The sequence below is a fragment of the Genypterus blacodes genome, unplaced genomic scaffold (assembly GCF_046128005.1).
Source record: "Genypterus blacodes isolate CSIRO-AG114 ecotype Tasmania unplaced genomic scaffold, CSIRO-AGI_Gbla_v1 ptg000015l_1, whole genome shotgun sequence".
Classification (NCBI taxonomy): Eukaryota; Metazoa; Chordata; class Actinopteri; order Ophidiiformes; family Ophidiidae; genus Genypterus; species Genypterus blacodes.
Genome location: NW_027466829.1, coordinates 6352607 through 6419193, shown reverse-complemented (window position 1 = coordinate 6419193; position 66587 = coordinate 6352607). Strand labels below are relative to the sequence as shown.

Sequence of the window (66587 nt, the reverse complement as noted above, 5' to 3'; positions counted from 1 at the left end):
ATTCCTAAAAGAAGAAAATAATACATTAGTAAGGATCTCAGTCCAAAGTGTGTGTGTGCGTGTGTGTGTGTGTTGCGTCCCTCGAAGCTTTTATTTTGACATCAGCTTTGAGTTTTGACACAGAATCTCTCGACGGGGTGGGCATGTTCGATACTTCAACCTCAACTTGTCGGTACATGTCCGGCCGGGTGGGGGTGATGGCCACTGGCGCACAGTTTAAATCAAGGTACAACGGTGGGCCGGTGGCCAGAACTTTCTCCTCCTTTTTCATCATCGTCACCAGTGATCAGCTGATGGAGGAAGAGCAGCGCAGGAAACCTTTGCGGAGTTTGGATCGGAGAGTTTAAGTCGATGGAGACGCGAGAAGGTTTGAGAAAAGTGATTATTATTGTTGTTGTTGTTGTTGTTATTATTATTAAAGTCCGTAAGTGATTTGATTTGATGCACTTTTGCATTTTTTAAGAATAAAATAAGTTCCATAAATATTTTTTGGCATTTTGGCCATACAAAGTGAAAAGATGAGAGTCAAAAAGTAGTTGACCCTGTGACCCTAACACTCTTCCCCTTGGTCAGACGCTGACCTGCAGCCTCTGACCCTCAGTGACCCCTGCAGGCTGCGAGTGGCGGCGGCCCGGGCGTTTGCCGTGGTGAAGAACAGGGACGTCGCTGGCTTTGAGGGGGTGATGAGGTTTCTGGAGGCCACACACACACTCCTGCCCAGACTGGTGCCTCCCATCAAACACATGAAGATCGTGTTTGGGCTCAAGACGCTGGTAGGTAAATGCAGTGTGTGTTTGTGTGTGTGTGTGTGTGTGTGCGCGTGTGTTGCTGTGTTCAGTGGTTGATCTTTGCGTTTGCCTCTCCAGGTGATCATGGGGATGCTGCAGGCAGGCCGGAGCGCCGTCGACACCGTGCTCAGAACCATCCAGTTCTTTCCCAGCAACCTGCCTCAGTACCAGGATCAGTGTGTGAGTGTGACAGTGTGTGAGTGTGTTGTGAGAGTGTGTGAGTGTGTTTGAAAGTCAGAGTTTGTGCCATTTTCCTCTTTGTATGATGAATCTCGTTGACATTGCAAAGACACACTCACACTCACACACACACACACACACACACACACACACACACACACACACACACACACACACACACACAGACACACCTCTCTCTTGGCCTAAAGACGTTGACTTTCTACCTCTGTCTGAATGGAGCTTGCTGCCTCATGTGTGTGTGAGAGTAGATGATCCATAATCCTGCTCTGTCTGGGTTCTTTGGCAGAACCAGCACCAGATGTTCCTCATGAGGAAGAACCACCTGGAATTCAAGGAACTGGCCCAGACGCTCGCCATCGACAAGAGCAAACTTGACCTTTACTTCAAGGTTGGTTTACGTGAGCTCGCTATAATAAATCTTGTTTCTTGTTTTTGTTTTTGTTTTTACACTTCAGCATGTCTAGCTGTAGCTCCCTTTGTGTCCAGCAGGGGGCACTGCAGCTCCACATGTTCATTGCAAGTCTTTGCATCCAAATGTAGAACATCCAGTCACTAAACCTCACCAGCAAACATTCTAGACCACTTTTATTATCATTATTCTCTCTCTCTCCCTCCCTCTGTCTGTCTGCCTCTGCCTCTGTCTCTGTCTCTGTCTCTGTCTCCCTCTCCCTCTCCCTCTCCCTCTCCCTCTCCCTCTCCCTCCCTCTCTCTCTCTGTCTCTGTCTAATTCTGTCTGTCTCTCTCTCTCTCTGAGGACATAAACCTCACAGCTTCTTCATAAGTGCTGCTTGTGTTTCAGACTCAGATGGAGCAGCAGTACGGTGAACACTACGCCCAGAAACTAGAAGACCGACTGCTGCACTACCTTCACCAGCTGGAGGCGCTGTTACCACAGGAGACCGGCAATGATAAGGTGTGTGTGTGTGTGTGTGTGTGTGTGTGTGTGTGTGTGTGTGTGTGTGTGTGTGGGGTCGTGGTCTTTATATTTTATATTGTTGTTCTGGTGTCATCATGTTTGTTCTGTCATGATTGTGTGCAGCGGCGGCTCGGGATCGGTCTCCACGCCGACCGGGAGGAGAAGCTGTTTTTGGACACGATCACCTCCGACCCCACCGGCGTGAGGAGACGTAAGAATCACGACACACACAAGAATGACAACGCCGGCAAATTTACTGAGAAGGTTTTTAGACCAACAAGAGAGAAATGTTTCCTCTGTGTGTTTGCTAAACAACAGAAAAGAGGCTCTGCTCCAGTGTGCATGCTGAGTGAAAACGTTGTGTGTCCAGGCTGTTGTCATGTGTGACAGGCGGGCGTCAGTGTGAGCGATGCTGGTCAGTGGCTCTGCTTCAGCCTTATGTAACGTTTACTCTCATGTTCTTGGCCCGCGTGTCATCGCTACACAAAGGTCCTCTAAACAACAGTCACCTTTTGATCCTTCTGACCGTTCATACACACACACACACACACACACACGCACACGCACACGCACACGCACACACACGCACACGCACACAGAGCAAAGAGAGAGAGAGAGAACATCATGTCCTCACTGGAGATCAAAATACCAAACATCTCTTGTTCTGCTTGTGCGTTTCTTAATCTCCTGCTCCTCTCGTCTCCTTCAGACGCTGCATCCTGTGGTCTCCTCCCAGCAGAGGAGCCTGGACCCCCAGGAGGCCTGCAGGAAGTGACTGATGTACATGGACAGGCAGAGGAGGATGGACAGACACCTGAATCCAAGCTTGGAGAGCATAAAGGGGCAAAGCGTCCAGAGGAAGCTGCGTCCTCTCCTCAGTTCTGCTCCAAACACCGGCGCTGGGTGAGGAGCATCCTGTGGGCGTGTCCTGACGACCAGCTGCTGCTCCAGGCCGGACAGTCCCCGCCTCTTTTCCGATCCTCCTCCTCCTCCTCCACGTCTTCATCACTGGACCTGACCCCCTCTGGCCTCGTCCCACCTCCAGCTTCACATAGCGACCCTCGCCCTCAGGTGCCTGAAGGAGAGAACCTGAGCTCTGGATCACCAGTCTGTCTCCATCACACACAGGTGACAGGAACGTCCTCCAACAGAGAAGGACACGGCCCGTCTCCAGATCCCCTCACAGTGTCCAGTGTGAGTCAGCAAGGCTCCAGGTCCCATCCTCCACACACACACTCCCCCAGCTGCCCTGCACCATCCACACACACCTGCTCCAGGCTTTCCACAAAGTTCAGACGGGCTTCTCCCCAGTTTCTCCCAAATCCTTCGTTAGAGCCGTTTGGAGAGGGGATGATGTCTTGGTCGGGTGTCCTCAGGCGTCCACAGGATTTCAAACCACCATCCGACCAGACTCTCCTTCCTGTCCGCCCTCAGGCTTCCTGCTCCGCCCGTCCTCATCCTCACACGTGCGGCCGCAGCTTCCAGCCCGGGGCTCTCCTGGCTGGAGGCTCTGCAGCTCGGCTGAGGTTGTCCCCTCACAGTCAGGTCGCTCTCCTGCGGTCGAAGCTCCTGCAGCCTCACGTGAGGCTCACCAGGCTGAGCGAGACCGAGGCTCCGCCTTCACTCGGGCCTCTGCAGTCTGAGGAAGAGGGCGGTGACGACCACGACAGCAGCGCTCTCTCAAGTTCCTCCTTCGACGTCAACACTCTTTATTCCAGCTCCTCCTCCAGCAGCGTCGGCGAGGACGTCACAGATTCAGACCTCGACTACAAACCGGTTGTTAGAAAGAAAAGACTCCGGCCGCAAAGTGCGACTGCGGTGAGGGAACATCTGTGTTTACACGGCTGGTAAAGGTCACATGTCAGCCCTGAGGTCAATTTATACTTCATCTTCTCACGTCAGCTGATGACTGCATAGGTGTGCGACACAGAAGGAAGTGTTGAAAACGTGCGCCGGCTCAAGATGAAGTAAGAAAAGGGGCAGATGTGGACTGTGGCAACACTCAGCTGTGCAGATAGGGGGCGCTGTGGGTCGGGGCGGTACAGAGGGCGTCTGGAGATCAGAAGGTCCCTGGTTTGATTCCTGTCTGTCTATCTGCCTGTCTGTCTGTGATGTCATGTCATGATTCCTCATGAAATCTAATGAAGTCAGCCTCAGCCCCCTGTGGTGCTGTACTCAGTCTTTACTGTACTAACTGTTACCAATAACAACGTTACTCACCAGGCGTCCGCTCAGAGACGCCACGGGTTCCTGAGGCGCTGTCGCCAAGGAAACTAACCTGATGTGGTGAGTGGAACTGGATACTAACCTGTGTGTGTGTGTGTGTGTGTGTGTGTGTGTGTGTGTGTGTGTGTGTGGCTATTATAAAGTGTTTATTGTGTTTGATTGTATTTATCATATTTAAGTGCCGTGTGTGTTTGAAACGCTCCTTGATGCTTTTGTGATCTGTAGTTGAAGCTTTGACAGAACTGTTACCTTCTCTAATGTTGCCACACACACACACACACACACACACACACACACACACACACACAGCTGAGCTCTCAGAGGATCCCATCATGCATTGCGGCTCACTGGGATGTTTTCTTCTCTGGGGTGGGCGTGGCCTGTTGACACGTCAGGTGGGATAGTGAGCAGTGTGTTGTGGTTCTTTGTTGTTGTCATGTTGTGTGCGTCATCCAGACAAACATCCTGTGATTGATGTGAGTCTTTCTTCATCGGCCCCCTGTGGTCACTCAGGCTCAGCCTCTGAACGAAGCGGACCTTCAGTGTGAGTGTGTGAGGCGCTGTGACACAACATGGACCTTCTGGAGCCGCTCGATACTGTGGACAAGACATCAAAGGCCTGAGCTACAGGGGCCCTCCTGTTGACTTTGCTGTGTGTGTGTGTGTGTGTGTGTGTGTGTGTGTGTGTGTGTGTGTGTGTGTGTGTGTGTGTGTGTGTGTGTGTGTGTGTGTGTGTGTGTGTGTGTGTGTGTGTGTGTGTGTGTGTGTGTGTGTGTGTGTGTGTGTGTGTGTGTGTGTGTGTGTGTGTGTGTGTTGTACACCGGGTCAGATGAGGCCACCGGGTACTGGAGTTTGACCCAAGGTTGATTAGGAAAGGAGGCCTTGACGACTGTACAGTTGGTTTCACACAAAACAAACATGGGACATATGTTGATCTGACCAACGAGACGTTCCACCATGGAAGGTTTATAAACTGAAATAAAAGATTTATTTAAGCTGGAGTTCTGCTTCTCACTGTTTAATATGAAACTACTAACTACAACTCATACATGTTTGGAGAGTTTCACTTTAGTTTCTGCCGATAAATCCAGACGGACTGAACCTTCTTCACTGAGAATGTTCCAGCTTTGTAGTACCAGCTGTCACATGAAGACGTTTCGGTGGCCATGACGACGTGAGATGAAGCTGAGTCTCATCTCACACTTCTGCTGGATTGTTGGCCTACACGTAAATCATTTCCAAACATTCGGGATGACATAAACGAGTGTGTTCCTCTCGCTTTGCCCAGCAGCCAGAGACGCGCTGACCAGGGCCTCGACCAGATGATGCAGAGCAGCGTCAACAAGGGGTCAAAGGGTGTCTGACCGTTATGTAACTTCTTATTACCAGAAAATCACCACAAATAGGCGGCTGGTGTGTGTGTGTACGTGTGTGTGTTTGTTTCTGTATTTTTGCACCAAACTTGTATTTATTCATTCACAGATGTGTTCTGTGACCTATGACCTGTAAATGTTTATTTGATTGTTCCCAGTATCAGTGTTGCATCATGGTCATTGGATGTTGTTTTCCTAGAATGGGGCTAAAGATCGATGAGTGACAGATGAAGGTTGTATGGAGTTTGGCTCATGCACTCATCTTCATCACCTTCTGTGGGTTTGTTATCTTAGGTTGAACACTTATAGCTTTCTGCTTCTTCTGATGTGTGGAAATGTTGATCTATTGTTTTTAATACAGAGTGATGCAAGGAGCTCAGTAGAACAGGAGTGGTGCCATATATGGAGTGGGCGTGGCTTATTCTTCACTACGTGCTGCAGCTCATGAATGAATTTATGGACTGTGACCAAACTTAGTGGACATGTGACCTCAGGTCATACAAGAGGAAACATCAGTCCACCTGAGAGTGACATAACAACAACATCTGGAGGGGGGAGGGGGGGGGGAGAGAGCGAGAGAGAGGGAGAGAAGAGAAGAGAAGCGTCTGAGAACATAAAGGTTTTAGTCTTAAATACTGGAGCAAGCTTTTACAGTAAGCAGTCGTCCCAAAACATGAAAATGGGAGATGGAGGAGAGTCGAGCATCAGTCTGCTGCTGATCTCTGATTGATCTTCAAACCTCATTATGGTTTTACAGCAACATTCCCCACAGTGTTGGGAGTGTGTGTGCATGTGTGCGTCCAGCCTCCAGCCTGGTAAAGACCTCCACCTCCTTATTCTCCACCCTGACCATGACTTTGCAGTTTTGGCAGGAAGCTCAGGTCAAACTCAACGGTCAAACATGGAGCCAGAACCTCTCAAGCGTCGTCTTCAGGAGTGTGTGTGTGCGCGTGTGTGTCAGATAAACATTCTGTATGGACTCCAGCATGAATAACTACAGAGTAACACACACATCTTTGTTGTCCAGCTTTGTGTAAAACTGCTGCTGAGTCACTTTCCTGTACAGGAACACACATATTGATTTGACTCAAAGTGACTGGAACACATAGCAAACACATGAAATCATAACATGTCCTGTTGCCCCGTATGTCATAGCCAGTGTGAATAAGTAACTGTTCCTGTTTGGTGAGTGTGTACTGCAGGAAGTATCATGACTTACACTCTCTCATCTAGTTCACTCTGATAGGAAGGAAAGATGCTTTAATGGTCATTAAATGAGGCCTGATGCATTTAAAGTATCTGGTTTCTAAAATCCTGTAGATCTGGGAACACAGGGAGGCCTTAAGGGAACACGGGGAGGCATTAAGGGAACACAGGGAGGCCTTAAGGGAGCACGGGGACGCCTTAAGGGAACACATGGACGCCCTATTCACCCATGACTGCGCTCCCATCTATGGTTCCAATTCTATAATTAAGTTCGCAGATGACGAATGGTGACCACGGTGATAGGCCTGATCAGAGGTGACGGTGAGACGGCCTACAGGGAGGAAGTACGGCACCTGACCACATGGTGTGCTGACAACAACCTGGCACTCAACACCAAGAAAACCAAGGAGATCATCGTGGACTTCAGGCGGACCGGGAGCCATGCACACACCCCCATCTCCATCAACGGAGCTGCAGTGGAGCGTGTGCCCAGCTTCAAGTTCCTTGGCATCCACGTCTCCGATGATCTCACCTGGTCCATAAACTCCTCCACCCTGGTTAAAAAGGCGCAACAGCGCCTCTACTTTCTTCGGAGCCTTAAGAAAGCTCACCTTTGTCCCAGGATCCTGGTGAACTTCTACCGCTGTACCATTGAGAGCATTCTCACTAACTGTATCACAGTATGGTATGGCAACTGCTCCGCATCAGACCGGAAAGCACTCCAGCGGGTGGTGAAAACCGCCCAAAGGATCACCGGTACACAACTGGACAGCATGGAACAGATCTACCGTCGACGCTGTCTGGGCAAAACCAGGAACATTATAAAAGACTCATCCCACCCCAACAATAAACCTTTCACCCTCCTCCCATCCGGCAGGCGTTACAGAAGCCTCCGCTCTCGCACCAGCAGGCTCAGGAAGAGTTTCTTCTACGAGGCGGTGACCCTGCTGAACTCTACTCCATTCTCCCACTCAACTCCATCCTCCCTTTAGCATCATCTTGCACTCCACTGCAATTTGCACAACTTTCTGTTTGCACTGATCATTTCCATTTCACTTCCATTTTGCACTCAGACTCCTTGCACTATTTATTTACATATTTATTAATTTATATTTATAGTTAGTATATATAGTATATATAATGTATATAGTTTATTCTGTATATATTCTGTATATATTCTGTATTCTGTATATATACTAGTACACTTTTGCACTTTCTGGTTGGATGCTCCTGCATTTCATTGGCTTGTACCTGTACTTGCTCACTGACAATAAAGTTGAATCTAATCTAATCTAATCTAATCTAATCTAATCTAATCTAATCTAATCTAATCTAATCTAATCTTAAGGGAACACATGGAGGCCTTAGGCAACATAGACAGTATCTCAAGTGACCTTATTTGTGTTTGTTTAGCATCTGTCCCCTTCAGGCGTCTGTATGTTTCAGGACAATCGTGCTCAGGTTTTGCAGCATTCCAGCTTTGTACAGGAAGTATTCGGTGGGATAATTGGCTTCATCATCGCATTATTATCTTTAATTCTGTTGCTGCTGCTGTATTTCTCAGGCAGAGGCTGAGGAGTGACCTGATGTACCTGCTCGGTCATTTCCTGTAGAAAAAACGAAATCCTCCCAAAACGTGAGCTCCTGGTGGTTTCCTGTGTGTTTGTTTGGCTCCGTCTCACATTTAACAAGCCGGGAAATGATTCGGAAAAAGTCATGGATTTAAAATAAATAAATAAATAAATAAATAAAAGCTGCTCATAATAATCTCAAGCCAGAAGAAAATCAAACTACAACTTTAAACGTGAAAACAATAAAGGATCTGCTTTGCGAAATCAGAGATGTTTGAATTTATGAGACGTTAAAATCAAAACCACTGATTTGTGTGCATCTAAGTAACTTCAGTTCACATCACAGTGAGCTGTGATCAGCTGAAGATCTGAGTTCTGCTCCCACTGCAAACACCAAACATGTTGAACATTGTTGGAATTGTTCTCATGCAGAAGACTTTGCGCCCCAGCAGCGTGGACGTATGGCCGTTTGGATCCTGTATGGTTCTGGTTAGTGACGTAATAGGGGAGTACTGGAGCAGCTCGGGCTCCACCAATGGAAGTATGGTCTGGGTTCGACACCCACCGCTATAAAAGCCTCTTATCACCGCATCATTACTGTATACGTGTAATTAACCCGCCGCTGCGCCTTGGGACAGACTTTCTGTGGAATTATTAAAAAAAAAGGTAAATCAAATGTTTATTATTATTTTTTAACATGTTGATGAAAATGTAACTTTGATTGTTTATCCGAGACGCGCGCCTCGATGTCTGGATCAATGTGTGTGTTTGCGACACACAGAGGGAAACGCTGCAGCTTAGTGCTCTTTTTATTTAATTGTATTTCTCATCAATTTCTCATGTTTTAACCCTTTACGTCTGGTTGGACGCAGGCTCCTGTAAAGATCAGACAGAGAAAGAGAATGGAGCAGAATGAAGCAGAAGCTGTGTGATTATGTTTCAGTATAAAGAAACAAAAGCAGATGAACCGCAAGTTGATTCATTTCTGCACTCAAGGTTCAATCAGGCTAATTGGGTTTTGTGAATCTCATTATTATTATTATTATTATTATTATTATTATTATGACTTATCTTATAGTCATTTCCCTCGGGACAATAAATTTTTATCTTATCTTATCTTACATTTTATTTAAATGTCAGTTTTATTTATTTTACTGAAAATGGACAAAATATGAAACGTTGACATAAAATGCTTTAAAAATATTGTTTTATAACATTAAGGTGCGTTTTCAGTCACTTTTTGTAGATTTTTAAAAACTATTTATTGATATTTTCGATCACAGTGTAACCATAGAAAAAATTGGACTCATCTTTTCTCTCCCTCCCTGTTCTTCACCCTCTTCATCAGATCCAGGATGGAGAACAAGTCCTACGTGGTTCAGCTGAATGGGAACGGGGGCCACAGTAAGACCACTGTCAACACCAAGAGCCTGAAGGGCACCGGGGTCAACGGGAACGGGGTCAACGGGAACGGGGTCAACGGGAACGGGGTCAACGGGAACGGCGTGCACCATGTGAGCATGAAGGGGAGCCTGTACCCGGCCAAGGTGAGGAGCCGCAGGCAGAGGTGGGAGGTGAAGTCTTCAGAGATGGCCAAGAACACACTCAACCCCATCAGGGCCATCGTGGACGGGATGAAGCTCACCCCCAACCCAGAGAAGGCCATGATCGCTCTCTCCATAGGTGAGCCGGTGTCACATGATGTCATGAAGGTGTTGGGATGATGTGTTGCGGTGATAATGATCAATCTATGGACTGTAGCGCCCCCTTGTGTTGACTGATCACTGCGTCGCTCTTTGCTCCTCAGGGGATCCCACCGTCTTTGGAAACCTGCCTACAGACGCCTCCGTGCTCCAGGCCATGAAGGACGCCATCGACTCCCACAAATACAACGGCTACGCTCCCTCAGTGGGTGAGTGGCACAGCAGACACACACCTGCTCTCCAACAGAAAAGCCTCTTTCTTTGTCAGATCCTACAGTAGAGGAATGAATGTGTGAGGGTGAGCTTCACGCCTCATTCCTGGGTCAGTTCTGATGAAGATCTCTTGGTTGTGCTTGTTGCAGGTTACCAGAAGAGCAGACAGGCAGTGTCCAACTTCTACAGCTGCCCCGAGGCCCCACTGGAGGCAGAGGTGATCCGTCCTCATTCACTCTCTCATCCTTCCTTTGTCTTCCTCAGACCTCTTCGTCCTGTTTCACCTTCAGCCTTCCCACTACCCTTCTCACCGTTGTACTTCACAACAGTACATTTGTTTGGGAATGTTCAGGAATAGTTTATTGTCTTTGTACTTGAATGCTGTGGAGTCTCCTGTCCTCCTGTCCTGCCTGTGTTGTCCTCCTCACACTGAGACGTGTCCCCTCCCCTCCCCTCCCCTCAGGACGTCATCCTGACCAGCGGCTGCAGTCAGGCCATTGAGCTGTCCATCAGTGTGCTGTGTAACCCAGGAGACAACATCCTGGTCCCGTGTCCTGGATTCTCCCTGTATAAGACTCTGGCTGTTTCCATGGGCGTGGAGGTCCAGCTCTACAACCTGCTGGTCAGTGGGCGGTTGGCCTGATGGTGGCGCTATAACCACAGTGAAATGTTGTGTCCCCCCCCCCCACAGCAGATCTATGTGTGTATTTCTTGACATTGTTGTATCTTAACACATCCCAGTGTTCAGTTCTATCATCCAACACTAAACCAACACTAAGAACTTCCTGTATTCTTGAGTGGAGCTTCTGATCTGAGATGTTTGGACCTAACACGCTTCCTCCTTTGCAGCCAGAGAAGTCCTGGGAGGCGGACCTGCAGCAGATGGAATCCCTGATCAACGAGAGGACCTCCTGCCTGATTGTTACCAATCCTTCCAACCCCTGTGGCTCCGTCTACAGCAAGAAGCACCTACAGGACATCCTCAAAGGTAAGCAGCATCTCTGCAGGCCACTTTAACCCTTCCAGGTCCACGGCCAGTCAGTCTCTGTAGGAACTGAGGCTAAACTTTCCTCCAGTGTTGTGTTCTCGCCTGTGGTATTGTGTTGTATGTTTGCAACGATGACGTAGAACAAGAGATGTGCTGATGTTGTTCCTCTCTGCAGTGGCCTCCAGACACTGTGTCCCCATCCTGGCTGATGAAATCTACAGCGACATGGTGAGTGACAACGCACAAACACGGGGCAAATCTGTGTCATCAGCAAGGTGCAGTGACAGACGGGGGTGCGTTTGATTCGGTGGTATTTGCAAACTTCCAGATCTCGCTTCAGCTTCTCGGTTGGATTAACATCATAAATATGTGACACAGTGTGATTGATTACAGGACCAGCATCAAGTTTGGGTCAGAATGTGAATCAGAGGCGTCTCTGTTCAGACACGTGTTTAAAGCTTGAACATCAACACACAGCAGCTTCTCTGGCTCTGGTTCTGGCCCTGACACGATCCGACCTGGCAATCGTAAACGTGTACAAGCCGAGAACTACACATCAGAATGTGATCTGATGATTCTACATGGACAGATCTATAGTGGACGGACAGGCGGGGGGGTTCACCACACAGATCAGATTACGTTACCATGACAGGCGACCAGGAGACAGAGGGCTCTGGGATTCTGTTCTGGGTATGGGCTTGAGTGGAAAAACTCCAGGCTGAGGAGTTGGGGGGTTGTTGGCTGCACACACACACACGCACACACACACACACACTCTAACAGCGAACCCCGTCAGTCACAATGACTTTGCGTTTTGTGCACCGCACATGTTTGCAATTAGGTGTTGTGGTGCTGCATAGGAATTTTGGGGGGTGGGGGGGGCGTGTGTCTCCAGTCCAATGGGTGATGGTGGATGGTGGGGGTGTGGTTCTGAGTGTGTGTGTGTGTGTGTGTGTGTGTGGAGGCAGGGAAGTTGCTGTCTATACGACTTTATGATTGAATATGTGTTTTAAGGGCCAAGGGGCCACGGTGTCTGTAGCACACACACGCACACACAGACACAGGCACACACACACACACACACATGCAGGATCCTACATAGTTGATAATACTTTACAGCTCCTGTCTGCACAGACTCTTTTTACTCTTTTGTCTGATGTGTGTTCATACATTCAATATGTTCAATATGTGTGTGTGTGTCTGTGTGTGTATAAAAAAGTAAAAGGACCAAAATATGAGCAGTACACACTAAGATATGTTTGGAGAGTTTAACTTTAGTTTCTGCTGACGGACTGAACTGAACTGAGGGAGGAGGTATTGTATGAGATGCTGAGTGCCAGACTGCGTGCTCTCCTCCACATTGATCATAAACATGTTGCGTTACATAATCCTCTTACATCCAAACGCACTGATTGCCGAGCTGCAGAAACATTTCCATTGGCGGCCCTCAGCTTGGCGTGGGCGGAGCTAAGCTGTACGGCCACGCCTCCTCCCTCTGTGCTTCTCCTCCTTTGCAGATTGAGCAGAATTCGCTACTCAACAGTGAAACTAAACTCTTCTCTTCTTCTCGTCTCTTGGTTTGTTCCCTCAGGTGTTCCCAGGTTGCAGCTTCCACACTTTGGCGTCTCTCAGCAGTGACGTCCCCGTCCTCTCCTGCGGCGGCCTGGCCAAACGCTGGCTGGTTCCTGGATGGAGGATGGGATGGATCCTCATCCACGACAGGAACGACATACTGGGATCAGAGGTGCGTGGCCTTCTTCCCCCCCCGAGTGACGTCGTCTCTGATCCATCACTCCCACAGCTGCGTTTGCTCATTTCCACACGTTTCCCTCTGCAGATCCGTCAGGGTTTGGTGAAGCTGAGTCAGCGCATCCTGGGAGCCTGCAGCATCGTGCAGGGGGCGCTAGAGAGCATCCTCAACAACACACCACACAGCTTCTACCGCCGCACCATCACCTTCCTCAAGGTAGATACAAGGACACACACGCATAAACGCACACACACACACACACACACACACACACTGAATCAAAATAACTAATCTGACCTAAGTTGATGATCTCCTCCTCTTCCTCAGTCCAACTCAGAGATTTGTTTCGGCGAGCTGTCCACCGTCCCCGGCCTGAACCCCATCATGCCATCCGGAGCCATGTACCTCATGGTCAGTACAAGCGCACCTCAACTTCACACTCAGCCGCCGCAGTAACTGCAGGTACAGAACCAATCAATAACCATGACAACGTTAAGATTCTGTTTCTGCTGATCTCCAGGTGGGAATCGACATGGATCACTTTCCACACTTTAAGAATGACGTGGACTTCACTGAGCGCCTGGTGACTGAACAGTCTGTGTTCTGCCTGCCCGCCTCTGTAAGACCTCACAACCACCATCAACCCAGTTACCCATCATGCATCCTCTAACAGGCTCCTCCCTCTTTCAGGCATTCGAGTATCCAAACTTCTTCCGCATTGTGGTGACGGTGCCGGAGAAGATGATGATGGAGGCGTGCTGTCGCATCAGAGAGTTCTGCCAGCGCCACTATCGGCCACGGAGCCGCGACAGCAACGAGCTGGACCACTGACGGCGGTGGAGCCGGAGCGGCCAGCAGGGGGCGACAATCTAATGGCGACAATGTTTGAATTTAAAGGACCAGAGTAATGTGTGATGTAATAGACGGTGGCTGTGACACCAGACGGTCCTGATGGTCCGATCATGTTGATGTAATTTTTTTATCTAAACTGCATGAAATGAACAGATAGAATATTTATATTTTATACAGCCATGTTACGTTAACCTACTTATTTGTGTGTATTTATATAATTAGCGTAATGCTGTGTGTGGTACTGTCACCTGTTAGATGTTCTCCTTCCTGTGCTGTGACATCACCGCCTGGTCAATGAGCTGTGATCAATAATAAGTGAATTTATATTTGAATGTCATTTTGTATAACGTTATGGATTAATCGTCTCTGTATTCTTTATTTTAATGTACTAACAAACAATAAAGTAAATTTTTCGTCATATTCTTTCTTGTCCTGTCTTGTAAACGTAACGTAAACATTCACTTCAACTGCTGGACCGTCCAGTCCTCATTGTTTCTCTGTTGTCTGTACACTAACAGGTACACGCCCCTCTGGTTGGGAAACGTTGTCCTTAGAGGTTTCCATTCTTATGTAACTGAGTGTGTGTGGGTCTTCACACCCTCACACGTGTGAGGGTGTGAACCTGTGCGCTCACAGAGCCGTTCTCTCAGCGACCTGAAGGGGGCAGCGCTGTACCAACTCCCCGCTCCTCCGCTAACTTGCAGAACATCTCTCCAGATGAGTCACGTGTCACACGGCCGCACATCTGGCAGCGCTCCTGCAGAGAAGAGCCGCAGCTCCTTCACTGCCAACGTCTGCGATAAGGGGGAGCTCAACGCAGCTTCACACAAGGTCAAAGCTCACACCCTGACCTGTGTGTCGGTGTGCGAGCCTCCACAGCAGGGGGGCTTCATACCTCCACCAAGGCCCAACAGCACCGCACCTCCCACAGATGTTAAGTAACCGTTGACGCCCATGAATCGCAATGTTACAAGCGATGGGTTCTCCCAAGGTCACGGCCTCCACACCTGGATTCATGCGACCATCCTGCTCAGCAGCAGCTCTGACCTCACTCCCAGGCACACAGCGCCATCTACTGGCCGTCTGTGAGGTGTGGAGCCGATGAGCCGAAAGCTGAACTTTTCATTTTATTGTTTTAAGACATTTATTTTATTTCCACTTGTTATGAATGAATCCCTGTTATTTATTGGGATTTTCTTTTGTTATTTCTGTATAAAGACACAAACCAGGCCACATCTCATTGAAGTAGGATTTCTTTAATACTCGATCTTTGTACATCTCTATAAAAACACCTAAAGAATCAGATTTTCTTAAACAAGAATGAGGCGATGTTCCAAAGGGACAGACGAGGACGGAACAGATCCTCTCTTACGGGCGAGGGTCCATGTAGAGAGAGAGAGAGAGGGAGAGAGAGAGAAGAAGAGGAAGATGTTTGGTTTCCCCTGCTCGTCTCCTGGTGCAGGCCGGTGGCACAAAAGCCAAGCAGCAGAGGATGATGGGAAGTCAAGGCACGCACGCACGTGTGTGTGTGTGTGTGTGTGTGTGTGTGTGTGTGTGTGTGTGTGTGTGTGTGTGTGTGTGGTTTCAGTCGTCGGGCTCAGTGACGCACTGCTCCACAATCTCCCTCAGGTTTGGGTTCTCCATGGCAGCGGCCACTCGCTCCTTATCATTGATCTGTTTGTTAACTGCACACGCAAACAAACACACACACACTCGAACGTCATTTCCAAACCTCAGCTGTGTCCTGAATGTGCAGCTTTGAGTGCGGAGTTAAAGAAACATCCTAACTTAAACACACTCACTGTCTTCTTCAGTGGAGTGAGTTCCCTCAGAGATGTAGATTTCCAGCTGAGGAGAGAAAGAAGCAGAGTTACATACAGATACGTGTCAGAAGGTCAAAGTTCAGTTCAACATCAACAAATAGGAAGTTCAGTGCAATCCCTGGTCAGCTGAGGCAACTTCCTGTTGAGTTATTTGGTCAGCATCGTGTCAGTTAGCGAGGCGGCTTAGCTCACCTTGTGTTTGAACGGCAGACATCGCTGCAGCTTCACCTGTAAGCACAAACCTGAGAGAGCAGACAGCATCACGATCACACTGAGGCACAAAAGAGTGTGTGTGTGTGTGTGTGTCTCCTCAGCAGATGTCTCACCGATCAGAGTAGCCAGAGAGCAGTGTGGGACGGTGGGAGAGAACTTGATGATGATGAGGAACTCTTCCTCCCCGAGCTCCCTCACCTCCACACACTTCTCCGTCACCACATCCAGCTCCTCCAGCGTGTTGGGCTTCTCCGGGTCCCGGATGGACCGGATCACGTCTGAAACGGTAGAAGAGCAAATGGAGAATCTTTGAATCTGGGCTCAGCCAATCACAGAGCAGGCAACAGGAACACAACACATCATGAAGTTGACCCCAAAATGAATTTCAATAAGACGTAGTTTTGAGGTTAACATCGGTATAAATTGAGAGTTTGAACAAAGTCATAAACTTTTCCTGTTCAGGAGTCTGAGCGATTTCTTTCACTATTTATGTTGTTATTTGTTAAATAGTGACGTTAGATGACCTCCAGTGTCCTGAGAGGCGGTTTTTTGAATCTAGTTTCAGTCTTAAGTCTTCTGCTCTACATGTTCATATCTAATCGCTACGTCATCTTATCAAATGTCTGTAAATGTTTACACCGAGTTACTTTCTGCTAGCTGCGGCTAGCTGCGCGGAGACTCAGCCTCACTTACCGTAAACTTCTAACGCTTTCTCCTCCATCTTCTTGCTCCTTAGGACATTCCTATTATCGAGAAGTCCAGAAAACCGCAGAGCTTTGGTGACAGTTAGAGATAAAAGGCCGGACACCGTTTCCATGTTTGACAAACCGCCATAATAAGAACAGACGGTGGCGACTTTGACTGGGGACAAGTGGTTCAAAACAGAAAGCGGCTTTTGAAGATCTGAAGCCGTGTGGATGGTCTCTGCTGCAGCCATTAGCCCCTAGCAGAAGCCATCTATACTGTTAGCAGATCAGTGTTATTTCAGCCAATCAGCGCTTCAGTGTTGCTTCCTGTATTTTTCGTTCAAGACCAAAGTAATCGATGCATAAACGATCGCTCGCACCACCGCCGTCAGTAAATTAAACAGTAAATATCTATATCTAGTAAATATCTATATCTAGCTCATCCACAGCTGGTCTTCTTGAGGCAATAAGACGTTTTCATCACCTTGCTTGGTATTTGCAGGTGGCGGTAACTCGGTAGAAAATTTACAGTTACAATTACAGACATTGTTTTTGTATCGTGTATCTATTGCTCGGTGCTGGATCAGCTGACAGCTGGAGGCACGTGACTGAACCGATGGATGTTCTGTTTTTGTGACAGGAAGCGATCTGACAGCTTTTCCCCACATTTGACGCTTTGTAAACTCGCTTTCACGTAACAGAGATGAATCCGTAGATCAAAACTCTTCATCCCGCAGACTGTTTCTACGCATTCTGTCCGCTTGAAGTCCCAACATGATGGAAGCGGCTGAGCGGAGGGAGAACAGCCCCATCGAGGTGTCTGTGGTCCCGGGGAACCCAAACTGTGGGGAGGTCGCGGAGGTTCTTAAAGCGGAGCTGGCCCCTGGAGGCTCCCTGCTGGCCTGTATGGGGGTCCAGGGGAGGCTGGTGGTCTGGGACCCGGCAGACAGAGAGGCACCGCCGACCACACTGGACGGCTTCTACAGCGAGTGAGTCACAGCAGAGCTTCAGAGGTTCTGATGAGGCAGAAACAGATCAGAGTCCTCCACTACTAAACAATGAGCTGCCTCTGCCAAGCCTAAAACTTATCAGTCAACCCCGAAACTCTTGCTTGGTGTGTCTTGTGTTGTTTGTGTAAACTTGACCTCACCTGGAATCATGCGCCAGGCTCAAAAGTTATCAATCAAAGCTGTAAACACCCGAAGGAGAAGTGTGTGTAACTTATGAGGATGTTTCTCTTGCTCTTGATTGTTTTTCTTGTGAAGCTGTCCTGATGATGTCCTGTGAAAATAAGATTTGATTGATTGACAGGTATGTAGTCAGGGCTGAGTGTTCTCTCCTCCTGTGTGTGTGTGTGTGTGTGCTGTAGCTTCTGCTGGGAGGAAGCTCGTGCTGTCAGCAGCTTCAGGCTTCTTGCTGTGGGTTCTCAGTTTGACTTGAAGCTGCTGGAGGTGGAAGCAGAGCGATCGGCCTCCATCACGCCGCTCTGTGTGTCTGAGTGTCCTGCTGACCGGCTGCTGCAGACCCTCAGAGACCAGGAGGAAGGTGAGTACCACCATCAGTCACACACACACACACACACACACACACACACACACACACACACACACACATAGACGTAGGGCATTTATAAACAAATGAATCCAGAAATTATGGCTCATGTGTCTCAGTAAGTGTGTGTGTGTGTGTGTGTGTGTGTGTGTGTGTGTGTGTGTGTGTGTGTGTGTGTGTGTGTCCTCAGGTGTGTGTGAGCTGCAGACGGTGCGCTTGCTGTCGTTCACAGCTGGTCAGTGCTGCCTGCTGCTGAATCGTGTTTGGCTGCTGCAGCTTCAGACGGGGGCAGAGCTACGAACTGTTTCCTATTGTAACCTCCAGATGAGTGACAGAGGCACACACACATCTGTGCACGAGAGTGTGTGCAGAGGAAACCTGTTCACACTCAGCAACACTGGACACATCTGTATCCTACACACACACACACACACTCCTGTGCTCGCCTCCTCTCCTCTCCTCTCCTTGTCTCCTCTCCTCTCAGCAGTTGTGTCTTTCCTTTAACCCTTGCCTCTCCAGCGGTGTATGACACAGTGGACGGCAGTCTCCTGGCCTGTGTCGACCTCCCGCTCTATCTGAGCTCTGTGCTGGAGGACCATGAGCTGGGCTCCTCTCCTTCCTCCTCTCTCTCCTCCTCCTCCTCCTCCTTCTGTCTCCTCCAGGTATCAGCTGATCTCAGTACAGCCGTAGCCGTCTCTCAGTCTCACAGCGCCGTGGCGGTCGATCTGAACCACTACTTCAGGTACTCGCCTGAGGAGATGTAACCGTCTCAGCTCAGAATGGACGAGCTCCTTTATGAGTGAGAACAAATGTCCAGACGAGGTTCACAAGCTGTTTTCTTCTCCTCCAGGATTTATCCAGACCACCTGCTGTGTGCCGCCCCCCCTGTCCTCCCCCCTCTGAAGCCCCAGCCCCCTCAGGACCAGGACAGCCTGTCCAGCTCCAGCAGCAGCCTCACCGCCGTCACAGCGTCCTTCAGCGCTGACCGGTAAGTATATGAATGATATATTAGATTAGATGTTAGATATATGTCCTACTTTATTATTTTAAGTTCAACCTATTGTCACTTCCACACTGTGCATCATATCTGTACAAATCCCCGTGTACGTCTTAATCTTGACCTGCAGTTCTTGGGAAGCTCGTCTGGCCTCCATGTACAGCCGAGCCCAGCATGGCGTGGCTCTCTCTGGCTCCGCCCCCCCGCCTGCTTGGTTCTCCTCGCTCCCTCACCTGGAGTCCCACCAGGCTCTGTCCTCGGCCCGGCTCCCCCGCAGCAGAGCGCCTCCCGGTGGCTCGTCTGTCTCTTTCTGTGTCCCGGCGTCGTCCGCCCCGTCTCTTCTCACCGTCACCGAGTTCTCCGCCCTGCTGACCTTTGTCTCCCCTGGCAACAACCAGACCACAGTGGCCTTCTGGGATTTGGAGTCTGGGAGTTTGAGTTATCACCGGGCAGAGGGAGAGGCGGCACCGGTTGTGCGCTGTGGAGAGAAACAGGACAGACTGCTGCTGAAGAGTGAGACGCCTTTGATTTTGAAAGAGCAGGAGGGGGGAAATAAATGTGTCAGGGAATTTAATGGAACGGATATTCATCTCTCTCTGGCCCCCTCCCTCTGGCCCCCTCCAGGTTCTGGTCTGGTCCAGGTCCTGTTCCTGGTCTCTCAGCAGGATCTGCTCAGTAGGTTGATGTTGTTTGGCAGCGCAGCGACAGTGGATGCAGTTTGTCACCTGAACAGCTGGGGGCGCTGCTCCATCCCCATCCATGCCCTGCAGGTAGGAGGCAGCACTCACCTGGAGGCTGAGGACAGGTGGACCGTTATGTTAGCGGTACTGTGATTGATCTGTTCTGAGTTCTGTTTTGTGTTTTGCAGGCTGGACTGAAGAACCGTCAGCTGGACACGGTGGACTTTTACCTGAAGAGTAAAGAGAACGTGCTGAACCCGACGGCAGCGTTCAGCTCCTCAGACCAGACGACCTCCACGCTGACAGAGAGTGAGTAAGACCAGAAGGGCAGCTCTTAAAGGCACAGTACACACAACAACATCAGTCTGTGGGTTGTGGGACGTGATCAGGATGAAAGCTCATGGTGTGTGTGTGTGTGTGTGTGTGTGTGTGTGTGTGTGTGTGTGTGTGTGTGTTCTCCTTCAGGCGTGCAGCAGTTGTGTCCTGCGTTGGATCTGCTGTGTTCAGCCGTCAGAGACTCCAACAGTGAAGCTCAGAGCCGACAGTTCTCTGAACAGCTGCTCAACATCACCATCAGCTTCATCAACACACAGATCCGCTCCGTGCTGTCCAACACACACCGTAAGACCACACACACACACACACACACACCTCTGTCCTGTCCAACACACGACCTATGACCACACACACACCTCTGTCCTGTCCAACACACACCCTATGACCACACACACACCTCTGTCCTGCCCAGCACAGGTGTCAGTCATGTTGTCCTGTGGTGTTTGCAGAGGAGGACGTGTCTGTGCAGAGCTGTGTGGACGTGCTGGACCGATACGTCACTGAGCTGAGGAGCTACATGAAGAGGTTCCCATGGCCAACAGGGGGCGACACCTCCAACACTGAGTCTGCTGCTCCTGTTCAGGAGGTGCAGGAAAAGGACGAGTGGGAGCTGCTGCCTGCAGAGGTGACTACAGAACACACACACACACACACACACAGATTTATAATGATTTTAGGATTAAAGAAACAAAAGCTTTGGTGTGATAATATCTGACATATCTGTGTGTGTGTGTGTGTGTGTGTGTGTGTTGCAGGAGGTGGTCCGTCAGGCCATCCTGAGCAGTCAGATGCCCAGAGCTCAGGCGGTCCTGCGTGGACGTGGCAGGGCGGAGCAGCGTCTGTGGGCCCTGAGGATGGAGGGTCTGCGTCAGGTCCTGGTCTGCCTGCAGACCAGAGACCTGCAGACCTCCACCAGGCTGCTCACCAACATGGTGAGGAACCTGCAGATCTGATCTGAGCCATGATGCTTCCTCACAGGTTATGTCAGCTGTGGAGTTTTGGGTTGTATTTTGCGTTGTTGCCGTGGGGACGAGTGGCTGCTTCTCCAGCTGAGACCTGAGAGCCTCTGAGCCTCAGCCTGAGCCTCAGTAGGCTGTTGGTCAGTATCGTTGACGTGACTTCATCTGCTGCTGTTCTGCTTTTAGGGCTTCAACGTGAAGAAACAGCTCCACAGTATCTGCCTCTACACCGACGACAAGGACCTCAGGGAGTTTGTGGTGAGACTGGTATTTTGTACACACCCAACTTCAGCTTCATATCGTCGTATCACTTTATTCATTTAGTCATTCTCAAGTGACTTCATTCAGAAGATCAGAAGTTTGTCAAGTCAAGACCTCTGAGTGAAACGGGCTCAGAACTTATCAATCAACCCTAGTACTTTCCCCTTAGTTCATGAAAGGGAGGTTACATCGTGTCCAGCGAGAAAACAGAGCAGGCAGCATCGTTTCATTTCTCCTGAGTCTTAACGAGCCCCCGGCACCTCTGATTGGTTGACTGCTCAGGTGGAGGAGCTGATGAGGCGGAGTTACTTCACTGAGGAGGAGCTGCAAAGTATGACCTTCATCAGGGAGATGGAAAAGCTGGGTCCACTTCCTGCCTCTCGCTGCAGAGGGAACACCACAAAGCTGAGGTAATGATGAAGATTTAACCGTCCTCCTTACTCCCTCTTCCTCCTCTACCTCCTCTTCTTCCTCTGTACCTCCTCCTCTTCCTCTGTACCTCCTTACCTCCTCTTCCTCTTTGTGTTGTCTCTTCCCAGACGTGTGCAGATGTTTCACAGCGATGGTGGAAGAGCTGAGGAGCTTCTGGAGGAGCTGGTGAGGAAGACGAGCTCTGAGGAGCATTCAGGCCTGTGGAGGAACCTCAGACTGGACTGGGTGAGGAACTGGGACCAGAGCAGCCGGGCCGCCGTCCTCCTGTCCAGGCGTCACCACTCAGGTAAGCTGCTGCATCACCACACTCCTCAATATGGAAGAGAAACGATGTGGGAGTGTTAGATTGTTGAGTGTTTGTTGTTGTACTGAAACACTAGCAGCCATTGTTGCTATGCAGCCGTGTTAAAGAACAACGCACCATCTCTCCTCTTGCCTTCATCAGAGTTGACTTCCTGTGACCCGGCCGTGTTGTGGCGTTACCTGACTGCCCTCCACGACCAGCACCGGGTGGTCGATTGGATCCAGAACAGCGAGACCTCCGGCGCCCCCCTGTGGCCGGAGTTCACCCCTGAGCTGGTGAACAACCACACCGCCTGCAGCAGCTCCATGAAGGAGAGCATCCTGGACCTGCTGGCCAGGTACAGCAGCTCCTTCTCAGCTCTGAGGTCAAGGTTCAGCCTCAATGATCTGGAAGCTTCAGTCCAAATGCTTCTACTTCAACGTGTGTTGTGTCTGTGTGTGGTTGTGCAGGAGAGGTGTGTTCACGCAGGACGAGCTGTCTGACCTGGAGCAGCTGTTATGGAGGCTGGCTCAGGGTGGGGGGGTGATGGCCTCTTCACTTCCTGTCCCTCAGTATCGCTCGCCCCTCGGCCTCGACCTCCACGGCCTCTTCATCAGCTACTGCATGGACCACAGCCTGCAGTACCTGCTCTACACCTACCTGGACCAATACAGGTGTGTGTGTGTGTGTGTGTGTGGCTTTGTTATTCTTTATCCTTGTATTAGTGAGATGTAAAGTTGTGCTAATGATCTTGTCTGCATGTCTCCATCTCCTGCAGACTGACACCTAGGAACTGTCCCATGCTGGCCAATAGGAGCCTGTCTGAGAGCCAGCCCTGGTTTGAGATGTTGGTGAAGATCCAGGAGATCACCAGAGATCTGTCAGGTAACAGAGGAGCCCTGGATCTGCTCTGAAGGGAGGACCTGCACTCCTCCTTCCTTATCTGAATGAGGCTGTGTTGTGTTCCTCTGGTTTAACACTCTGTGTGTGTGTTTCCAGATCCAGGTCTGGTCTTCCGGGCCAGTCTCACCACTGCTCAGGTGCTTCTACCCGGTGGTCAGGCTTCACTCAGCAGTCTGCTGTTAGAGGGCCACAGTCTGCTGGCCCTGGCTGCCATCATGTTTGCCCCTGGAGGGATCGACCAGGTAAACATCACATGTAGACTCCAGACTCCAGACTCCAGGTTCTCCATGTGCAGGTGTGAAGTTGGGGCCTGAGCTGTTCTGAGATGTGATGCTAATGATGATTTATTTACTTTGTTCTGTGTGCAGGTTGTGGTTCGGGGTGAAAGGTCGAGCAGATCAGAGAGGACAGTGGACCCTCAGCTCCTGAAGATGGCACTGGCCCCTCACCCCAAGCTGAGAGCCGCTCTGTTTCCTTCTGGGCCCCGAGGACACACCCCCTCCTCCGACATCTCTGTCTACCACCTGCTGCAGGTAAACACACACCTGACACACACTGATTGATAACAACACAACAGCCTGTGGACCAATAATCAGCCTGGATCAGTAGGATCTGGATCTTGTGGTCCTAAAGTCCTCTTGGTCCATGTTTTCCAGTCTCTCCACCCTCTGGACCCGTCCAGGCTGTTTGGCTGGCAGGCAGCAAACACCCTGAACTCCACTGGTAAGCCCTGAATTCATTACATCATCATAATGAGCAGTCACTCGTTTCCCTGTCAACATTCAAACTCATTACAAGATGAAACTCTGTGTGTGTTGGATCTCCTGTTCTGGAATGTGTTTGTCCTCCACAGAAACATCGGAGCTGCCTCACTTCTCCAGCCCTCACCTGGTGAACCAGTTCGCCCTGGTGGAGAACCTGGACTTCCTGTACTACCTGCGTCACGGCCGCCCGTCCTTCGCCTTCGCCACCTTCCTGGTCCAGCATCTGAGCAGCTGCGGTGACGTCAGGCTGCTGTGAGTGCGACGCTCTGAACCTCCGTCTGTTCTTTCTGCTCCAAACCAAGCATCCAGGACTCAGCAGGCATCCAGATGTGAAAGCCTCCAGCTGTCTGTCACCAAACCAAGAGATGCATTTAGTTTAATGTGTTTACTTGAAGTTTTAAAAGTTTTAGTGTTAGAATGATGCTGTTATCTCTGATAAACTAACACTAACAACTCTCTCTCTCTCTCTGTCTGTCTCTCCCTCTCTCTCTCTCCCTCTCTGTCTCTCCCTCTCTGTCTCTCCCTCTCTCTCTCTCCCTCTCTCTCTCTTCCTCTCTGTCTCTCTCTGTCTCTCCCTCTCTCTCTCTTCCTCTCTGTCTCTCTCTCTCTCTCCCTCTCTCTCTCTTCCTCTCTGTCTCTCTCTCTCTCTCCCTCTCCCTCTCTCTCTCTCTCTCTCTCTCTCTCTCTCTCTCTGTCTCTCTCTCTCTCTTCCTCTCTGTCTCTCCCTCTCTCTCTCTCTCTCTTCCTCTCTGTCTCTCTCTCTCCCTCTCTCTTCCTCTCCCTCTCTCCCTCTCTCTCTCTCTGTCTCTCTCTCTCTCTCTCCCTCTCTCTCTCTCTCTCTCTTCCTCTCTCTCTCTCTCTCTCTCTCTCGCCCCCCAGGCTGCAGCAGACGTGTCAGCAGGTTTATAAATTTGCCCTGCAGTGTTTTAACGTTGCGTCTGTGGCGTCTGCGTCGGCGTGTTTCTACGAGCTGCTGGGAGTCTGCAGCCTCCAGCTGAGAGTGGACATCAGAGCCATGAACCTCATCCTTCAGCACAACACAACACAACAACTACACACTCTTGGTAAAGGACACACACACTGCAGGGACTCATCTACAAACTCATCTTAAACACAACACGCACAGACACAACAGCTGCGCAAACACACACTCATTTGCTCCTCCATGTCTCTTCTCATTGGTTGAAGGTGTGAAGCTGGCGGAGGCGGAGCCAGGAGCAGCAGAGCAGCTCATTGGCTTCCTGGAGGCAGCAGTGACCGTCAGCCTGGAGCAGAAGGGGATCAGCAGGTCAGCTAACCTTCGACATGACTGACTCTGGGCCAATCAGAGCTCTCCTGCCCATAACCCATAGTGTGTGTGTGTGTGTGTGTCAGGTCATCATACGAGGCAGCTCAGGAGTGGGCGTTGCCTGTTCAGTTCTGTCAGCTTCATGGTCTGAAGCTCAGCTCTGTTTACCCCGCCCACTGCGCCGCTGATGGCCAGTTCATCCACTTCCTGCTGTTTGTCCAACTGCACAGCTTCCCGCCCCAGCAGGTACACACACGCACACACACACACACACACAATCCACAACACTGTCACACAAATCCACCTGTGTTGTCACATTACGCTGTGTTGCGTTACATTAAACCAGTTCCTCCTCTTTACCCACACTTGTTTCTCCTTCCTGTCCTCTTCAGGTGAGGTCACTAGCAGCTCAGTTTAGCCCCGCCCTCCAAGGTCACCTGAGCCTGGCATTCCAAGACCTGCAGGTCTACGGTGACAAGAGGAGCGGGAGCCCACAGGAGCCAACCAGGCCCCTGAGCAGAGAGCAGGTGAGCCCGGGCAGTCTGGAGCACCCCAGGGAGCTGTTCCAGGTCCTCCTACAGAGCCAGGAGGAGTCGTCACCATGGAGGTACCTGCTGCAGGAGGCGCTGGAGCAACACTGCCCAGTGTTGGCCGTACTGGCTGCCTGTCACCAGGTGAACTCACAGATGAGAGTCTGAATCTTAAGGACAAATCTAACTAATTTATGACAAATGTTTGATTCTTTTGCATGTTTGGCTCACAAACAGGGGGTGGAGCTTCCTCAGTGCTTATGTGTGTGGGTGTTGACCTCAGTGGATGACGTCACAGCTAGGGAAGCCACCGCTCACCTAGCCGAGGCCCCGCACCACCATGAATGGACACTGCGCGACCTGTCAATCATCTGGAGGACGCTACTGGGGCGTGGCCAAGTCAGACCCCTCCTACAAGGCTTTGAGCTCTACCAGAGGGTAAAAAAACCAAAAGACAAGAAGAGAAGTTCATCTAAAGTGAACGAGAAATACCAACAAACAGCCAAAACCAACACCTGCTCTCTCTCTCTCTCTCTCTCTCTCTCCATCTCTCCATCTCTCCCCACTTTATCCATCCCCCTCTCTCTCTCTCTCTCTCTCTCCATCTCTCCCCACTTCATCCATCCCCCTCTCTCTCTCTCTCTCTCTCAGGACTGTCCCCTCGTTCTGGTCTTGAGGATGTTTGAGTTGTGTTGTGATTACAGGAATTTTTCCGAAGCCAAATCCAAACTCCTGACCTTCCAGAGGACGCTCATCACGGTTAGCTCCGCCCACCTCAGTGACATTTCATTAAAGAAAACATTTAAAATAGCATCGTGGCCTAATTGATGTGATACTCAATGTTGCTCCTCTTCCTCTGTGTTGGTCCAGCTGAGGAGCAGCAGTCCGGCGCCCCCTGGTGGCCTCCCCCTGCAGTGGGTGGAGAGCCAGGCCTCTGTGCTGCTCCTCACCATGCTGCAGCGCTGCTCCTCCCAGTACGACCTCCACCGACTCCTCCAGCTGCTGGCTGAGGTCGACAAACTCAAGTCCAACGGTAAAAGCGGATGATGATGGTGATGATAAGGAGGGAACATGTTAAATAGTTGACTTTTTGGACGATTACTTGGATAAAACAACCAAACTGCCTCATCATGTTTATTTTTTAGTAATTTGATTCATTTTCATGTTACAGGTCCAGACTTCAGGAAGCTGAGTCAGCTGAGTCAGTTGCTGCAGGGGTCAGAGGTCAGCCTCTCTCCGAGGTTGCTGCAGTGCAGTTCTTCCTCCGTCCAGCAGGAGGAGTTCCAGGCTGTAGTAGACGCTCTGCAGGCCAGGGGGCGCTACAGCCAGGCCAGGCAGGTCGCCCTGCTGGGCAGCCTGCCTGTCCACCACCTGCTGCTCCGACAGGTCTGATCCTCCAAACCAAACATCAGGCTTTACATGTTGGCCTCACAGATTCAGACTCACTTCTTATTTACTTTTAAAATTCTTTTTGCCAACCATGTAGTTACAGCAGGAGGTCAACTCCCAGAAGGCCATGAGGCAGTGGGCCAGGTTGGAGCCCCGGGTCAGTTTCTGGAAGAAATGTCACGAGCAGCTGAAGGCCGACAGCACCGATCCTGAGTTGGTCTCCCCCTTCTTCCTGTCTCAGACTGAAACTGGGGCAGGCGAGTCCTCAGTGAGTGGAGAGGCTCAGGCGGAGCTGCTGGACACACAGGAGCGCTGCCTGCTGCTCGCACTCGCGGCTCACTGGCTCTCCTTGGTCAGCCCGGCTCCCCTGGACCAGCTGGAGGACCTGGAGAAGAAGCTGTGGACCAGCCAAGTCCGCCATCGCGTTCTTGTGAGCGCCATAGAGAAGGAGAGGGTCTTCATCCTGCCGCCGCCCGCCGTCACGCCTGAAATGAACTCCTATGAAGTTCTCATGAAGGAGTTCTCATTCTCTAACATTTCAGCGCTAAATGAAGAAAGGTACCTGAGTCTGGAGGGACTCCCCGGTCCTGCTGAGGAGGAAGAGGAGCAGAGGAGCGACTCCTTGCTGAGTTCAGAGGAGAGGAGAGTTTTGGCTTCTCTGCTCGGTCAGCTGTTAGACGGGGGGAGCATCCATGAAGCCAGCAGGGTGTCCCGTTACTTCTCTCTGTACCACTCAGACGTGTGTGTGGTGCTTCGGTGTCGGGGTCTGGCCTCTGGAGAAGTGACCCCTCAGCCACAGGAAGAGGCTGCAGAACCTTCCACCATGAGGAACATCCCCAGCTGTAAGCTTCACACTCCTGTCAAATCATATCAGACACACCAACCAGAACCGAGTAGGACAGGGTGATGAAGAACCTTCTGGAAACCCCACTGCCTCCTGATGCTCCTCTCTCCTCTCTCTCTCTCTCTCTCTTCTCTCTCTCTCTCTCTCTCTCTCTCTCTCTCAGCTGCTTCACTCAGCAGCTTGTCGTCCTTTGTGATGTTGCCGCTCCCTGACGATCCCATCGCCCTCCAGCTCCAATTGCTGGTGGATCAGTGTCGACATGGCAAGAACTACTGCAAGCAAGTGGTCGGTCTCTACCAGCTCTCCAAGGTACAGGGACACCAGCTGATCCATCCCATAATACACAGCTTCAGTGCTCAGATCTTAACTGTCCTCTGTGTGTGTGTGTGTGTGTGTGTAGGAGCTGCAGTGTTCCTTCAGTCAGATCTGTGGGGAGGAGCCCAGCTCGGTCCTGGAGAAGCTGCTGCTGTCGGAGCAGCCGGAGCGTTTCAGGAAGGCCCAGTCCTTCATCAGGGCTCAGGGTCTCTCTGCAGACTCTGTGGCTGAGCTGGTCTCCTCTGCTTTGGTCCAGGCCCTGCTGGCCTCCACACAGGAGCTGCAGCCCGGTGAGATCAGGTCGTCTGAAGCAACACAGTCATAGTGAACTGAGAGCGACTCTGCGTCTTCATCCTGGTCATCAGCCACTAACAATATCTCTTATGTAGAAGCTTTGACAGCGGAGATGACGGTGTGTGTGTGTGTGTGTGTGTGTGTGTGTGTGTGTGTGTGTGTGTGTGTGTGTGTGTGTGTGTGTGTGTGTGTGTGTGTGTGTGTGTGTGTGTGTGTGTGTGTGTGTGTGTGTGTGTGTGTGTGTGTGTGTGTGTGTGTGTGTGTGTGTGTGTGTGTGTGTGTGCGCACAGAGAGGCAGGTGTTCAGGCCGTCTGAGGGAAGAGACTCGCTGGTTCAGCTGATCAAACTCTGCCAAGACCCAAACCTGGTCGGGGACAAACTTCTGGAACACATCGCCAATGTTCCACTGAGAGACCTGAGCTGCAGTACGACACACACACACACACACACACACATACATGTACACACACAGCGTTGCTATGTCGGTGTTATTTGAGTGTTTAATGATGTCATCCTCTCTGTTCCAGTTGTGGAGTTGCTGATTGTGGCCCATGACTGTTTCAGCCTCACCTGTAACATGGAGGGGATCGTCAGGGTGCTGCAAGCTGCCCGTCACCTTAGCCACGCCCACTTGGCCCCAGGCGAGCACTATAGCCTGCTGGTAAGCCCCGCCCACTGAAGCACACCCACTTTGGTCCCTGGGGGCGTGGTCACATAAACCCAACAAACATCGACATGTAAACAGGAAGTGTGTTTGTGCCCAGGTGCGTCTGCTCACAGGCATCGGCAGGTACAACGAGATGACGTACGTCTTCGACCTGCTGCATCAGAACCATCGCTTTGAGATACTGCTGAGGAAGAAGGTGGAGACGGACAGACGCCAGGTCAGACACACACCAGTCCACCTTCATCTCACCTTCAGATTGGATCTAACTTCACACTGAGTCTGAATGCTGATCCTGTTTCAGAGCTCCAGTCTGAAGACGGCCCTGCTGGACTACATTAAGCGCTGCATTCCTGCAGACAGCGAGAAACACAACATGGTGGCGCTGTGCTTCAGCATGAGGAGGGAGATCGGAGAGAACCACGAGATGGCGGCCAGGACGCAACTCAAGATCATCGAGTCTCAGCCCTGGGGTTAGCTCGCTGAATTGCTCAATCTGTGTGTAAATGTCTTTCTTGATGTCAGCCACAGTCTTGCTGAGTTGTCTTTGGTTTGTTTCCAGTGGTGACTCCTGAGCTGAAGAGTGCCTTGCTCAAGGTGTTGGCTTTGATGAAGGACGGTGCAGAAAGTTACTCCAAGGTACCTGAGCGACCGTCTCTAACTGTCCTACACCAATCACCTCCAACAACTGTGTGTATGTGAATGTGTGTGTGTGTGTGTGTGTGTCCAGGACTCGTGCGTGCGTCAGGCTAGCCGCTGCGTTCGGATGTGCAAGCTGGTTCTGCTTCAGCTTCACTTCCTGAACCAGGGGTCGGATCTGAGGGTGGTCAACCTGAAACCTGCAGAGATGCTGAGCGCCGTCATGGCTCTGCCCCGATGCTTCCAGGTGAGACTCTGCGTACAAACATGGACGTCTGAGAACAAAAATCATCTCAAAGGGAAAACAAAGTGGTTTTACTGGTGACGACGACGGTGACAGTTGCTAAGAGACAAACACACAGAACTTCCACCTGCTGTGATAGTGGTTTGTTTCTGAGCCTTAAAGGTTTGGGACTCAGTCTTGTTGTGTCTGTGGCTCAGGTGCTGGTGCTGGCGGAGGCGTACACCTACAGTCCGGACTGGGCCGAGGTTCTGTACCAGAAGGTGATCCTGAACGGAGACTTTGTTTACCTGGAGGAGCTGAAGCGTCACCGCCCGCTCACCCCCAGCCTGTTTGAGGACATCTTCAACAAGTAAGACGCCGCGGCTTAACAAAGCAGAGCTCCGCCAAGCAGCGTGTCCAATCTCACACACACACTCTGGTTCCATACGTGTAAAGCTTTGATCTAGCCTGTTGTTGTTGTTGTTGTTCCAGACTGGCCGGCGCTCCAGCTAGCGTTACTCCAAACGTGAAGCGTCTGCTGTCGCACTGTGACGATGCGTACAGTCGCTACAGGCTGGCCTATCAGCAGAAGCTGTTCGACGTGGCCAACACGCTGCTGCAGGACGCCAAAACTGCCAGTTACCTCAGCGACAGACTGGCCAGATGACCCAGCAGCTGATCCACTCATTGTTTACTGATCAAACTAATCACTCAGACAATTATGGATTTGACAGAAAGCAGTCGTATTTCTCTCTCATTAGTTTGGTGGCTGCATTTTTACCAGCAACACAGAAGAAGAAAGCAGTCAGTATCTCAGATAATACCACATTCAAATATGTATTTATAAGCAAATCTGTCTTCTGTGGAGATGAAATGAAGTAGAAGGTGTAATTTAGAATAATGTTTGTATTGAGAAATTAATACAGTGACTGAAATACTGAAGAGCTCCTGTCAGGTGATCACGCGCACACACACACACACACACACACACACACACACACACACACACACACTGGGATCCTAACTTTGAGTTTTAACATCAATATGAATCAATGCAGATGTTGATAAAATGATATTCTGAGTCAAAGCTGCTTTAAATTCTGTATTTTAAAGCTCAATCCTCTACAATTGTTTTGAATAATCATGAATTCCTTTTATAAACTTAATAAAGTTCACATCCCTTTTCTAAAATCTAAATTGTCACTTTATCACAAAATAAACGTTGCCATGAGTTAAATGATCCAGGCTTGATGACATCATGACTTTTATACTTGCTTACATACTAAATGTATTTTTCTTAGGAATGTTTTAGTTTCCTTGTGCGGGTTGAATTGTGTTGCAGTACCTCATGTCACCGTTAGAGGGAGCCTAGTTACACTGTTGGTCCAGCTGATCTCATCCAGCTCACCTGTGTTTACGGAGGTTTAGATAGATCGATACTTTACACGCGGCTGGGACTTTAGATTAAAAAATGAAAAGTTTCCTGCGTGTTTGACGGACAGGAGAGTGTTCATCAGTGTGGAGACGTGAGGAAGACGAGCTCGTCATTCAGCGCTAATTAGCAAGTTTATCATGAGATTCTGTCAGGCTCAGCTGAGAAGAGCCGAGCCTGAGTTCTAGAAAACGGCAGGAAATCTCAAACGCGACAACATTCTGATGACATGAAGACATTCTGGGCAGCGATACAAGCGTGACAACACGCACACACTCTCAACTCTTTCATTCCTTACTTTGTCCTCTCTCTCTCTCTCTCTCTCTCTCTCCCTCCCTTTTCCATTCACTCTCTTTCATCTTCCCGCCTCTTCCTCCTCTCCTTTGGTTTTGTTGGATGAATTTGGGGGCAGGGAGGAGCATCCCGTCCCCAGAGCAAACCCTCTATTGATCTCTCTCTGTCTCTCTTCCCCCCTCTCTCTCTCTCTCTCTGTCTCTCCCTCTCTCTCTCTCCTGGAGGACAGAGCTCAGAGTCAGTTTGTGTCTCTGACTCACTGCTGCTGCTGGAGATGGACGCTCGGATCTTCATCGCTCACATCCTGATGTTCTGCTGCCTCATCAACGGTAAGCTCATCACACACACACAGACACACACGCTCTCCCTCTTACTTTGTAGTTTAGAGGGAGAATCATATTTCGGTCACACAGAATAGAAGTAATGAATCCTTAAAGTCTGATCATGTGTTTCAGATTGTTCCACATCATTTATTTTATTGTTTTAGGCTAAAAATCACGCAACCCAAACATGTCTTAGTGTCTCACTTCAGCTCAGATGTGTTACAGGAAGTTTCCTTTAGGTGTTTAGTTGTTTCATGTCGGTGTTTGTGTCCATGTGACCTCTGACCTTTACTGGGGAAGGTCTGCTGGTTTCTAGCAGCCTGGTCCAGAGGAGAGCAGACCTGCAGCTCTGTTTGACCCGTTTGTTGACCTGTTGACCCCTCAGCCTCTGACCTCTGACCTCAGCTGTAACATGAATGACCTCTCTAGTGTTTGACGTTATGGCGTGGGGGTGTCTCAGGCTCTCAGCAGGGGGTCCATCAGCGCCGCCTCTACAAGGAGCTGATGAGGAACTACAACCCGTTAGAGCGACCGGTCAGCAACGACTCCCACAGCCTGACCGTCCACTTCAGCTTCAGCCTGCTGCAGATCATGGACGTGGTGAGAACACACACTTCACATCACTCCTTTGTGTGTGTGTGTGTGTTTGTGTGCGCTCAAACTAAACACAGAGTGAGAGGCTTTCCCTTTTCTCTACAAACAACAACTTCCATGTGGAGGAAATGATCTCGTCCCGTGAAAACGATGATTCAGCTCCTGCCGTCTGCTTCTTTCATCTTCTCTGTCCTTCCTCTTCATCCTGCAGTGAGGCGTGCTCCTCCTCCTTCTAATCTTCTCCGTGCTTGGCTACCTGAGAACGTATTAACAGGCCCACATTCATCACACTGACGTTCTTCTTATTCACGGCTCCTCTGCAGTGAAGCTCCGACGCTCATGATTCATTAAGAGCCACAGAGACGCCGAGCACACGGAGGCTTGGGCACAGAAGCTCCTTAGTTCATTAAAGAGCAGAAAACACTCACGGGTTTGTGTATGTGTGTGTGTGTGTTTGCAGGATGAGAAGAACCAGGTGCTGACCACCAACATCTGGCTGCAGCTGGTGAGTCGTCTTATAAATAATTTGACCTGACTTGGTGCGTCCTCCGGAGAGCTTCTTCTGCTTCTTCTGTCACTCTGTCCACCCTTAAGCTCACAGCTGATTCATAAAGGAAGAACTCCACTCGGAGGACTTGATGGCGTCTTTGCCTTCATCGGGTCCTGCTGCTGTTTGCAGTGTGATGAAGCTCTGATCTGCTTCCTCCCCGGAGACGCCACATGTCCTCTGCGCAGGAACAACTTCTCTTTTAACTTCATTTAATTGGGCATCCAACTCCTCCTCCTCTCTTACCTCTTCTTCCTCCTCCTCTTCCTCCTTTTGTCAATCATTCGTGTTCCTGCAGCTGTGTGAGTTCATTTGGAGAAGTATTTTTCCTTATGGGGCTTCTAAAGGTTTAAAAATAAAACTTAATCAAAAAATTCTCCTTAAGTGTCCACACGTCTTTTAATTAACTAAAATCATTTTATCATATTTTCAGGAGTGATTAAGTTCAGCACCAGCATGTGTACGGTGTAGGGAAGGAAAATGTAATGTCCACATATGAGGACACAGGGTCTCAGGAGGTTAAGATTAATTTGATCTTCAATGTAGATGTTATTTATCTCTCCACTGGAAACACGTGGTTTAGATGTCTGTCTGTCTGTCTGTCTGTCTGTCTGTCTGCCTGCAGTACTGGACAGATTCCTACCTGCAGTGGAACGCATCCGACTACCCAGGAGTCTCCAACGTCAGATTCCCAGACAGTCAGATCTGGAGGCCGGACATCCTGCTGTACAACAGGTAGACAACACCGCCACACACAGGGGTCCACACAGGGGTCCACACAGGGGTCCACACACAGGGATCCACACACAGGGGTCCACACAGGGGTCCACACACAGGGGTCCACACACAGGGCGGGTGTTACAGGGCGATGTGTGTGTGTGTGTGAGATACCTGTGTCTCTGTCCTCCTACAAAACTTGACGGCCTGATTTAATACACAAATAAAACACTGGTGTGCGCTTAATGTTGATCTGTCTCTGTCTCCCTGTCTTCGTTTGTCTGTGTCTCTGTCTGTGTCTCTGTCTCACTGTCTTGGCCTGCCTGTGTCTCTGTCTGTGTCTCTGTCTGTGTCTCTGTCTCACTGTCTTGGCCTGCCCTGCCTGTGTCTCTGTCTGTGTCTCTGTCTCACTGTCTTGGCCTGCCCTGCCTGTGTCTCTGTCTGTCCTCGTCTCTTTCTCTGTCTCTTCTTCTGTCCTCAGTGCTGATGAACGTTTTGACGCCAGTTTCCACACCAACATCCTGGTGAACTCCAGTGGTTACTGTCAGTACCTCCCCCCAGGTAAAACAGCCAATCAGAGCAGGACTCTGCTGAGCCCAACCCCGTCCAGCACATCACCTACAGACACACAAACGTTTCTACAAATACAAATGTTTTTGATGCATCTGCTGAGCTCGTTAGCAAGCGCGACTTGATGCTCCACACCGCTGTGCGAACGGGTCGTGAAGGCAACGCCACAGGTGGAGCTGCTGATTGGACAGCATGCTCCTGCCGCTGCTTGGCGTAACTCGGCTGGACATGGTGTCGGGTTTAGTTAGGTTTATGTAGGGGTGTGTGTGGCTGTGTGTGTGTGTGTTTGGGGGGGGGGTCAGTTGGTGGAGTTTATGGTCCTGATGGATGAGGTCTTTCTCCAGCTGGGACACAGCTGATTGAGATGAAGTTGTCAGAGTGACGACAGCGACACACAGAAACACAGGAAGAGAGACAGACAGAGAGAGATCCGATTGAATGCAGAGTGAACTGTTGACACGTTTGTCCTCGTGGTGGCGCTGTAGCATCCATCTGATTACCTCATGACCCTGCTCCGCTCCTGATCTCTAACCCGTCTCCTCCTCAGGGATCTTTAAGAGCACGTGCTATATCGACGTGCGCTGGTTTCCGTTTGACGTGCAGCGCTGTGACCTGAAGTTTGGCTCGTGGACATACGGGGGCTGGTCTCTGGACCTACAGATGATCGAGGCGGACATCACTGGATACATCGCCAATGGAGAGTGGGACCTCGTGGGTAAGTGACCAAGTCAGCAACTTCATGCAGGAGAAACACAAGTTCATCCTGTTTAGCTCACAAAACATCCAGATGTTTGAGTCTGGAGGCAAAGCTCGCAATTTACCTTTAAGTCTGTTTGAACTCTCCACCATGGACGCCTTCTACTGAACTGCTTTGGAATTCTCATGAAGAGCCGGAGAACCTGGGCCAGGGAAAGGAACATCTGGGGTAGTTGCATAGCATTCTGCCTTCACAACCTGGACCTGGATCAGCAGTGAACCCCTGGATCCGTGTTCCATCCCTCACCTGTGGTCACAATCTTTGGCATCAGGATTCAGCCTGGTTGCCGTGGAGAAGGTGCCAAAGCTGGAGCCTGGAAGCACAGATGCCTACCACAGAGAACCTCTCAGTCTCAGAGATAGATGCGAAGAGTTTTGGGCTCATGAAGCTGCTGGGGTAGAACCAAGGAACCAGCGAGCGGAGACGCTTCACACAGCAACTTTATATATCTAGAGGAGTAAAGAGAGGAATCTGGAGGAGAAAACAACAGGAAGAACTGGAAGAAGTGATGGAGGAAGTGGTGAGGAAGAGCAGAATGCCAGTGAGTGTTCAGTGAGCTCCAGCCAAAACAAACACTTTGTCTTAATGATGCTGTCAAAACATTTTCAGCCGTTAGCGATTATAAACAGATTCTAGAAGCACCCAACAGCTGCTCTGAAGCTAAAGTGCTGAGCAGATGAAAGGCAGCCGGCCGCGTCTCAGCAGAGATGTTTGATCTGCTGCTGCATCCCAGCTTCTTCTGGTGATTACCAACAGAACAGGAGCCTCACGCTGCGGACGGAGGGCTGGAAGCTGCTGAGGCCAGATGGTAAAGTGTGTGTGAGTTCAGAGCCTTGCAGTGTTTCCAGAGGATCAACATGAAGGTGCGGAGGAGCCCAACGCTGCTTTGGTCTTTGGTGCAGAAAGTTTAAAGAACTTTTTCAGGCAGGTTTCAAAATTTTACAAAAAGTGAAGATGTTGCTGAAAATTCTGCATTTTTTATTTTATTTAAGAGCTTAAGACTCTTTGATGATTCCCTTGTGTTTTCACCCATTGTGCACTGTGTCATGTACGAGTGTCTCTGCTCGTCTTTGTCTTCATCTCACTTTACTGTGGAGTCGTTGGCTCATCTGGATGCTTCTGAGCTCAGCGGTCGTTCTGCTCCTCGCCTCCCTGCAGGAGGGAGACACTCTTACATTCTTCTCCTGTGGAGGAATAAATCACTTTTCCGAGTCGTTTGTGGTGAAATGGCCCTTTACTTTCAGCTCCAGCAGCTCAGCTGATGAGTTTACAGAGTTTAACTGAGGGAAACGCCTCCCTCACACACACCGACACACACACACACACTGAGCTGTTAGATGATCTGTAAGATGACCACAGCCTGTCTCTCTCACCCAGAGGTTCCTGGTCACAGGAACGAACGTTTCTACGACTGCTGTAAGGAGCCGTACCCTGACGTGACCTTCACCGTGGTGATGAGGAGGAGGACGCTCTACTACGGACTCAACCTCCTCATCCCCTGTGTCCTCATCTCCACACTCGCTCTGCTCGTGTTCCTGCTGCCGGCCGACTCTGGAGAGAAGATCTCCCTGGGTGAGGGCTCACCTGTGTGTGTGTGTGTGTGTGTGTGTGTGTGTGTGTGTGTGTGTGTGTGTGTGTGTGTGTGTGTGTGTGTGTGTGTGTGTGTGTGTGTGTGTGTGTGTGTGTGTGTGTGTGTGTGTGTGTGTGTGTGTGTAAAGGACAAACAGTCTGAATGGATCTTCAGCAGCTCCAGAGCTCCATCCAGAACTGATCACACAGTATTGATTATTGATTTACATTCAGATTTCCTACACTAATAAAGAGAGAGATCATCCAGGTTACTATGGGAACTTTACAAGGTCAAGAGGTCAGACTATAAAAGTCAAATGTAGGCTGTAAGCTTCTGAACATCGCCGTGGCAACCGTCGTATCCCTGAGTGCTAATGAGCAGACGCTTCAGACTGAACAGGTCCTCAGGAGAATAGTAGCAGTAAAGTAGCAAAACAAAAGATACAAGGGTCGATTGATAAGTTCTGAGCCTTACCTTGAAAGGGAGAGACACACAGACACACACACACACACACAGAGGTACAGCGACAGAGAGAGATCCTAAATTCTCAGAAATATTTCAAGACACTCTCTCTGTCAGGAGGTAAAGGGTCAGAGGTCAGAGGTTCATAATAAACAAACTCATCGATACAAATCAACAAAACCTGAGAGCTCATTTAGAGAGCCCAAAGGAGCACTAATGAGTATTGGTGCATCATAAAGCATGTTTATAGACGTGCTGTTGTGCTGTTAGTGGCTGCTCGTTATCTGGGATTGCATGGGGCTGAGACATGAAGGAAGGAGGAATGAAGGAGGAAACAAAAATCCTGTGGCATTTGCCGTGCGTTAAGTATCCATCAAGATGTTAACAAGGCTGTACCTGTCTTGCCCCTCTGCAGGTATCACAGTCCTGCTCTCTCTCACTGTCTTCATGTTGCTGGTGGCTGAAATCATGCCGGCCACGTCTGACTCTGTCCCTCTAATCGGTGAGCGCCTCACTCTCTGTTGATCACTTCATCTCCTCCATCATGTCACTCATCTCTCTGTCCCTGTCAGGCCTGACCTCTGGTGGTATAAACGGGTAAATACAGGGCCTTCTGCTTTGGTTGGCTGTGATGACTGTAGATCAGAGATTTGTATACAGACGAGTGTCTGACCTTTGACCTTTGTGTTTCAGCCCAGTACTTTGCGACCACCATGGTGATTGTGGGTCTGTCAGTCATCGCCACTGTTCTGGTCCTCCAGTATCATCACCACGACCCTGACGGGGGTCACATGCCACGATGGGTCAGTCAGGCGTCCTATTAGAACAGGAAATATGAGGTTAAGACATCTTGAGAGGTGAAAGCTAAAGGTTTTATCCCAGCAGCTGGAGTGAAAACGTTTCAAACAGCTTCACTCCAGATCAAATGTTTCACAGCAAAGTTCAACATTCAGAGAGAAATCCAGCAGAGACGTCAGACACCAAAGGCAGAAAATAGACCAGAATGCAATGCAGCTGCAGGAGAGTTCAGCTCATTCAACCAAACACAAGAAGATTTAGTTCTATTTTTGGATTCTCCTCCTCAAAGGCCTCAGACTGTGACTGATGTTACTGCTCAAAGTTAAGCTCTATGAGAGAGGAGGGGAGGAGAGGAGGAGAGAGAGGAGGAGATGAGAGGAGAGAGAGGAGGAGATGAGAGGAGAGAGAGGAGGAGAGGGGAGCAGGGAGAGGAGGGAGGGCAGAAGGAGAGGAGAGGAGGAGATGAGACGGGAGGGGAGGGGAGAGAGGAGAGGGGAGGAGGAGATGAGAGGAGAGTTGAGGGGGAAATAGTGGAAACGCAACATTATTTGAAACTAACTGAGCTACTGTCAAGTTACTGAAAAGTAGTTAAGTCGGTAGCTTCACTATAAGCTAAACAAACACTGAAGGCCAGTTTGCCTCCTCTGACTGCAGCAGAGCAGCTCACTGATACTTCTCCTCTTCTTCACCCTCTTTGTCTCCCTCTTTGTCCTCTTCATCCTCTTCTTCTTCCTCTTCATCCTCTTCCTCCTCCCCTCCAGACTCGGGTGCTTCTGCTGAACTGGTGCGCCTGGTTCCTGCGTATGCGGCGTCCTGGTGAGTCAAAGGTCCGCCTGGCGTGTCCCCACAGCGCCGCTCATCACCGCAGCAGCCTGTCCAGCCTGGAGCTCAGCATCAGCCAGGGGGCGCTGCAGCATCACTCGCAGGTAACCAATGGCAACCTCCTTTACCTGGGCTTCCGCGGCCTGGACGGGCTGCACTACCCCTCCCCGCCAGAGCCCCAGCTGCTTTACTCCGGCACGGTGGGAGGCGAAGAGGAGGTGCTGAGGGCAGGGGGAGGAAGAGGAGGGGGAAGAGGGGGAGGAGGCGGCCCGGGGAGCTCAGCGGTGGAGGCCGAGCTGAGTCTGATCCTGGAGGAGGTGCGGTACATCTCCAGGCGTTTCCGCAGCCAGGATGAGGAGGAGAAGCTCTGCAGCGAGTGGAAGTTCGCTGCTGCGGTGATCGACCGCTTGTGTCTGGTGGCGTTCTCCGTCTTCACCATCCTCTGCACCATCGGCATCCTCATGTCGGCTCCCAACTTTGTGGAGGCCATATCCAAAGACTTCTTTAGCTGAGGAGGAGCAGAAGAAGAAGATGATGATGATGTCATGATACTACAGTTTGATAATTAATACACTTGATTAACATAAAGTGACACACGTGAAACAAATAAAGCAGAAATATTTCATGTAGGTTTCTACGTCCTGTGCTGTTTTCATCGCGTGGATTATTTTCCTACCCGTATTCTGACAAGGAGGCGGAGTCAAAGCTACAGATACTCAGTTGATCCATGTGTGTGTGTGCTTCTATAGTCTGAACCCACACAAACCAGAGACAGAAGCGAGACATTCTGCTGTCGTGTGTTCTGGGTTCAAAGGGGTTGATTGATAAGTTCTAAGCCTCTCTGATGCGGAGGTGATCTGAGCTCGTTTCATTCATCATTATTATTATTGTTGTTATTTATATGCCTATAGATTATATGCTGTGTTTGTACATGTATTATTAAATTCTTTGTCATGTCTCAAGTCGGAGTAAGTAACGTGACTCGAGGCCACGCCCCTGGGATGTGATGTTTATGGCAATTCTGAGGGAAAAAATATGAAGTTAATTTTTTAATATTGTTTTGTTGGTTTAATTTTTGAAACAATTTGTATTTGTATTGATGAGTTTGTTTATTGTTTGTTGTTGCTAGACGTATTTGGAGAATGTAAAACACAAAAACATGATTGTTACCATCCTATAAAACCTGAGTTGTGTGTTTTTGTTCATAAACTTGTCACACAGTTGGGTGACGGTCAGGAGGAGAAGCAGGAGGTGTCGGTGTCTTCTTTTATTTCTGACAATAACGCAGGTGTGTCCGGTTTCACCTCTCCTCACCTGTCTCCATGACGTCACCGGCCGCTCCGTCCCGTACCTCTCCGTGTGGTCCTCCGTGTGGTCCTCCGTCTGTCTGCGGCTCTCAGGATGGGCAGCGGGGCTTCAGCTGGAGAAGCAGCCCGGCCGGAGAGGCTGGAAGGCGGCGAGCCAGAGCCTGAAGCGACCGTCAGATCCTCCACGCCAGACGGACACAGCGACGACACCCTGCAGGTAAACAGCGGCACGGATACATCTGCTGATTATTTCACACCTAAACCTGACTTTGTTATTTCCAATTCTTCATGTTTATCCCTCAGACTTTAAGATGTTTGCAGCAAACACTGACATTAGAAACTAAATTGATAATATATAAACTTCCCTCCTTTAGGTGTTGAGCTCTTTCATGTCAGTGTTTGTGTCCATGGGACCTTAAGTGGAGAAGTCGGAATGAAAAAGTTCCTGTTTTTAGTGCCGAAGAAGCAAAAGGCCTGACATTGTTGTGCTTCGGCCTTTGACATGGAAGAAACTCATTTGTGTAATTTACTTTGATCCAAATTTCCTCCTGTAACCCTTGGAAACGTCCATTTCCAGGCAGATGTGGAGGCGTCGCTGCTGGACAGTCCCACTGTGGACAGTCACACTGTGGACAGTCGCACTGTGGACAGTCACACTGTGGACAGTCGCATTGGGGACAGTCGCACTGTGGACAGTCACACTGGGGACAGTAGCACTGTGGACAGTCGCACTGTGGACAGTCACACTGGGGACAGTAGCACTGTGGACAGTCGCACTGGGGACAGTCACACTGGGGACAGTCACACTGGGGACAGTAGCACTGTGGACAGTCGCACTGTGGACAGTCACACTGGGGACAGTCGCACTGGGGACAGTCACACTGTGGACATCCAGTCTGTGCAGAGTGAAGACACTGACACACAGACGAAGGATGGAGACGAGGATGAAACACAAACGGTGGTGAATCCGGACGTCACGGTGAGCAGCTTTTCCAAATACTGAATAATACATCTGTCATCTTATCCATCCAGCCAGCGTGTAATTATGAAAGAATATATATTGATCTCTAATTTATCAGCCACTGTCTTGAACTTCTCTGTCAGGAAACTGTAGCAGAAGGTGAGGAGGTTTCTCTGGATTTTGAAAGTTTCCTGCACAACAATGGGACGCTGTACAGCTGCTTTAATCACCATGGAAACAGAGTTTATGTGGATGAGTCACAGGTACAAGCAGCACACAGAAGCACAGTAACGCACACCTCTGGACACACTAACACTAAGAGCCACTTCAGACAGGTTCATACAGGAAACACACAAACTCACTAACCCTGGAGATGTGGAGTTCAATTCAGAAAGTTTTGCACAGTTACAGAACAAACTCAGGAATAATTGTAAATACCTAAAAAGTTTGGTAACATTTTGAGAAATAACATTTACAAATAACATTTTAGTTGAAAAAATTCTGAAAAAGTGAGATCACGAGGTCAACATACACATTTAAAAACTAATATAGCAAGAGAGAGAGAGAGAGAGAGAGAGAGAGAGGACTGAGCACTGTTTGTGTCTTTGGCAGAAGCTGCAGTCGTTCCCCAGTGACTGGTACAGCCAGGGACGCTTCCTCACCGCCCACTCTCAGGTCTGTCAGCCGCCCTGCTGCAGGTCAAAATCTCCTCCTGCTGATGTTTATGTGCTGCTGTGTCAAAGCTGTAATGGTATTCTGACCCTTCAGGGCTCCGGTCAGCTGCAGACTCCAGCCAGCAGCCAGTCTGCGGTCAGAGAGGACGACCGCATCTGCAGCGTCTACATCAACGGCAAAGGAACCGTCATGACCTACATGTTTGAGGTGAGACTTGAGAAGAACCGAGCCGAGTCCAGCAAAGACTGATGAGACCAGAGGCCAGGGGGCTCCGCAGACCTCGGGCCTAGTTTGCGCAATCAGGCTTAACCCCTTAATAGTGCTTCAGGACCTAGATCTGAAGTAGATGAGCTGATCCTGTGTCTCATCATGACGGTCTTTTGCAGGAGAAGCTGAATGTCTGCAGGTTCTGGGATCCTCATTTGGGCGTCTGGTTGTTGCTGCCACTGCAGTGGGAGATGAACGTGGACTTTGTCAAAGATCGAGTGCAGAGAGTCATGGTGAGGAAACACAGAAGCTGAAGATCTGAGCTCAGTACTTCTTCCATCTATTCTCTTTAACATGAATGTTGGAGGCTGTGGATCCAGCTGAGGCATTGAGCCCAAATCCATCCATGCAGAAATCAGTTGAAGAAGAATAAACCCAGTACCTCTGTCAGAGTAACCAAAGGCTTGTCTGGTTTTGTGGTTCAGACCTCCCTGCCAGGTTTGGTGGACCAGAAGGAGATCACTGCAGCGCTCAGACAGTGTAACTATGACTCTGATGAGGTCATCTCCAGCTACCTCACCATGTTTGGAGAGATCCTCCTCCGCGCCTCATCTGCAGGAAACCACGACTACACCGACCTCAACTCCTTCAGGTCTGTAAACCCGGACACCTTATTCCTAAACCACTGAACTGTAAAGATCCTGAAACATCTCAATTGAACCCAGCAGGGCTCTTCTGGAGAGGGACCGGGTCATCGAGGATCTGAGACAGAAGCTGCAGACCAAAGAGAAGGAGGCAGACGATCTCTTCCAGAGGAACAGCTACCTGGCAAGGGAGGTGCGCTACCTGTCTGATGTGGTGCAGCACCTGAACCAGAGGTCGGCTGAGTTGGAAGCCGACCAGCAGGAGGCAAGAGAGAAGATCAGAGCGCTCATGACCCGCCGGGCTCCCCCTACCCCGCCCGCCAGAACCACCCCAAAACCATCAGTGAACTCCGGTCAGCTCCGCCAGGTGAGCCGTCTGACCCGCGGGCTCAACGTCTCCAACAAACAGCTCAGATCCACCGTCGGCCAGGCGCTGACTGACATGCAGAACCAGCTGGAGCAGCTGAGGGGCGCCGTGGGGAAAATGGCTGTGGTGGAGCAGGAGGCGGCGGGGGAAGTGGAGGAGCTGCGTTTGCTTTACAGGAAGGAGGCAGTGGAGAGGAAGAGCCTGTATAACAAGCTGCTGGAGCTGCAGGGAAACATCAGGGTGTTCTGCCGCTGCAGGAGGAACTCCAACTCCCCCTCCTGCCTGGAGGAAACAGACGAGCAGGAGGTGGTGATCGTCCAGAAAGGAACCAGGAAGAGGTTTCAGTTTGATAAAGTTTACTCTTCCAGCAGCACACAGGTAATCCTCAGTGCCCGAGCCTGGTTAGGGTTTGACCAGACCTCTCTGCTCATCGTCTGTCTCCTCCTCCTCCTTCTCCTCTCTCCGCTCTGTAGGAGGAAGTGTTTGCAGGAACTCTGCCTGTCATCACTTCCTGTGTGGATGGATATAACGTCTGTATTTTGGCTTACGGACAAACGGGCTCTGGGAAAACCTACACCATGATGGGCAGCAAGGAAAACCCCGGGGTCAACATCAGGTGAGATGATCGAGTCTGCTGGCCGTCCACAGTGTTACTTTCATTCTGTAGCAGCTTTTCATATCTATGTTCACCACAGCAGGAGTGCAAACATTTTGGGGCTTAATCTACGTGACCCCTTTATGTTTCCTTTAATGTGTTGAGAGGAAACACAGGAGCTCAGGAGCCCCGTCAGACTAATCGTGTGTCATTATGTGCCACCTTCATTAATATGCGATGAGCCGTGGTGACATGCAGCAATAACACACAGAGGTCGCGTTACAAAGGAGGTCCAGTTTCCATAAAAGCAGACGGACAAAATGTCATCATGGTTTACTGTTACCTCACGCATACCCATACACAGGCTGTACCGTGTGTGTGTGTGTGTGTGTGTGTGTGTGTGTGTGTGTTCTCAGGTCTATACGACAACTTCTGCGTATTTGTGCAGAAAAAGAGAAGGTCTCCTACACTCTGAAGGTACTGCCAACACTGAAGTACTGCACACAGTAAAGAATCCTTACAGTCTGAGTTTGTGTTCATCATGTGATTGAGGTTTAAACACAAAATGTCACTGGACAAAACTCTAACCAAATCTTTTTTTGCTGAACAGACTCAAAACAATTAAATCAATGAGACTCATCACAATTCCCATATTTAAAATTCAGCTTGTGTTTTTGAGACGATGCTTCTTTGCAGGTGTGCTTGTTCTCCTAAATGACGCTCCGTTTCATTCTTCAAACTACAGGGGTAAAAACACATAATACATGTATTTCTTAGGCTCATAGTAGTGTGTAGTCTTACATTATTGGTACAATGCTGCCACCTGTTGGACATATTGAAAATTGTGATTTATTAGAATTGAACCAGATTTGGTGTCCAAATATTCTGGACTGGCCCTAAAAGCAGCAAAACTACAGTTTGACAATTCCGCTTAACTTTGATTAAAGATGCTGCATTCAGTACCCATGAGTCTTGGTGGTTGATCCATCTGACATGAAAGCATTCAGCTGTTCTTCCTCCTGTGCAGATTTCCATGTTGGAGATTTATAACGACAGCCTGAACGACCTGCTGGCCAAAAGTCCCAGTGCTTCACTCGACATCAGAGTCCAGGGGAAGTCTGTGTCAGTACCAGGACTGACCCAGGTCCAGGTGCAGGCTGAGACCGACATCCTCAACGTGATGGAGATGGGTGAGAAGAACAGAAAGATCGCCTCCACAAAGATGAACACGCAGAGGTACAAACACTAACCCGACACAGAGCTCATAAAGGGCTAAGATGGAGGCTTTGCTCTCCAACCTAATCTCCTTTTAAGTAATTCAGCAAACCGTGATGTAAACAGACTTTGTGACTCAGAGGTGACGTAGGACATGAAGTCTAGAGTTTGACTTCTAGGTTGGGTGACGGATGTTTCCAGAAACATATGGTGTGTTTGGTCAGTCAACCCTTGTTCACAGATGTGAGTGATGTTGCTTTGTGTCGGCCTCCTCCCTCCTCAGTTCACGGTCTCACCTGGTGGTGGCATTGGAGGTGCAGGGCTCAGACGAGGTATCGGGACTCACGTCTCGCGGCACCCTGACCTTGTGCGACCTTGCCGGATCTGAACGAATCGCCAAAACCGAGGCGGAGGGTCAGAGACTGGTGGAGGCGGCAGCCATCAACAAATCTCTGACAGCGCTGGGACAGGTGCCCGCACACACACACACACACACACACACACACTCACAGACACTCACAAGCAGGGAAACATGATTCTGGAGAAGTCACGTGTTTGTATCTTAGGTGTTCAGCGCTCTGAAGAGCAACGCCCTTCACGTCCCGTTCAGGAACTCTAAACTCACTCATCTCCTGCAGCCCTGTCTCAGCGGAGATGCCAAGGTAAGAACATGAGCAGAGGAACCAGAGGAACATCTCTCATCTCAGTGGCCAAAGGTTTTCAGTTGTGACCTTAAGGTGGTTGTGTTGTTTCCTGTAGTGCTGTGTGTTTGTGAACGTGAATCCAGACGTGAAGGACGCGGGGGAAACGCTGAGCACGCTGCAGTTTGGTTCCTCCATACGGCAAGTTTCACTCGGCAAAGCTACGCAGAACATTGTACCGACTAAGAACACAAAACAAGACAGGAAGACAAACTGAAGCTGTTTCCTTTTAAAGTCATTCAAGACAGTCAGCCTGTAGATGCTCTGTGATAGAGCCGCTCTGTGATAGAGCCGCTCTGTCATCGTCAGTCTGTCCTTTTTGATGTTTCACAGCTCAGGGTTTTTTGGTATTTTAAAGTATTTTATTTGCACTGCAGTCATTGTGATCAGATTATCAACTTTTGCATTTGTTACATAAATAAACTCTGTTCTTTAAAGAAATAACAGTTCAGCAAAGTGCATCTTAATGGCAACACAACACACTGAAGCTTTCAATTGAAACAAACTCTGTAAACCATCAGGGGTGGATGTTTGATTGAAGTGTGGGATCAATACCTCCACCAAGGAGGTTCAATTTAGTGGGCCAGAGTCCTAAAGATCTGGATCTGGGTCAGTAGGATCTGATCTGCAGCCTTTGATACATGAAGAAGACACAAAAAGGCCAAATGACATGAAAAACCCTTTAGTTTGATTGAAAAGAAGCATCTCCACAGATTTGAAGAGCTGAAGATATTTGAGAGGCTTCCCTGCTGAGACATTCCAATGGAAAACCCAGCAAAAGCATCAGAGTTCTTTATTATTCTCTCTATTGCACATCCATCGTCATCATCATCCTGGTCCTGAGGTCTTAGCTGCAGGATCCTCGGTTCTTCAGCAGCTGCTTCAGGACGCTGGTCTGCTTCAACGCTCTGAGGTTGGAAATGTCCTCAGCAATGACTGGGAGGTCCTCGCCGTGGTTCGTCCTGTCGCTTTCACCGTCGCTGTCTGTCAGCGAACACAAGAGGGCGTCGTTCTCATAGGTGGGGAAGTAATACCTGAGGGCAGAGGAGGGTCATCAGGTCATCATGCAAGAACCAGGGAATCACTACCTTCTTTATCTTCATTAGTCGTGTAACTCACTGCGGTTGGTCCCAGGTCTTAATGTCCGGCAGTTGCATCACGTGACCGGCGTCAGAGATGTGCTGCAGGACGTCGGCTCTCGACTCAAACTTCTCCTGGCAGCCGTAGCAGCGACTCTGATGGATCTGACGCCGGATATAATTCACTAGTTTGACCTGCTGGTAGAACCTGAGATCTGAGGATGGGGAGAGCGAAACCGGACATTAACCAGGTATGATGATGATGACGATGATGGCCTGGATGTTTGGGTTTCGCTCTATTTTGTGGTTTGTACTTACTGAGCTCTGTCCTCAGCTTATGCAGATCAAATCCATGAGCCTCCTAAGAACACAAAATGGATAATAATCAATAAATAAACAACATAATCAACAGTGTCACCAGTGTGGCCTTCATCGGGCTGCGTTTGGCTAAATTAGAAGTTGTGAAGTAAAATGTGTTATGGAAGCAATCAAAACTTTTATGAATAAAATTTACAAAAAAGTGGCACCTCCATGTGTGTGTAGATCTGATCCATGGTGTTGGACAGATGATCACAGAACAGACACACCGCTGAGACCGGGCGAGCCTGCCAGTCCGACCAATCACTGCAGAGAACACAGACTCTAGGATCAATCAGCCCAAACCGTGTGTGTGTAGAGACACAGATGTGCAGATAAACAACAGAACAGTGCAGAAGTGCCTCAGATTTGAGCTCAGACCGGTGTGTGTGCTGAGGACACTTACTCGTCTTCATCATCTGCCAGCTCGCGGTCATCCTCGCTCTGCACCTCCTCCCAGGTCTTCCCTAGCTCCTGGTGGGAAAATAAAAAGAGGTTATCCTGCTGTGTGACAGCTGCTGACTGACTGGTTTACTGAGGTGAGTCTGGCTCTGGAGCTCTCACCAGGTAGTTGATGATGTAGAAGCGGTCGTATTCTGGGTTGTTGCCGTTGATGCGTCGATGAGCTTTCTTCCTCATGTGGTCCTTCAGCGTGGTTTTATCACGGAAGGTTTTCTCACAGTACAAACACTGCAGACTTGACCGGAAAAATAAAAACATAGACTTCAAAACACACTGACCTGACCCCTGACCCCTGACCTCCAGCCCAACACCTTTCTGTAAACACATGGAGCTCAAGTCCCCTAGTGAACCATGTCAGCCGACACGGAAGTCGTGTCTCACGCTGCACAGAAGTGCCTCCTGCCTAATATGAAGTAAGGGCTCAAAGTCTCTCACTTGTCCAGTTTGCTCTGCAGGACGTCCAGGAAGTGGTTGCAGTAGACGATGTTGTCTGGCAGCCCGATGCTGAAGGAGTGTTCTCTGGCCATGTGGTTCAGCAGAGACGACCTGGAAACCAGCAGCAGCAGAGACTCCGTGAGGGCCCAGGGACAGGCTGAACCCTCATACTCTCTGACCTCTGACCTTTACACTGAGTACACTGTACCTGTTTCCTGTGAACTCCTCACTGCAGAACATACACATATGCTGGAAGCTGCTGTCGTCTCGCTCCTTCTGCTGCTGCTCCAGGACTTCCTCCTAAAGACGAGCGCCACAGAGCTCAATCAACCCGGACTACATGTGGAGATTTTAATGGTGACACAACATTTGAATTCATCCCAAACTGAACTCACCAGCCTCTTCTGCTGGAGCTTCTCTCGCAGGATTCGATCCTCAGGCAGGACGTCACACAGCAGGAAGTACTCCTCCTGTTTCTCTGTCAGAACCAGAACCAACGTTACAGGAGTCAAGTCCACTTTATCTAATGTCTCAAAAGCTTCCCCCTCCAGGAACGGCTGGGTGAGCAAGAGGAACTTCAGGAGGTATTATACAAGAGTACAGTGAAGCATGAAGAGCAGTAAACATAAACAGGAAGTGAAGTAGTGATAGATATGTGACGGGAAAGTGCAGATGAACAATATCGCCTTGAATGTTCCGCATCAAAAGAGAAAGGGACCGTTTTCCATTTCAGTGTCTGGTGTGAGTGGTGACCTCACCAACAGGGCCGGTGGAGTTTGTCTTGATCACGCTGCAGAAATCAACGACCGGCTGCTCCAGAAATCTGCCTCTCCAGTACAGCAGGTACCTGACAGACAGGAAACACATCTACGTTGAGTTGAGTTTGTGTATTGGAGATGAACGGGAGCAGCCACAGCTGACGGTTCCTACTTTGGCAAGTCTGCAATGAGTTTGACGTCTGCGATGACCAGCTTGTGCTCCAGCAGCAGGTGCTTGAGGAGAACATCCTTCTGCTGCGGAGGAACCAACTCTGGGCAGAAGATGCACACCAGAGGCTCTGAAGAGGAACCCTGCAGACTGGGAGAGATGGATCCCACGGCCGGAGCCTCTGGGAAACACAGAGGCTCCAGTATGCTGTCCTGACCTGGAGGAAGAGGGACACAGCTTCATCCATGCAGCAGTCAGAGGCTCCACACCTCATCAGTCAGCACAAAGGCCACAACTTCACCAAGAGAGGTAACTTTTATATTGTATTGTATGTATTATATGACAGGAAATTAAAGAGATAAAGAGATTAAACACACATTACCAAACACAACTGCGGGCATCTCAAACAATGACATGTATCAAATGTTCTATCAATCAAATGAACTCTTTATATTAACCGTAAAGATCGATACCAAATGTAAACAAACTGATGTTACGCTCTGAATGCAGCACGCAGGCTGCTGGCTAGTCTCGCCAGCTAGCGGCTCTAGCTTCTCTTTGCTATAGACGCATTAGTCTAGTTTATTCACACATTATTAAAGCTTATTTGGCGTAAAAACACTTCTTACCATCTTCACTCGCGTCACAGGCAGCCATGTTGTGTTCTACGTCACGTGATCAGGCGGCATCTAACAGACCAATCAGGAGCTGCGCGTGTTGCTTTCGCGGACTCACTGTAAAAATGGTGCATTCAGATTTAGAGGAAATACTGGAACCACTGCTATTACCAATAATAATAATAATAATAATAATGTTAACTGAGAATACTACAATATTAGATTATCCCTATTTTTAATTCAAGGTAATTGATATCCGACTGAATTGTGACGGGTGAAATCTCGGGATTTTAGTTTGTGAAAAGAAAAAAAACACTTGGTTTTGTGTTCACTTGGTGTAATACCAGAAAGTGCCACTAGAGGCCGAAAGCTGCCCATTGTTTATGCCCAGATATGTCTGATGCAGGAATGTGTGTGTGTGTGATTAGATTTCCTCTGCCATCTCTAGCGCTGCTCGGTCAGCACTGTTTCAGTGTTAGACAGACTGAATGCAAAAATCACTTAGATGAAGACTAGATGCACATCTGAAAACGTTTTATTACAGAGCAAAACTTCAAAAAACATTCATTACATATTATAATGTATCATATTATAATATCAAATCAGGTCTTTGGCGATTCCTCCTCTTTCCCTAACACGTATATGACGCAGGGGCACAGGAGAGGGGCCCACCTGGGTTTAGGACCTGTGGTCAGGGCCTGGGTCAGGGTCATGGGGTCAGGGTCAGGGCCTAGGCCTGGGTCTGGGTCTGGGTCTGGGGTCAGAGCCTAGGGTCAGGGTCTGGGGTCAGGGTGAGGCAGCATGTTCAGGAGGTCTTCAGCCTCAGTGTGACACAGATGTTCCTGCTTCTTCTTCATTGGTGGGTTGCTGGCGTGAGAGAGCTCTTCTTGCGCTTCAACTTCAACCTCAGCTGCCCGTCCAGATCCTCCAGCACGGACATCAACGGCGAGGTTTCCTCCTCTTCTAAATCTGAGCCGGATGCAATCGGGCAGTATAACGTTTCATCTTCAACATCAAACTGAATTCTGTCACTCAGCACCTCGACCTTAAACTGATGGCCGTCTCTCTCCTCAGTCATGGAATCGTGCGAGCAGATGACAGGAGCTTTCTGTTCCTCCTCTGGGCTCTTGGTGCTGAGCTGCTCTATCTTCTTGTTTGCCTCCTCCAGCTGTTGTTTCAAATGTTGTATGGATCCCTCAGCCACCTTCAGTTTGTTGGTAAATTCAGTCCTCTGGCTCCAAATGGTCCTATCTAAATCCTGAGCTAGGCAAACCTTCTTGTAGGCCTCCTCCAGCTTCACAGTGACATCCTCCACCGACCTCTTTGCATCCGCAGCACACTTAAAAGCCAGACCCAGTTGGTGAGACGCCTGGGCCTGTTTGCATCGAGCCTCCTCCAGATCCTGAAGCAGGCTTTCAATAATGCTGCTTTTCTGCGATTGGCTTTCCTTTGTCCGGTCGGTCTGGGGGGCCTGCGAGCAGAGAGCCAGACCTTTCTTCCCCTCCTCCTCGGCCTCGGCTCTGAGCTCCTCCAGCTTCCTTGTTGCCTCCTCCATGTACGGTTTGTAACGTTGGATAGGATACACGGCCACGTTCAGTTTGTTGGCAGACTCGGCCCTCTCGTGTCCAGACGACCACAGAGAACAATCGAACTCTTGGGCCGAGCAGAATTTCTTGTAGGCCTCCTCCAGCGTCACCGTTGCCTCCTCCAAGGACCTTTTTGCATAAGCAGGACACTTAAAAGCCGGACCTAGTTTATGAGAAGTCTGGGCCTTCTCCAGATCCTGAAGCAGGTTTTCAATCATGCTGCTTTTCTGCAATTCACTTTTCTCAGTCTTGGAGCAGAGAGCCAGACTCCTCTTCACCTCCTCTTCAGCCTCATCTCGGAGCTGCTCTAGCTTCGTCGATGCCTCCTCCATGTACGGTTTGTAACGTTTGAAGCGCCACTCAGCCACGCTCAGTTTGTTAGCAGTTTCAGTCCTCTCATGTCCTCTCGTCCACTGAGAACAATCAAAATCCTGCTCTGTGCAGAACTTCCTGTAGGCGTCCTCCAGCGTCACGTCCACCTCCTCCACTGATCTGTTTGCAGGAGCAGGACCCAGCTTGGGAGGAGCTTGGGCCTCCTCCAGATCCTGGAGCAGGTTTTCAACCATGCTGCTTTTCTGTGATTCAGTTTCTTCACTTTGCTCAGTCTGGGAAGCCTGCGAGCAGAGAACCTGTGCCATGTCGCTACGGTCAGTCTGGGAAGCCTGCGGGCAGCAAACAGGTGTGACATCCCTGTGGTTAGTCTGGGAAGCCTGCGAGCGGAGAACGGGCATGACATCCCTCCAGTCAGTCTGGGAGGCCTGCGAGCGGCCACCGGATGCGACATCCCTACGCTCAGTCTGGGAAGCCTGAGACCAGAGAACAGGTACCTCATCCCTCTGGTCAGTCTGGGAAGCCTGCGACAGGAGAAACGCTGTGACAATCTTCCGCTCAGTCTGGGAAGCCTGCGAGCGGAGAGCCAGACTTCTCTTTAGCTCCTCTTCAGCCTCGACTCTGAGCTCCTCTAGCTTCCTTGTCGCATCCTCCATGTACGGTTTGTAACGTTTCATGGGATACAAGGCCACGTTCAGTTTGTTGGCAGTTTCGGTCCTCTCACGTCCAGACGACCACAGAGAACAATCAAAATCCTGGGCTAAGCTGAATCTTTTGTAAGCCTCCTCCAGCGTCACAGTTCCGCCCTCCACTGACCTTTCAGCGTGCTCAGTCTGGGGACAGAGTGCAGGAGCCATGTCGGTCTGCTCAGTCGGGGCCTCCTTGCGGTGAACCTCCTCTAGACCCTGCAGCAGCTTCTCTATCACCGAGCGAGAGTCCGTTCCCTCAGTGTGAGGAGCGTCTGCAGGCTGAGCTGCAGCAGGCAGGGTGTTCTGGTGCAGCTGCACCCTGGGGCTCCCATTGGTGGTCTCTGCCTGGGCCAGTCTGCACAAACCCTCGTGAACCTGACTTATAAGCTCTGCATTCTTCCTCTCTGCCTGGCCCAGCTTGTCCCTGAGCTTTACAGTGTTGGACTTTGCAGCAGTGAGCTCAGAGGCAATGTGCGCCTCTCTGGACTGAGCCGCCTCCAGCTGGGCTTTAAGGTCTGCGAGCTCCTTGTCTGCTGTCTGTCTGTTGGCTCTTGCTGTCTTGGTGCCTCTGTGTGTTTGCAGACTCTCCAGAGCGGCTCTCAGCGTGCCCCTCTGGGCGCTCAGCTGAGCAGCCTCTGCCGCTGTGCAGTGACACATTTTGGCGTTAATGTCGCCCATCTCACACTTAATCTGGTAGCGTAGCGTTTTAAAATAAGCCTCCACATTAGTGTCCATGTCCAAGATGCCGATGCGTTTTGGTTCCATGTCTCTCAAGTGATGCACATAGAATGAAGACAATTTACAGTCATTGCCTTTTTGTAACTTTCATAAAGTCACTTTGATGTCATTTGAAGACCTTTCTTGACGATATCGAGTCGTTTTCGTCATGAAAGCGCAACCCGGCAAAGTTGCCAGGTTTGTGTGTTTCCAGTGTGGGTGTTTTGTATCGAGAGTGACGGAGCGAAGGTGATCCGGACTCTCGCTGATCTGGCAACCTGCCTGTCATCGCTTCTGCTGCTCGGCGCCTCCGTGGGATGAAACCGGGCCGTGACAGGCAGGCGCTTAGTAACGAGTAGTTCACCCATTATGACGTTGATCTGCATAGTAACAGCTCCTCCTTCAGTGTTCATTCATTTACGACTGTAATGTGCAACAAATTATTAATTGTCGCCGAAAATAATGCGTAAAAATGGCGTGTGTGTGTGTGTGAGCCCTCTTGGCAGTTGGCTGACAGTGACCCATGTGGGCGACTCTGCCCACATGATGGCATCCTTTGAACTTCCCGGCTCTTAACGATAGCGGAGCTGTAGGTGCTGAGCGGGCAGTTGCTAAGCAACACTTGTGGCTGGCAGCATCCAGGTTACGTGGAGAGCAGCAGTGAGGCGGAGGAGGCGGTTTGGATTGGTTGGTTGCTTTAAAAAGCTTCAGGTTCAGCAGCGTTGTTGCTCAGCTCGAGTCGTCAGTGGATCAGATTCAAGTTTAATCGAGGGAAATGAGGTCAGTGCAGAAAAACATGGCAGCAGAGCTTCGATACATAAAGACACAACAGCAACGTGTAAAAAATAAGCCTTTATAAAGAAAGTCAGACTGAGGGTGTGTGCTGTCTGAGTGTGTGTGAGCACATGTTCACAGAGGAAATGAATCCAGATGATTCAAATGCTAACACATCTTCTTTGTTGGTGGTTTGCTGCCAACTTTGGGCTGAACCAGGTTCACTTCTCGTGGGCAGAACTGTGGGAAGAAATGGGACAAACTCAGTATTCACCCTTGTAACACTTATTCTCGTTAAATTTCAGGTTTTGATTTTTTTTCTTGTAACATTTCAGTGTTTATTCTGGAAATGTCACGACTTTAGTCTTGGAAAATTGTTGCTTTTTTCCGGAAGCAAGACCTTTTCTTTTGTAACATTTCAACCTTTCTCCGGAAATTAATAATATTAACAACGACATTATGTTTCACTTTTTCTCCAAAAATGACTGATGACTTAATGTTTGACGGTTCTTCTTCTTTGGAAACACCACGACTTTATTCTCGTTCTGTCAGAAGTGACGTCAGAGCACAACAGGAAGCGGGGAGTCACATTGCCGGTAGGTGTGCTAGCTTGTTAGCTTGTTGTATAGCTGCAGCGGCAAATTTGTTTCTGTGCGCAGGCGAAGCTGTTTACGGCCACTGTCTCTCTCTCTCTCTCTCTCTCTCTCGCTCTTTCTCTGTCTGTCTGTCTGTCTGTCTGTCTCTCTCGCTCGCTCTTTCTTTTTCTGTCTATCGCGCTCTCCTCCCTCTCATCTCTCTCTTTCTCTCCCTCCCTCTCTGTCTGTGTCTGTCTCTCGCTCTCTCCTCTCTCTCTCTCTCTCCTTCTCTCTCGCTCTCCCTGTCTCTCTCTCTCTTCAGCGCGAGCTAACAGTTACCTACAGTGGCTAACGCTTAACGCGGGGCTGCAGGTGTAAAGGTGGTAAAGGAGGATGGCGCCTGTTTTAAGGTGGAAGTGAGAGGATGTGTTGATTGATAAGTTCCCAGCCCTCATTTAATTCAACACAAACCAAACACTCTATGCTGTCACCTCCAACCGGGACATCAGAGACCTCATGTCCTACGTAACCATGGAGACACACAGTCTGTTTATATTACAGTTTTACAAATCACCTGTCCACCACCTCAAGCAAGAGTAAAATGCAATATTAGATGTTTTGGGTGTGTTTGTCTTATTTTTGAGGCTTGTGTCAGAGCTGTGTTCATGTTGTCCTGCAGTCATTCATGGCTTTACTGTGTTTGCTTCAGAGCAGCACTGAGGATGATGCAACCAGCCTGTGTGTGTGTATCTGTGTGTGTGTGTGGTAATGTTTTCACTGCTGGTGTGGCTGCTGATTTTCTGCATGAGGGACAAATCCCATTCCTGTCCCAGGCAGCGGGCTTGGATTCTTCCGGCTTACAGTCGGCATCCACACCCGTCCAGTAACCAGCCGGGCTTTGGCTCAGTGCACTGGGCCGAGCTCGCCGCTGTGGTTACGTTAGAGGGATTACCTGCTGGGTAAGCGAGTGTGTCCAGGCTCAGGCCGAATGTCACAGCGAGCGAGCGTGTGAACACTGGTCTGCTGCTCCAGAGCTCCATCCAGAACTGATCACACAGTATTGATTATTGATTTACACTCATATTTCCTGAACAAACAGAAAGAGATGGTTCAGGTTACTATGGGAGGTTTACAAGGTCAAGAGGTCAGATTATAAAAGTCAAATGTAGACAGAGATGCAGGTTTTGGTTGTTATGGGGACTAGGAGGTTTGCTTTGTTGTTTGGTTTGGTGAGCAGTTTGTGTAATGAATCAAACAGACGGCGCTCTGTGTTGTCGGCTCGTCACAGGCGTCTCTCGTCTGCGTCGTGTCTTCTGGCGCTGTGCGTTTGAGTTTCGGCCGCCTTTCCATCAGATCTCCATCTGCAGACGCCGCTTCCTTAATTAAGCCCTCATCAGGAAAAATCAATCTGCTGCCGGCTCTAATGGAAACAGCGACTCTTTGGTAAAGATAATAGGATTCTGTAATTAGCGCTGTAGCTCAGTGACGTGTGGTGAAACCAGAGGAGGACTGAGTTGTGTTTTACTACAGGAAGTCACTTCTGGTGTCTGCGACCTCTTTCCTAGTCTGACCTTTTGTTTCCTTTGCTTCCTTTTCCTTTGCTTCCGTTTCCATCTTCCAGTTGGTCTGAAGACTCGGCTAAGCGTTTGTTTATTCTCACCTGTCGAGTGTGTTTGCTGGACTCGTTAGCGAGCCGCTGCTGAGCTCCAGCATGAATACAAATACAGAGAGAGAGATGTGCCGCATTAACTCGTTTGTCACCGTGTTGACAATATTAATGTCTTTTCTGCAGACTTGACAAAGACTCTTTGCCCGGTGGAGACTGGCTTTAATGTGCCGGAGTGCAGAACTCTGTCACTGAGCCATAAACAACAAACGCCCACACTGAGAGAGGAGACACGAGCTGCAAGGCGCCATCGCTCAGGCCACAGAAGGCCTGATCCAGAGAGAGGGAGAGAGAGAGAGAGGGGGAGAGAGGGAATGGGTTGATTAATGAGTTCTGATACTGATTCACAGTGACACAGATGATAACACACCTGTATGTACAACACACACACTGTCCCACACTGATGCAGCTGACTCAAACAAAGTGGGGACACGTTGATTACGTCCTATTAACCACAGCCGTCCGTCTCTGCCGGGCTTCGTCATACATCCATTACCTGCCGGACGCAGGGAGGAAACTCGGCCCTGAGGTGAAGGTGTCACATACAGCCCATGTCCCTCCTCCAGCAACTGTATCACAGGAGGCTTCAAAGCGCCCTCACTTCCTGTCAGCATCTTTCAAGTGGCTGAAACAGCAGAAAGGATCTTCTCACTCTCTTAGTCGAACGTCCCCAACATCTTGTATCAGCTTTTCACAGCAAAACGCTCCTGGAGTGGCATTTTCTTTCCTTCACAGTTTAAACAAGGATCCCTGACAATAACCGAACCCAAACCACCCTCCTGCTGCGGGTCGAAGCCCGGAATCTCACGTCCATTGGTCTGTTTAGGGTCGGGTCGGTCCTACTGTGTCTGTTTCAGGTTCAACTGTTCCTGGACCTGGTTAGAGTGGAGTTCATGTGGTCTGCTTGAACTGTCCTTCAGTCTGTTTTGGGTTAAGTCCATCTGTCCTCAGGTCTGTTACAGCTCAGGTCCAACTGTCCTAGGATCTGTTTGCCGTTGGGTCCTACTGTCCTTTCACCGGTCCATCTAGTTCAGAGTCCAACCCACTTCTGTTTGGAGTTTGGAGTTTGTCTAACCTTCCCCGGATCTGTAAAGTTGACACGACCGCCCCCATCCTGTGTGTGTGTGTGGAGTGTTATTACTTCCTCTTTGGACAATGAAGCTGAAGTCAAAGTAAAAATCTGCCTCCAAGTTATAATGAGTAATAATGTAGGCCATCCATCATGATGTGCTGTCATGTTGTGCCTCTGGAATGCAGATCAGCTTCTTCTTCTCTCCCTAAACCAACACGTGGGCCTGCAGGTGAGGAGAGCGATGACGCGTCTGCCCTGATGTTTGATTTGAAGGCTTGTGATGTGGAGGTAATGCGAGCGGCGAGCGAGGACACGGCGTCCAGGCGAGGCAGTTAGCTGAAGGCGGCGATGCGTGGCTGCCGCCGCTGGTCATCATTTCACGCCTGTCTGCACTTCCTGCCGCGCACCGTCGGAAGCAAAGTGGAGGAGAAGGTCTGTGGGGATGGAGCAGGATCTGTGTGTGTCTCCACCCAGGAACCTGCGGCTGTGTGTGTTCTGACACCTGCAGCTCTGCTTCAGACTCAGGTTGTTGTTTTGCTGCATCATCCTGGACTGAAGATTAAATGAAACCAGTGTGAGTCCTCAAAGGGAGGAACCAGTTTACTCTTAAAGCTCTGATTTGGTTACTGGTTCATCTCCCATTAGTAACACTGAGCTCAGGTTGTCTCTCAGACGCAGCTTTAACCTCCTCCTTCCTGTTTCTGTCTCTCTTCCATGAATGTCCTCCTCTAAATTATCCCCTCATTCTTCTCCTTCTTCTCCATTCTTGCTCTTTCTCTTTTGTCTGAATGCAATGTATCCAATTATCCAATTATGATCTATTCCTGTTTAGCCACCAGCATCCTGTGTGCTGTGGCCAGTGTAACCAACAAAAGAAAGGCTGTTTAAGTGTTTCTGTGTTTCCTGTTGTTTCTGTTTCTCTCCTGCCGCTGCATCGACCCCAAACCCCCACAGAGATCAATAAAGTCTAATCTGAGGGAATGTGATCTTAATCGGAGTGGTCAATTCTCCTCTTCTCAGCCGGTTGCTCTCCTTCCTCTTCTGTCCAGGCGATGGCTCAGCAGGCAGCGGGCCGCCGCTACTTGCGGGCGTTTGTCAGCGGTTTCTTCGTCGCCGTTCCCGTCACCGTCACCTTCCTGGACCGCTTTGCCTACGTGGCGCGAGTGGAAGGAGCGTCGATGCAGGTGAGACGCTGCCACACATCCACCAACTGGAGAAATGAGGTCAGAGGTCACGGCAGGTGGTCCAGATATCACTGTGAGGTCCGAGGGAAGGAATCAGACTCAGTGATTCAGCATGAACAACTTTTTCAGTGAAGTAAAGCCTCACTGTGGTTGTTCTGACCCCATTTTCCACTAAACTGCTCAGCTGTGACCTGCTTCCCCACTTAGCCTCAGTGCCTTACATCCTGCAGCTTAACCACGTCTGCTCGTCTGTGAAGGTCCTCAGTCAGCCAGGTCACGGTATCCGTGGAAAGTGGATGTTGTTAGGCTCAGCTGCAGTAACAAACCTGGAAAAGTCACAGTTAGACGTTGTTCAGTACGTCAGGTTCTAAGTAAATGCACGTTCTTGAGTTCAGAGACCCTGGAAGTCCCCTTAATAATCCACTTCTTCTTCTGTCTGCGTTCTCTAAACACAGCAGGTTGCAGCAGTGCCGCTCTATGCAGCGCCTCTATTTATCTCATCCTTCTGCTAAACAACCAGCGCACCTCTAATTTAATAAGCAGAGAGTAGATTAAAGGAAATGGAAACACCTGTCAGGTTGTGACTGAGCTGATGCTGCTTCTCCTCCACATGTGCTGCATTATGCATGAACCAATCTGCACGCTTGATTTAACCAGCATGCTTATTAAAGCACGGCGTTGTGCTGCGGCTCTGGATCAGCTCCACCCAGAGCAGCTCCAGAGGTTTGGTGGTTTTTAACAGCAAAGTGAAACATCTGGGCTGAGCTCTTTAGTTCTCCTCTCTGTGGAGTGGAGGAGCAGACAGACACGTTTAAGCTCCACCGTCTGAAGGTTTGAATCCAAACCCGCTGACCCTAATCTCACCAGAAGGCGACCTTCAAACTCTTCCTTCTCACAGGAGCGCCTGTTTGATCACAGCCCAGAATCCAAATCAACATCAGCGTCAGATCAGTAAACATCCTGAGCCTGAGCCGGACTCTTTTACCCTGCAGGTCCTCAGCAGGGATCAAACACTGTCTGTCTGTCTGTGTGTGAGTGTGTAAGCGTAAGAGACAGGTATTGCTCATCCTTTTTTAATCTTTGTTGTCATGGTAACATCATTTTCCGTGCAGACCGCAAAGATGAACGATGAATCTGCTGTTTCTTATATTTTCTATCTATAAGGTCCAGGTGCATCATGGGAACCATAGGCTGCCGTCCAGCGTTTGACCTTGTGAAGTGAATGAAACGCTCACCAGTGTCTGTGATCTTTGAAATATGTATGAACTCATCTCTCTCTCTCTCTCTCTCTCTCTCTCTCTCTCTCTCTCTCTCTCTCTCTCTCTCTCTCTCTCTCTCTCTCTCTCTCTCTCTCTCTCTCTCTCTCTCTCTCTCTCTCTCTCTCTCTCTCTCTCTCTCTCTCTCTCTCTCTCTCTCTCTCTCTCTCTCTCTCTCTCTCTCTCTCTCTCTCTCTCTCTCTCTCTCTCTCTCTCTCTCTCTCTCTCTCTCTCTCTAGCCCTTCCTGAACCCTGGCGGGGGGTCAGAGTGTGACGTCGTCCTCCTGAATCGTTGGAGTGTGAGGAAGTACCAGGTCCAACGAGGCGACATCGTCTCTGTCCTGTGAGTAACCTCATTCAAACTCAGGCGGCGCTGTGGTCAAACTATGGTGTGTGTGTGTGTGTGTTTAGTACATATGAGTCTTACAGCTGGAAACACTTTGCATAAGCATGAAATATCACAAAACCTCCTGGAGCTGTGTGTGTGTGAATGCTGCAGCTCAGTATCAGAGCTTTGTGGTTCCTTGACATCAGAGTGTGGATCGGTCCTTGAGTGTTCTGGAACATTCTGAGCACACATGCAGCACAGATTGATGCTTCACTAAACAAACAGCTCCAATCTTCCATATGGGACCAGAGCTCATCTTCCTCTTGTGGGTCGGCTCTAGGATCAGAGATGAAGTCGTTCCCGTTCCTCCGCCTGTCTGCATCTTCATCATCTTCTTCACAAACACCTTGTTTCTGCCTATTTTTTTTATGTTTCATCTCCGCTCCTCCGTCTCCAAACTCTCTGGAGATCAGAACAGATGCAGGGAAATGATGATGAGGTTTACTTTGAGTTTTCTGAAAACCTAAAAGCAAGAGAGCGAAACAGGAAGTGAAGCACGGAGCGTCACCAGAGGAGACATTAAAGACCTGTGTGTGTGTGTGTGTGTGTGTGTGTGTGTGTGTGTGTGTGTGTGTGTGTGTGTGTGTGTGTGTGTGTGTGTGTGTGTGTGTGTGTGTGTGTGTGTGTGTGTGTGTGTGTGTGTGTGTGTGTGTGTGTGTGTGTGTGTGTGTGTGTGTGTGTGTGTGCGCGTGCGTGCGTGCGTTTGTCTGAATGCGTAACTGCGACAGAGATGGAGTGGAGTCACGAGATCAAACTGACTTCTTCTTTCCGTCGTTCGTCAGTGTTTGAGTTTAGCACTTTGATGTCACGTTGAGCTGCTGGTGTGTGTCTGTGTGTGTGTGTGTGTGTGTGTGTGTGACTGAAGCCTCCGTGTGAGTGCTGCTCTCACTCTCTCCATCGTAACTGTCAGTGTGTCTCAGTCTGATGTATGTTAGCGTGTGAAGGATCCGTGGTGAAGCCCAGCAGACGGACTCGTATAACACACAGTGCAGTTTTACAGCTGGATCAATAAGCGCTTTGATCCGGGCAGCAGATTTACTGCGGCACAATATTCTGCTCAGCGACGCCTCAGTCAATCACAACCGCCACACCTTCCTCTTCAGCTTCATGAGGACAAATCTAAACCACACAAAACATGAAAGTCAATGTCCTCAGCTTCAGTTTGGAGGTGCTTCAGTTTCAGCCGATTCATGCTGGGTGAAGTCGACGACCCCATGCCAGAATGAAGCAGAAACATGTGGACGGAGTGTGTGAAGGTCCCTCTGGACTCATGTGCTTCAATGCAGGTCCACACCTTTTTCTTGTGGTGAGCGCTCAGCTAGGCTCAGAACTTATCAATCGACCTTTGTTTATACGTGGTGGATCTTCAGACTCTGGCGTGTCTCTCTGGGTTTACCGAGGTGACGTGTAATCAAAGCTTGACAGAGGAGATCCTCCATCCTCTCGTCCTCCATCCTTTGCTTCTCCAGTCTCCAGCCTCTTTTCCGTGTCTAATGTTCTCCATTAGTCTGTAGATCTTTACTCTGTGTGTCTCCTCTCCTCCCAGTCTGGAATTTGGAGCAAACTCTTCCTGCTGCTTTCAGTCGAGGCGTTCAGACTTCAGTTTGTAATCACCCTAAAGTGATGAGACACAGAGTACAGAACATGATGTCCAGACAGAAGCTACATGTCACGCCTTCTGTTCTTCCTCTGAGCCAAACCTTCTCTGCTGTGATGACGTCATCTTCAAATGTATCAACGCTTTGCACAACTGAGCCCGTTTCTGCCTTTGATGTGTAGTTCCTCTCCCGCGGGTCTGTGGTGCTGTGCTGTCTGCGTGTGGCAGCAGCAGGGGTTCAGTGATGTGTGCGTTGGCGTTCTGGTCCCAGATGAGCCTGTGATCACGTCACGTCTTATTCTGTTACACTAGGTGTGTGAGAAACGGCTCTAGTTTCCCTTCGGTTAGCTTTGTTTCTCCGTTTCTCTCTCTGTTCTCTTTCTCATTTTCTCTTCTGACAGCAGAACGTTTCAGCGGTTTGGTTGTGTTTGTCTGCGTGGCCTCAGAGCGCCGAGCGTGAAACATGACGAGCCACTCAGGAATGATCCCGCTCATCTCCCACAGAGGCCGCCGCACTCTCTGTCACTCTCTCTCTCTCTCTCTCTCTGTACCCCCCCCCCCACACACACACACTGCCTCATATGAGCTTTTTCTCTTCAGTTGTGTCTTTGTGTGTCTTCTCCATACATCCATGTCTATAAAGTACATGTACATATAGATCTGTACATCATGGCGTCTCTGGCTGTGCCACATCAAAGCGGCAGCCTGGGATCGTATTCAGATCAATCAAGTGTCTGCGGTGTCGTGCTGTGGTTGGCAGGCGGCGTTCCCCTTCGCTTTCTCATCCATCAGCCTGCTGGAGGCGTGACGCCGTCGATGACAACGAGCTCCTGGTCACCAGACATCCATTTTCATTTACACCGTGGATGGAAGTAAGCAGCATGACGTGAGCGGCGTGACGTGAGCGGGAATGAGTGGGAATGATGCATTTGGATTCTTGTGGTCGTGACCCAAAATAGATTCTGGACTGGACTCAGACATTGTGGTCGCTGCTCTGGGACTGTGACTCCACCGCTGGCTGTGCCAAGGTCCCACCTGTAGCTGCGTGTCTCTGTGTTGCCACGGTGACAACAGAAAACCTGTCAGTGATCCAGGTTCTGTCTGAGTGAAGTCGGCGAAAAAGGTTCAGATGTCATGTTTGTGTTTCAAATGTCACATCAGATCATCACGCTGTCTGTCAGACACGTTTCAATCAGCTGTGTGGAAATGTCAGAACACACCGCACACACACACACACACACACACACACACACACACACACACACACACACACACACACACACACACACACAGGCTTTATAAATCAAACAGTCGTGTGACCTTTCTGTTAAAGTGACAGAGACCAGCGATGTGAAACGTTTCTTCCAAACTCTCTCTTCCTCTCTTCCTCTGTCTGTGTGGAGATGTTTGTGCTTCTCTTCAGGTCTGTAGGTCTTTGAATGGACCCTTATGGATCCATGTTGTTGTTTCTTCTACAGCACACACACGCACACACAGTGTTTGATCTTGTTTGTTGGAGCACAGAGTGATCCACACTGGAGGAGTTTAGACTCTGCAGATGTTTGATCCTGATCTCCTCTCTGTCACAGAGACATTGAGTCGCTGGTTCCTCCTTCTCTCCGTCTTTGCCCTCAGAGTTTCAGAGCTTGTGGATAATTAGCTGAAATGAATTTTGCATGAGTGAGCGTTAGAGGCAGCGTCTCTCATTCCCATTCAGGCTCAGCCAACGCAGAGCAAATGAATCCTACAATTACTGTAGGTCACTGAATTCATTCTCTAAATGGCAATTGGTGCCATTTCTCCTGGGAGAAGTGACTGAGGTGGGGGCCTCTGCTCACCTGTGGGTGGAGGAGGAACTTGCTCGCCCCAGAAGTCTCAGTGTCACCTAAGAGCAGGAACTCAGCTGCAATCAACTCCTGCCGTCTTCAGTCTGTTGCTTCTACTTACTGCCATTAGAGGTAAAGATGCCATGGAGGCGTGTTCTCTGCTGCTGTCTGAGGAATTCATTTAGACATTTAGAGACACACTCTTCATGTTGATTTGTGCCAAGTTCAGTCACATCAAGGTGCTGATAAAGCCGGGTTATTGCCTTCATTGCAGTACGAGTGAAGTTTTAAAGTGCATGTAAACGTGCCACACCAAGCTGTCACTCCATTTAATCGAACCAATCCCAGGGGAGATTGATCCAAGCTCCGTTCATTAGTTTAACAGGAGGGGGCGGGGTCACCTGTCAGTGTAGTAAAGATGACCTCACCTTGGGGAAATGCGTTTTTACTGCTTTTTAAAAGTTTGTGAAGGTTATGGGGACTTGTGGTGTTGAGTTCAGGTTTGTTTAGTTGAAGACACTGAGGCTCACACATGGCCGCAGAGGTCCAATTCTGGAGAGTCGTGGAAGTTACATCACTACGATTTAGGAGGTGACGATCCTATCTGTCATGTATCCAAACATCTCCTATCTTTTGTGATGTAAACATGAGGATGAACAGGAAACAGCGGCAGGTTTGATGAGTCAGCATGTTCAGTGAAAGCCCTGAGAGTCTGAGGATGTTTGTTTATTGTGTTCTTTGGCGTTTAAGACAAAGACGACAGACTTTACGTTAAAGAAAAGACAAACATTCATCAATGCGAATGGATTTCTGGTTTTCCTGTCCAATGAGCCGAGCACACAGCTAATGGAGCTAATGCACCAGGACAGGAGGAGGCAGGGGAATCTGCTCACCCATAAACTCTGCAAACTGTCCCACAAATCCCGGCTGGGACGTTTCTCCAGCACGCCGCCGTATTTTTCTCAGCCTTTAACTGCTATTGGCACAGGACAGTTTATGTGTTACTGCTGTAATTAAATCTGAGGATCGTCTCCTCAAATCAATGGGAAAGTACCGGCATAAAACACCGGCCGGCACCGGGGCGTCGTCTCTAAGGGCGAGGAGAGCGCCGCCCCGGTCCATCACGCTCGCCCGGCTGTGATTGGTGGGATCCCTGCAGGCTGTGTGACCTCAGAGGTGCTTGGTGGCGTGACCTCGACATCGTTACTTTCTCATCAGCACCGACACTTATAGAACTTTAATACGGGTTTAAGGTCCTCCCACTGATTGAATATTGATAGTGAAAAAATATAAATGACTACTTAGGCACAGGTGCTCTGGCTCTCATGCTCGGGTGGGAGGGGGAGGGGCTTCCTCTGAATACACAGGCTCGGTTACCTGGAAGTCCCCTAAAAATCATTTCTTTTTAAATTTGATTCTGTTAACACTCAGTTAAGATGATTTCTATGATGGTTTCTGGGCCGTCAGGGTCTCGTGTGGGAACCCAGGAGTGTTAGTTTCAGCTCTCGTGTGTGTTTGGGTCCAGGTCAGACTGAAAAACATGGAGATCTGTGTAATTCATAAAGGTCAAACATCTTCAGACAGTGAAGATCTGAACCTGTTGCTGAATTAGGTAAATGAAACCTGTCTCACTCTGACCCCCGACGCCCCCCAGCACTTTGTGGAGAATGAGCCACGCCCACTCAACTCTGTCAGCCAATGGCAGCACAGCGGGGGGCGGTGCTCTCCCCCTCCACACACACACACACACTTTGATTATGTTGAGTGCTGGGCTCGTAGACACTCAGGGAGAAATGTGGCTGTTATAAATTGCCGCTCCACTTTTTGGTGTCACTGTCAGAGTTTTAATTAAACAAGACAAAGAGCAGGAGATGGCAGCAGGACGACGGGAGAACGATGGTTTGTAGGTTTTTGATAATAACCAGCAGGGAGGAGGAGAAGGAGGAGGATGATGAAGAGCCTGGCTGGGGCTTAACGGAGCAGGACACACTCTCCAGATGTTCTGAATCCCTCCACACAGCCGACCCCCCACAAAGAACGGAGAGGAGAGCAGATGAAGGTTGATTGAAAAATACTGAGCCAGAAGCATAAAGAAATGATAAGGGCTGTGGAAGTCAAATGATTTCTCCACTACTGAGGTTTGGATCGTCTCTAGGCTGGGCTCCAAACTTATCAATCGTATCTCTTTGCTAGGCTGACATGTTAGCACAGAAGGACACGCAACTAGGAGAGAGGAAACAGAGCAACAACATCAATTAATCTTACCTCAATAAAGTAATGATGTTAAAAATGCATTGTTGAACTAGCTGCTACTAAAACAGAGACACACACACACACACACACACACACACACACACACACACACACACACACACACACACACACACACACACACACACACACACACACACAGGACACAAGGCCACAACATAAAACCACAGATATATAGTCCCCGGAGGGATGAGCGATGGGAAGAAGAGGGAGAGAGAAAGTGTGTGTGTGTGTGTTAAAGCTGCTGGCTGCTCTGTTTGTCCTCTATCTGCCCTCATCCCTCATCAGCAGCACAGAGCTCGGGCACCAAAGATTGTAGATATTTGGGGAGATAAATCACTAAAATTGCACCAAAACTGCAAGCGGCTGCTTTTCTCCGTCAGTGTGGGCGCCCACCCCATAACTGTGGGTGGTTACCATGACAACCGCTGTCTTTTAAACCTGAAAAAAGCATTGCCACCCACAAACCAAAAACAGGAACATTTTACAATTTTAGCTTTCACTAAATCCATCCAGTTTATCATCTGAAGCAGGGGAAAGTTTGTTTGTGTTGTAGGTTTGTGGTTTCCTTTGTCGGTCTTTCTGGACGAATACTGACTGGCTGCGGGACAGCTTGGATGTTGGCCTTATGAAGGAGCCACTGTTGTCATGGCGCCGAGCACTACCTATGCATTCATTATATAAAGACCCTGATCTTAAAACCAGATTATCTCCTTCCTGAAAACTTTGTGTTTCTGGACGCTCCGCCTGCTGAAGATATCTGTGAAGCACCAGCTTTGTTGTTTCCATGACGATGGAGGTCACATCAAAGATGGTCCTCCAGGCCGATCCTCAGTGTGACTTGGCATGGCGACTCATTCTCAGCAGATGGCTTCGCTGACTCTCTACATGAGAAGGATGAAGGCTCGTGGTGTCGTTGAGGATGATGAAGGCTGAACAGAGTCGTTGTGATGCTCTTGTGTTTACTGGCACAGTTTTGTTGACTACAGGCTTCATGAGAGCCATTAGGGCCCGTGTCATTCATCATCATATTTCCTGAGGTTTTGGGCTTTCTAGTGAATTAATAACGGCTGTCATCTATCGTCTGCTGTCATGACGACGGCTCAGCATCCAGCGCCGTCGTCGTGCAGGACTGTGCTGGTTTCCTCTCAGCCCAATGTTGGATATAAATCTCAGCGGTAATGGCCCTGTCACATTCACACTTCTGAGTGTTTGCACACAGTGAAACAGTAAGTGCTGCTCTGTGTCTGACGAGGTCATTAGTCAGAGGTAATTGGAGCCAAATTAGACGGTGTGGACTTCATCTGTTCCATCTCTGCTGCGAGCAGAGGAAGTTAGGGGCGGAGTTATGTAACCTGAA

General features: G+C 49.6%; 7 protein-coding genes across 11 annotated transcripts in view; 5 read left to right on the top strand and 2 right to left on the bottom strand.

Annotated features, from left to right (window-relative positions):
• The first annotated feature begins 174 nt into the window (after window positions 1-174).
• LOC142988205 (uncharacterized) lies at window positions 175-5126 on the top strand. 3 transcript variants are annotated; one of them, XR_012960570.1, is made up of 7 exons: window positions 175-367; window positions 574-773; window positions 867-968; window positions 1276-1377; window positions 1789-2116; window positions 2615-4191; window positions 4645-5126. XR_012960570.1 is itself a non-coding variant. In XM_076137304.1 (7 exons), exons 1-7 carry the CDS (start codon window positions 352-354, stop codon window positions 3754-3756), a joined length of 1764 nt encoding a protein of 587 aa, XP_075993419.1. In that variant the 5' UTR covers window positions 175-351; the 3' UTR covers window positions 3757-5126. The 3 variants fall into 3 exon arrangements, 2 of the variants coding, with proteins under 2 accessions (XP_075993419.1, XP_075993408.1); XM_076137304.1 differs by having other exon boundaries at window positions 1789-1902; window positions 2029-2116; window positions 2615-5126; XM_076137293.1 differs by having other exon boundaries at window positions 2615-5126.
• Window positions 5127-8839: 3713 nt separating this feature from the next.
• tat (tyrosine aminotransferase) lies at window positions 8840-14207 on the top strand. The gene is made up of 12 exons (XM_076140332.1): window positions 8840-8947; window positions 9630-9964; window positions 10089-10193; window positions 10347-10414; window positions 10661-10819; window positions 11047-11185; window positions 11361-11413; window positions 12777-12929; window positions 13023-13151; window positions 13263-13346; window positions 13456-13554; window positions 13626-14207. The coding sequence occupies exons 2-12, from the start codon at window positions 9637-9639 to the stop codon at window positions 13764-13766; spliced, it is 1458 nt and encodes a 485-aa protein (XP_075996447.1). The 5' UTR covers window positions 8840-8947; window positions 9630-9636; the 3' UTR covers window positions 13767-14207.
• Window positions 14208-15024: 817 nt separating this feature from the next.
• Window positions 15025-16730, bottom strand: ciao2a (cytosolic iron-sulfur assembly component 2A). Its single transcript, XM_076171723.1, has 5 exons — window positions 16517-16730; window positions 15937-16101; window positions 15803-15852; window positions 15590-15635; window positions 15025-15472 (listed from the first exon to the last, which is right to left on the bottom strand). The coding sequence occupies exons 1-5, from the start codon at window positions 16638-16640 to the stop codon at window positions 15372-15374; spliced, it is 486 nt and encodes a 161-aa protein (XP_076027838.1). The 5' UTR covers window positions 16641-16730; the 3' UTR covers window positions 15025-15371.
• Window positions 16731-16862: 132 nt separating this feature from the next.
• spg11 (SPG11 vesicle trafficking associated, spatacsin) lies at window positions 16863-31101 on the top strand. 2 transcript variants are annotated; one of them, XM_076171704.1, is made up of 40 exons: window positions 16863-17498; window positions 17879-18054; window positions 18251-18469; window positions 18580-18802; window positions 18911-19048; window positions 19188-19570; window positions 19682-19827; window positions 19926-20046; window positions 20203-20358; window positions 20523-20698; window positions 20829-21005; window positions 21219-21290; window positions 21576-21703; window positions 21833-22011; window positions 22171-22393; window positions 22479-22682; window positions 22787-22893; window positions 23008-23153; window positions 23280-23444; window positions 23568-23634; window positions 23765-23927; window positions 24555-24739; window positions 24864-24963; window positions 25050-25209; window positions 25356-25637; window positions 25731-25931; window positions 26145-26252; window positions 26364-26526; window positions 26665-26879; window positions 26980-27724; window positions 27890-28035; window positions 28127-28331; window positions 28626-28760; window positions 28863-28996; window positions 29100-29219; window positions 29304-29472; window positions 29562-29638; window positions 29730-29885; window positions 30080-30231; window positions 30354-31101. In XM_076171704.1, the coding sequence occupies exons 1-40, from the start codon at window positions 17284-17286 to the stop codon at window positions 30526-30528; spliced, it is 7212 nt and encodes a 2403-aa protein (XP_076027819.1). In that variant the 5' UTR covers window positions 16863-17283; the 3' UTR covers window positions 30529-31101. The 2 variants fall into 2 exon arrangements, with proteins under 2 accessions (XP_076027819.1, XP_076027828.1); XM_076171713.1 differs by having other exon boundaries at window positions 16864-17498; window positions 22171-22366.
• Window positions 31102-31861: 760 nt separating this feature from the next.
• LOC142989828 (neuronal acetylcholine receptor subunit alpha-7-like) lies at window positions 31862-39259 on the top strand. Its single transcript, XM_076139528.1, has 10 exons — window positions 31862-31916; window positions 32371-32510; window positions 32965-33009; window positions 33677-33786; window positions 34250-34329; window positions 34886-35053; window positions 36473-36667; window positions 37543-37629; window positions 37821-37930; window positions 38687-39259. The coding sequence occupies exons 1-10, from the start codon at window positions 31862-31864 to the stop codon at window positions 39257-39259; spliced, it is 1563 nt and encodes a 520-aa protein (XP_075995643.1).
• A 6510-nt stretch (window positions 39260-45769) lies between these two features.
• Window positions 45770-49367, bottom strand: znf277 (zinc finger protein 277). Its single transcript, XM_076140765.1, has 12 exons — window positions 49309-49367; window positions 48683-48896; window positions 48511-48599; window positions 48148-48230; window positions 47961-48052; window positions 47753-47863; window positions 47420-47552; window positions 47262-47329; window positions 47026-47122; window positions 46817-46859; window positions 46539-46713; window positions 45770-46453 (listed from the first exon to the last, which is right to left on the bottom strand). Exons 1-12 carry the CDS (start codon window positions 49334-49336, stop codon window positions 46267-46269), a joined length of 1320 nt encoding a protein of 439 aa, XP_075996880.1. The 5' UTR covers window positions 49337-49367; the 3' UTR covers window positions 45770-46266.
• A 4529-nt stretch (window positions 49368-53896) lies between these two features.
• The window catches only part of immp2l (inner mitochondrial membrane peptidase subunit 2), a 26920-nt gene continuing 14229 nt past the window's right edge, over window positions 53897-66587 (top strand). Inside the window, exons 1-3 of one of the 2 annotated variants that reach the window (XM_076140714.1) lie at window positions 53897-53988; window positions 57755-57889; window positions 59385-59488. In XM_076140714.1, coding sequence (XP_075996829.1) covers window positions 57758-57889; window positions 59385-59488 — 236 coding nt within the window. In that variant the 5' untranslated portion in view covers window positions 53897-53988; window positions 57755-57757. Of the gene's footprint in view, window positions 53989-55970; window positions 57280-57754; window positions 57890-59384; window positions 59489-66587 lie in introns of those variants that run through there. The other variant, XM_076140715.1, reaches the window with a different exon arrangement.

Coding starts and splice junctions, on each gene's coding strand:
- LOC142988205 (XM_076137293.1), top strand. Junction 774..866: donor TGTTTGGGCTCAAGACGCTG/GTAGGTAAATGC, acceptor TTGCCTCTCCAG/GTGATCATGGGGATGCTGCA. Junction 969..1,275: donor CTCAGTACCAGGATCAGTGT/GTGAGTGTGACA, acceptor GTTCTTTGGCAG/AACCAGCACCAGATGTTCCT.
- spg11 (XM_076171704.1), top strand. CDS start 17,284: ATGATGGAAGCGGCTGAGCGGAGGGAGAACAGCCCCATCGAGGTGTCT. Junction 17,499..17,878: donor CTGGACGGCTTCTACAGCGA/GTGAGTCACAGC, acceptor TGTGTGCTGTAG/CTTCTGCTGGGAGGAAGCTC. Junction 23,445..23,567: donor CTGTCTACCACCTGCTGCAG/GTAAACACACAC, acceptor CATGTTTTCCAG/TCTCTCCACCCTCTGGACCC.
- tat (XM_076140332.1), top strand. CDS start 9,637: ATGGAGAACAAGTCCTACGTGGTTCAGCTGAATGGGAACGGGGGCCAC. Junction 11,186..11,360: donor CCTACAGGACATCCTCAAAG/GTAAGCAGCATC, acceptor TCCTCTCTGCAG/TGGCCTCCAGACACTGTGTC. Junction 13,555..13,625: donor TGTTCTGCCTGCCCGCCTCT/GTAAGACCTCAC, acceptor TCCCTCTTTCAG/GCATTCGAGTATCCAAACTT.
- ciao2a (XM_076171723.1), bottom strand. CDS start 16,640: ATGGAAACGGTGTCCGGCCTTTTATCTCTAACTGTCACCAAAGCTCTG. Junction 16,102..16,516: donor GAAAGCGTTAGAAGTTTACG/GTAAGTGAGGCT, acceptor CTACCGTTTCAG/ACGTGATCCGGTCCATCCGG. Junction 15,636..15,802: donor GTCTGCCGTTCAAACACAAG/GTGAGCTAAGCC, acceptor TTCTCTCCTCAG/CTGGAAATCTACATCTCTGA.
- znf277 (XM_076140765.1), bottom strand. CDS start 49,336: ATGGCTGCCTGTGACGCGAGTGAAGATG. Junction 47,123..47,261: donor CTGGCAGATGATGAAGACGA/GTAAGTGTCCTC, acceptor TGTTCTCTGCAG/TGATTGGTCGGACTGGCAGG. Junction 46,714..46,816: donor TAAGCTGAGGACAGAGCTCA/GTAAGTACAAAC, acceptor CCCCATCCTCAG/ATCTCAGGTTCTACCAGCAG.
- LOC142989828 (XM_076139528.1), top strand. CDS start 31,862: ATGGACGCTCGGATCTTCATCGCTCACATCCTGATGTTCTGCTGCCTC. Junction 33,010..33,676: donor CCAACATCTGGCTGCAGCTG/GTGAGTCGTCTT, acceptor GTCTGCCTGCAG/TACTGGACAGATTCCTACCT. Junction 34,330..34,885: donor CTGTCAGTACCTCCCCCCAG/GTAAAACAGCCA, acceptor TCTCCTCCTCAG/GGATCTTTAAGAGCACGTGC.